At 36.5% G+C, this 72,089-nt stretch overlaps 1 protein-coding gene across 1 annotated transcript; it reads left to right on the top strand.

Moving 5' to 3' along the window:
• The first annotated feature begins 28,247 nt into the window (after nt 1-28,247).
• On the top strand, nt 28,248-57,531 carry LOC131071515 (glutamate-1-semialdehyde 2,1-aminomutase, chloroplastic). Its single transcript, XM_058007407.2, has 3 exons — nt 28,248-28,690; nt 43,210-43,383; nt 56,212-57,531. Exons 1-3 carry the CDS (start codon nt 28,460-28,462, stop codon nt 57,277-57,279), a joined length of 1,473 nt encoding a protein of 490 aa, XP_057863390.2. The 5' UTR covers nt 28,248-28,459; the 3' UTR covers nt 57,280-57,531.
• Nucleotides 57,532-72,089: the final 14,558 nt, after the last annotated feature.

The following is a 72,089-nucleotide window of genomic DNA, read 5'->3' as shown; positions in this document are numbered from 1 at the left end:
GTCATATTACCTATCAAAGTAGGACATGCGACATTACTATAGCATCGTAAATTGTACACCCTTAATTGGGTAGTACAATTCCACACTTAGGTTAGTACCCGCCTTAGTGTGTTTGCATTTTGCATTTTGCATTTTCAATTCCCTTTAAGCATTTAATTAATTAATTTAATTGAATCCAAAGTCTTCTATCATCCCTCTACACTCTATAAAATTGGGCCCTTTACCCTAAGTGTGCCCCTTTTAATTTTATTCTCCCAATTGATCATTTTCATCAAATACCCTAATTATGTCTTATTCTGACCTTCAAGGCCCAATTTTGCATATCTAAATGTCGCAAATTTTTTCACATACTCCTGGAATTTTCTTTAAAATCATAATATCTTGCTTAGCTGAAAATTTGGCGAAAAGTTGGTTGGACAGTGTGTTTGGACCATGTGGGTACCAACATGGTCCCAACTTTTTATCCCTGAATTTTGGGAGCATGTTTTGGCAGTATTTTAATATTAAAATCCAAGAGATTGGCGAAAAATATTATTTCTAACTTGGCCTATGACTCAAAACAAAGTTAGGGTCTCCTACATAAACCCTTCATTTCCTCATTTGAAGATCTAAGATATAGTGATTGAAGGAGACTCTTTTGAAGTGAAAGTGCATGTTTATGTAGTCTACAAAAAAAAATCAAGCATTCACCAAGTCTACATCAAGTATTTTCAACACCCTTTAGGAGCTTTGAAGATATTGAAGAATAATAGGAGATCTTCGACTGATGATTGGCTTGTACCTATCCCTTAGGGTTTGGTATGGTTTCATGTTATTTTCATGTCTTTGTATGAGCTTCATTTTCAGATTTACATTCATGCTTTAGATCTCTAGATCATTTGTGATTTCAAGCATTTTCATTTACATTTACAAGCATTTAGTGTTTTCTCTCCCAAGCGTAGGGTAGAACTCTAGATTTACTTTCTTGTTCATTTAGAATCTTGCATACGCACAAGATTCTTGTGACACACATTTTCAGTACATTATCAGCTATTTGTAGAGGTGTAAATCACCAAAACAAGTGGTTTGACTAAGGCAAAACCTTATATAGCCACCTAGATACCCTTTTTCAAGTTGTCGGTGCAGGTACAGGAATCCGGCAAACGCATGAATTTCGAGACCGACAAAAAACACGAAGACAATCTCAAGGCCAAAATCTAATTTCAAATCATAGAGACAGGGGCGTGGCACCTTTGTTAGAGTATTCGGGTATTTACTTGATTAATTAAACATTATTTGTTTAATTATTTAAGTTCCCTTTATCTCTTTTACACTTAAGCTAACTTTAGGTGCATATAATTAATTATTATGTGCAAATCTAGGTTTTCCCTTTTTAGGGTTTCTTGACCTATTAAAGGTTGAGTTCTTTCTTTTCATTGTAAGAATCACATTACATATTTTTGTGAATATTGAGCTCTCTCTTTTTGAGCATATTCTCTGTGTATTTGTTTTTCCGTATTTGCTTCCTTGCTTCTCCTTGTAACAGGTTTTTCAGCTTGTAGAGATTATTTGGGGTCCTGTGGTGTTGTATTTTCTCAACTCCTATATGGTATCAGAGCATCAGATCTGCAGCTACCTGTTCTTGTTTTGAGATTTTTGGCTTTGGAAGCAGATCTAGGGTTTCAGAAAGTTTTTTATGCACCTAGGGTTTGACCTTTTTTCTGTGCACTTTGGTTCTAAACGGACCTCACCATCGTGCTTAGAAGGCCCAAAAACCCCTATGGTCATATAAAATTTGACCTATTTTGGTTCTTGAGCCTCTGGGAGCATTTTTTTCTCAGATCCAGGCCGTACGACCCTGGCACACAGATCGAGAAATTTTTTTTGCCTTTTTACGACATGCAGGCCGGATTTTTGCTTTTTGATTAAAAAATTTTATTGCAAAAAAAAAGCAAAAAAATAGGGTTTTTTATAAAATTTTGGCAAAAAAAAAAAAAAATAATTTTTGGGGGTTCCCACGGTACCGTGGGACCCCTGTAGGTGTTAGTACGGCCCCTGCCGCCGCCTGCCCCTGTCAGCCCCGACCCCCGCCAGTCCGACCACCTGCTGGCCTCCCTACAACCTCCGGCACTACTCAGTCCCCGGTCACCGCTTCCCAGCAGCACCGCCTCCCCGGCCGCCGCTACTCCCTGTGCCTGCCACCTTCTGCTGCCGCCTATAGCCCCAGCTCGCCGCTCAGCCCGCGGCCTCCGCCCTGGCCCCCGCCACTTAGTCCCCGGCTGTTACTTGGCTCCCCAGCCCGCTACCTTGGCCCCCGCCGCTCCGGCTCCACGGCCCTTTTTTCCGGCCAGCCACCGCTCCGCCACCCAGCCGCCACCCTGCCACCCCGGTCACCACTGGAGCACCACTCCCTAGCCACCGAACCACTCACAGGCCACCAGACCCCCTTTTTTGGCTTTTTCAGGGGGGGTTTGGTTTTTTGGCCCTATCTTAGGCATACAGAGTCATTTTTTCGAAAATGAATAGGCATCGGAAAGCTGGTTCTAAGGCCGACCTCATGGTGTTGGTAATTTTTTCCAATTTTGTTGTTTGACTATTTTTTTTGTAGTCAAAGTGAGGTCTCTTTTTTGCACTCTGGGAGATGTAGAATGAGCATTCGACCTCCGTTTTTCAAAAACTTTATATTTTCGGAAAGCTTGTGCTGTGTACTTTCTAGAAATATGAGTTTTTTTAAAGATTCTGCTCCATGTATATTTTATTCAGTTTTTTGCTTTTCAGCACTCTGGTGGATATTGTGGTTGTTTCAGGTCCTGGGATCTCTTTTCTGAGTAGGGTGTCTCTGTTTTGATTCTCGTTTCTATTTCCAGTCTTCTTATCATTGTAGCATTGTATATATGCAAACGCACTGAAATAAAGTGCCATCATGCATTGTTTACTTGGAATCTTGCATATCTTGTGTCTTGTTGTACACGCACTGTTGATCAAGTGCCATGAGGGGGTTGATGTTTGCCTGTTGTTTGCCATCTTCCTTTGTCAAGTGAGTGTTCCTTCCACATGACATTCGCCTCATGATGATGTGTCTCAACACCTTTGATGTTCTTGGTTCTTCGTCATATAGTTGTTTTTGGCTCTCCTTTTCAGTGTTCCTATCCCTCTCCCACTTCCACATTATGGGGAGGTTTATCCAATTGGTTCTAATGCTTCTGTGGTTTGATTGATCAGCTCTTCAGGCTTTGGTTTCTCATGCCATCTATATCTTCGATTTCAGTTGTTTTGCCTTGTTTGCCTCCTGATTCGAGTAGTGTCATTTGAGGACACTCATGCAGATTACAGTCTTCTCTACCTGGTCATGTTCTAGTTCAGTGGATGTTCTTCAGATCAGTAGTTATTCTTTGACAGAGTTTGCAGGTTCTTCATGCTTCAGTGGTGTTCTTTTTATCTCTTTTTGGAGTAGATTTTTGTTCCCACGTGGTTTTCTCTATTTCTCCAGTTCATAGAGATTTCATTGTATTTGGGTACCTGATCAGGCCTTGTTGCTGGGACCCATCTTTATTGCTTTCATTAGTTGTTCTAGGTTTTAGCTTCTCCCTAAGTCTAGCTTAAGGGGGGGTGTTAGAGTATTCGGGTATTTACTTGATTAATTAAACATTATTTGTTTAATTATTTAAGTTCCCTTTATCTCTTTTACACTTAAGCTAACTTTAGGTGCATATAATTAATTATTATGTGCAAACCTAGGTTTTCCCTTTTTAGGGTTTCTTGACCTATTAAAGGTTGAGTTCTTTCTTTTCATTGTAAGAATCACATTACATATTTTTGTGAATATTGAGCTCTCTCTTTTTGAGCATATTCTCTGTGTATTTATTTTTATGTATTTGCTTCCTTGCTTCTCCTTGTAACAGGTTTTTCAGCTTGCAGAGATTATTTGGGCTCCTGTGGTGTTGTATTTTCTCAACTCCTATAACCTTGCCACACCCTGGTCCCCAAGTTTTTGCAAAATATTGTGCTATATTTGCATCTCAGATCTAGAAATCCATCTTTTTGTCTACCCAAGGACCAAGGCCCTTAACACGCTGGTCCTACTCATTCTGCATCAGTTTTCAGCAACAAGTGCACCTCTGAGTCCATTTTTCAACCTTGCTTTCTATATCTCAGTTTCAGTTTACACATAATTTGCATTTTTTTAGTTTAAGTGTACTTTTTTTTCTCATCTCTTAGTTTAGTCGATTGTTGCATCATATTTCACATATCTACTCCTCATTTACAACAAAGGAATAGAAACCCTAAGAGATATTCCTTGACTCTCTCCCTACAAGAAGTAGTCAAAGTGAGAAATCTCCCTAGGCTCTTTCATATTCCACTGTGTGTTCATGAGAGTGGGATTAGGTCTTAGCTACTTGGTCCCATTTTTGTGCATCACAATTACCTACTCCTATTCATGTCATGTCCAAACATCTTAATTATAACCTTTTTATAGGTAGACCGTGGATTCACGCTATAAAAGTAGTCCCTTCTACTCTTCATCACAAAATTAATTTTATATATAATAATGAACTTCACACAATCAAGGTTGATCCTAATCCTTATTATTTCATTCATGATGAAGTGGGATGCATTTCCCCCTTTAATACTATGATTCCTTCAACAACACAATCTCCTATCAATGATGCTTCCTTAGCAAGAAATTGGGATACATTAGACTTTACACCTTCCTTTAATGGGTATAAGATCCCTAAATCTAAGTATGAAGCCTTGAAGAAGCCATGTGTGTCATTTATCTGAGTTTCTTCTAAATCAATTCCCACCTCTCCTTCCAACACATGTATTGATGATGATGGGGGCTCTTTAGACTTTGACACTAAGAATAAATTTCCCTCTCCTCTCTAAGATATTTCAACACATATATCTGATTCTACACATGGATACAATGGAAATGGCAACAAATTTTTGACAGTGATGAGAAATCTACATCACACTTTTCCAAAGAAGGTTTTAGTTTCCAAATTCCTCCTTTGTCGACATCCCCTCCCCCATTGTCTAATAAATCTAATATGTCTTCTTACAACTTCTCATCACAACAAGAGATTATCTTGTATGAGCTTCTTAAAGACAACTTGATTACTCTCCCTTTAAAAAAATAAAAGAAATAATCATAAGAAAAATCAACATAATCCTTCTTTACGCAAATATCATCAAAGCCATGGGCATTCCACCAATGAATTATATTGTTTAGCAAATAAAATTCAATTTATGGTAACTGGTATCATTCAAATACTATATGACAATGAGTTGAACTCCCATCTTATTCTTCCACATAAAATTTAAGTTCCTATTATGTTTCTCCTTACGATATAACATTGCTAGCTTATTCATGGTGGTAAAATTTCGGGTGCAATCATACTTAGGTAGCAACATAATAGCATTGTTATTCTTGCCTCCATGCTTGGGGGGCAATAATATCCTTTCAATCATTCTTTCTTTCTAAGGATTAACTTTTCGTTTGTTGAGTTTCTTCTTTTCATAATTTGATATCATTTCTTGCATAGAATTATCCTTCATGCGAGTGTATGTGTATTCCTTGTTTAGGACTTATTCTTCCTTGAAATAGTTTGTCTTTTATGTATAATATTTCCTTAGTGAAAGTGTGTAATCCTTCACTAAGAATCCACGTTTTCTTAAGCATTGGTGAAGGTGTGCATTTTTAGTCCCCTTCTCGTTTTGAAGATGTCATTTTCATTAAGGATCTCCATGTGCTTGGAGGTAGATATCTTTATGCAAACATCTCTTCCTCCTTTTTCAGTCATGCATCCCTCAAAATGATCCATTTACACTTGTTTCAAGATATATCTTTTACAACTATCTCCTCCTTCCCTGAAAAGAGTGTTGAACAACTAGAATACTCAGAGGGTGGGGGGGGGGGGGGAATTAGTATTCCCTAAGTCTTAAAACAATCTTTACTATTACTTTGCAGATTCACATCAATTAGAATGAAACATAAAGAAATGAGGGATCGACAACAAAAACATCCACATCAACATACACAAGAGAACACCATTTTTTTGCAGGGAAACCCATTAGGGAAAAACCACTGAGAGGGTTAACTCTCAATATAATATAGCTAGCTATAGAATATTATAAGTGCTCACTGCTTGAGGCTCACTACCAAGATGAAGGCTAATAGCTAAGAGGGATTACTACCCAAAAGAGAACAAACAAAAATGAACTACTAAAGTTACATATTACATACACATGAAATACAATTCCAATTAAACTCAGTAGATAGACTTCTCACACTTCATTCACTCTCCAGCTATCCACTTCAATCAAATTTGATCACTATGTCACACTTCTATCTTTGTATCTTGATTTTATTTTATGTCTCTCTGACCTTACCTTACATACATCATCACATATATATATAAATTCATATATCAAGTCGACCATACATGCCTTACAAAGAAGTATACCTTACACACTATTACAATATACTTCATACATTTCATTTCCATAGGTCAACCAAGGATATAACAAAAATTAATGCCAACTAGGATACACATGTTATCCACAATGTTTAACCATGTCCCAAAACTGGAAGGTCATAATCAATTAGTTAAAGAAATGTGGATGTCAAAACCAAGTATTTCTATTTTGAAGGAACAAAGCAACTGACAGACTAAACTGTTGAGCCATGTATCTCATCTTCCAAAGATCTAAAACATGCACAATCTAGAATATAGGTATGCCTAATATACATGAGTGTGCTACCCAATCCACAAATCCATATCTGCAACTACTAAGTAACACAGAGCAAAATATGATAGACATAATCACCAAAATACCAGAGCAGCAACAGAACAAGTCAACAAAAGTATTTTGACATCAATGATAACCGATAGCCAACACAACATTATCCTTCATCAATGATAAAACTCCAATAAAGAGCTATGCCCTCTTTTTCTTAGATTGCATGTGCATTGTTGCTTAAAGGACATCTCCTTGATATTGAAGATGGTTATCCTTGTTTCTATCTACCTTAAGATATCAACATAGGCCTATGTTGACATCTTAAGGGGGGGCATATATGCGGCCTCCTAGATGCATTTCAACTATCTTATCTAATAATTTGGGATTGTTTCATACTTATGTTTCATTCCTATCTTATTTATCATTTATGGGATTGTGGCATCGCCGTACTTCATCCCCATTTAATGCACCATTTGTTAGAAGCAACCAAGTAGGAAGACTGAGGGGGGGGGTGAATAAGTCTTCAACAGAATATCAAACTTAATCACAAAACATAGAAACTGCAATAATAACACAGATAAGCAAATTGAAAGCACAACACACAACACCAAGATTTTGAAGTGAAAAATCCGATTAAGGGAAAAACCATGGTGGGAACCTACCCACAATAAGATGATACTCTACGGTAGTATGTGAAAATATTACAATGGGGAATGCACATGCATTCAGGCACACTGCCTAGAGCTAAGCACAAATGTCTGCCCTACAACACCAATCTCTCCTCAATCACAACACCGAAGGATGAATCACTTGTTCACACATAAAACTCTCTTTGATAATACAGGCATAACATCAATATCTACATTACATGACAATATCACCTATATATACAAATCATCAACCTTGACAACAAGGTCGGCTAAACCCTCAACCCTCAATTACAAAATTACATCACGATACAAAGATTGACCACCAGACCAATATAATGATTTACATAGCATATCATGGACCTAAAATAAATTTCCAAATGTTCAACTCCATCGAAAATCGCGCCAAGATCAACTGCAACACGCTACACCACTAGGAAAACCGCATAACACGAAAAATCATCACTGGTTGATAGAAACTACCAAAAACTCGCACAATGATCATCATCAAAACAAATAAGACACAACTAAGAAATACCAGCAAACAAGTTAGAATCATCAGGAATAGTTGCACCAACACCACTTATCAAATCTTCATCGGTCAATGTCTGAAACTCAAGAATACTCAAACAACAACAATTGTCACGAAGAAAGATAACTTGTGAGGCACCAAATCATGATCCATCTGAAATGAAGATACACAAGACCATCCCAAACAATATTCCAAAATCTCAGCACAAGATCTGATCACACCAGAATATACCGAAGGATATACCGAACTCTACAAAATAGTGATTAGCAAAACAACACCACAAAACGGATCATAAGATCTTCCCCACCTGCAATCACCAGAGCAATACATAGGAATATGTTGACATCAATGACAACAACATATCCTAGCAGAAACAATAACCAACAATATCCAACACCATTTGTCTTAAAAAGGTTGTTGCATCCTCATATTGCATTCCTAAAGCCAGACATTTTCTAGCATGTGTCTTATACATGTTGCAGACTAAAGTATTAGATAAGATGTTTAACTCCTTAAACCAAACAACATTATAGTAGGATAAGTTGACTAGCATGACACAACTTTCTAGACCTTTCAACTCTTCCTTTTTCAACTTCTTTTAAGGTAGGTTTATCAACATAACACAACTTGCTAGACCTTTCAACCCTCGTGCTACATTTTTAAGGTGAGCAAAACTAACATAACACATTTTGCTAGACTATTTTAACTCTTCATTCCTCCATGGATCACCTAGCATAACAAATTTTTCTAGCCTATGTAATCCATGTTCCTTATCCCTCTCTCATGAATCCATAGCATAACACACTTTGCTAGCATTCGATTATGATTTCTTGTACTTTCAATTGATGCATGTTTGTGTTCTTTTTATAAGTCCATAAATGTTCTCTTGTAATAACATGTTGAGAATGATATTAGCAGTTGAGACATTTTGATTTTCGAGGTCTCTTCAGCTAGTTGACTTGGAACTTTGTCTTTTAGTACTAATATTGTTTGTTCTTGTTTATATTTGAAGGTTACTTGCAAGGATTGATAGGATCCAATGCTTGAGGGCTTGAATATCCCTCAATGTTATCCTATCCCTAGTTTTCCTTGCTCTCAGATTCTCTATCTCTTCATTTCTACTTTACCAAGAGTGTGATTGTAAGATCATATACTACTAAAGCAAGGGCTAAATGTAGTGTTATAAATTGTACCTTTATTAGTGTGTCCAATTTCACACTCTCCTAGCTCCTATTTTAATATTTCCCTTTCCTCTATGCATTATGGGACCTTTATTGATTTAAATTAATATAATGGGTCTTATTCCACTTTATTTCATCATCATGCTTGTATTGGGGCATATAATTCTAGGTGTTCCCTTTGTCATTTATCCTGATTTATCCTTAATCCTACCCCAATTTTAGCTTCCAAAGAATATTGTGCATACCTATAAATTATGGTTTGAGCCTCCAAACTAGAATCAACATTAGAAACCTATTATCTTTCATTCGTTGAAAGTAAAAAAAATGTTGTCAGGACCAGGGCGACCTACCACCCTAGTTCGACAGTTTTTTTCCCAAATTTCATGGGGATAATTTGGTGGTCCTACCTAACTCAAATCTTGCTCCATGTGAAAATATATCAAATCTAAGTCAGCCTAAAGGTTATTTTAATTCTGAAATCTCTATATAAGGTATCTCTCTTAATTCATCTTGTACATTATATATTATGCTAACATTATCATCCAATTCAAGAGAAATTATTCTTCCTTAAGAGTGGATATAATTCAAGGGGCATAAAAACACATCGAAGCATATTCCATTTATGTTTCAACTATGATTTTATGATGGATTTCATGTGATTTATCATGTTATTGCATCAACACTTGGAGGACTTATCCTTAGAGCATCACAACACCTATTAAAGGTATAATCATCTACATACAAGCATTTCAATTCTAAATCTAGTCTTTCCCTCAAAAGGAAAAAATTTCAAATTCAATTCAAGTTCAATTTCTATTTCAATTTGGGTTAATTCCAAACTTGAGGTTTGACCTAAGGAAAACCCCTATCCACAACATAATTTCCCTTCTTTTGGTGTGCAGGTGCTGGATTTGAGAGTTGTGAAAGAATAAATAGATAGATGAGATAGACAAATAGAATTGGATTTTGTAGAAGCTCCAAAAACCTCTTAGAACCAGGGTGTTGCAAAGGGACCAGGGTGCTCAAGGAGGACTAGGGTGACCTACGACCCTAGTCCCAATATTTTTGCCTAATCTTCTGATAATGGATCCTACGTGTCTCCCTAATCTAGAAAAAATATTGCTTGCCTTCTTCTCAAAAGCTGCAAGACGAAGTTGTCCTACCACCCCAGTCCCAACAATTTGGCTCAAATTTTTAGCTACTAGTTTATATCCACTTTCTCTTCTCAAATATCTATTTGTGGCTCTGTGTGAAAATACCCTATCACTATTATTTTGGTTAAATTTTTCATTGTTTGCCCAAGCACTTGCATAATCTCAAATCCAATTTCAATTCAAATAAGGAGGAGCACCAGTGTGACCTGCATTCAATCTCGTAGATATTTGGATCAATTAGATTCATCTTTCCTTCTTAATGCGAGGTTTGGATCTTAGTGGTCTTATCAATCCTCTAAGTCGTAAAGCCCTAATTTCCATACCTTTAAACAACTTTATCCTCTTTTTATTTTGTTATTACGTGTAGGGTACCAAAATGTATGGTGGTGGAAAATTAGGGTTACATAATCTTAATTAGGAAAACACTTATTTCACATACCTCTACATTAAAAAATGAAGTAAACCCAATAGACTTGGACTCCATTATTTAGAGAAGAGAGTTGGATGTTGATTATATTTGGTTTTCCCTTTTCGGAGTTGAATGAAAATTGTATTTGAATTAGGGTTAAATTGTAATGTTAGATCTAGGACACACAATGAGAAATTGACATAAAATAACAGTAACCAAATGCTCTAGATATCATGCAAAGCTGTAAACTTAGATCTCAGAATGGAAAATACATTTGAACTTGTGATAGAAAGTTCAGGTAGAATTGTCGAGACCAAGAGGCAGACCATCACGGTCCTCCAAATATGAGGAGCAGACAAGCTTGATGTTTTTCTAATCAAGATGATGCACAAAATCTACTATTAGAAGGTCGTCAAAAAATTTCAAGACCGAGGGGGATTGACTATCCTAGTCGTCCACTTTTCATGCCTTCAAAAGCTAAGTTTGATTATCGTCATCTACTATGTTGGATTACTCAATTGCAACTCCTCAGATAATTTATGCACATAGAAAGAAGGAAATAGGTTTGTTGATGGGGGTTTGCCTTAGGTCAAATCTTGATCTAGGAATTAACCTTGAAATTGAAATGGAATTGAAGTGGAACACTTTACTTTTGAGGGAAAGACTAGATTTGATCTAAAAATTCTTGAAATCGAACTTGATACCTTGATGAAGCTTTCTTGAATCCTCATGCAATGGTTTAGGATGTCATGTATCATGTCTTTGTAAAATGTTGATCATTGATGTTTGAAATTTAATTATTGAACTTGTCTTGACTTCTCCTCCAATGTTTGACGAATGCTTGATTGCTTGATCACTTAGAGTTTAATTTCTTTTGTAATTGAGAGCTCACTTATGATTACCCTAGTTACCAAATTAGGGGAGTAGGCCTCTTTTTATACCTAACCATGCATTAGATGTTTGGATTTTTAGAGTAGGTCGACATAGAACCAAATTTATTTCCCACATGAAGTGACCATTGTGAGGTCCTATTTTGGATCCTGATTGGGAGGACCAAGGTATTCAAGGTGCCTTAGTCCTGTCAATCAAGACTCAAAGGTTGGATAATGAGATGGAACTAAGCATGGAAGGGCAGAACACCAAGGCAAGGACAAAATTGTATACGGATACAATTTATGATGCTACATTTAGCCCCCACTTTAGCGAGAGTGTGAGTCTATGTTCACTCATGGTAAAGTGCAAAGTTGCATAGAATTTTTTTACGAAGATACCAAAGAGACAAAACACACGAAGCACCCAAGGAGTTAGGATCTTATCAATCTAATATCGAGATAGAAGGAGAAATACATGAAGAGGATAGAAAGAGAATGATTGTACTTGTCCTAGTAAGGCTTGTGCTTACTATGAGTCATGTTAGATTAAAAACTTGAAAAAGATTACAAAGCAAAAGGCTTAGTTTGCAAATTAACCTAAACATTGAATTGAATTGACTACAAAATGGGTATTGTAGCATGTACCAAACATTTCATGGTGTGTGATCAAAGTGTATAAACCAAGTCTCATGGTGTGTGCATGAAGTGTAACATTGACCGGAGTGTATGCCCCCACATTAAAGCAATTGTGCATGCCTTACCAAGAGCAATAGTTTAAAGGTAGCATGCATGCATCCGAAAGACAAGTATGTTGCCACAATGAGATGCCCCTAAGAAAGGACAAATCAAAGGGAAATGGTCACAAAACATATAGGAAAAAGAACATAAGGGATCCACTAGTTGGGGTCAGTATGCACTTTTGATAAATAATGCATCTCAAGAATGATTACATTGGATTGACCTCATCCCCCAAAGGTAATGGAACTAAGAACACAATGGAAGAAGAGAACATAAGATGAACAAACAAATATCTTTTTGAGTCAACATGGAAGAAACCAAAAAGAGATCTCAACACTTTGTATTGTCCCCAAGTAGACAACACAAAGGCATGTCTACAAACAATAGCACATGTATGACATAACATCGATACAACATATAGAAGAATTGGCATACAAATAGAGGGATGTCATAACAAATTCGACCTCTTTATTAACTTGCACCAATGAAGTAAAAATGATCATCCAAAGAGATCCTAACATAACATAAAGACATATCAAGTAGCACATCATGGGGGAAACACATTACGCACAAGCAAACACACATAAGAATCTATGACACAAATGAAGCTAATCAATAAAATCATCCATCTCCCAATATTACTTAACATCATTTAGGGATGGTGGACACGATGAAAGAGGAGCAACAATGGGCATGGTAGATGGATAAATTGCAAGTTCTAACAAGGACCAAACTTTAATGATGTGTCACTTTGTTTGTTATTAGGAGCTAGGTTTAATGCTTTTTAAAAGTATGAAGATAGTTCATGATTAATCTCAACAAACTCATATCATCAGAATCATTAGGATCAACTTTGTTAGCATAGAAATGATTGTCATAATCATCAATATCATAATCTATATTAATCTTAATAGGATCTTTAACATGAAAACAAATTGAACCATAATTTTTGTTAAGCATCTTTAACTTTGGTGATTTGAGTTGAGTTTATTTCCTAGGGTTAGGCAACGGTTAGACAAATGGGATCAAGTCAAAATTTGGTTTCTTCGAGGAAGAAATAGTTTGAAAAGCAAGTTCACAAGCATTAGCATGATGTCTTATCAACATTATCTCACACAAAGGTTGAGGATCAGTTAACTTACGCTTCTTTTTTCCCTTGTATGGGTGGAATGAAAGAAACCACATTAGGTTGAAAGATACAAGATGTTTGGAATTTTCCTTTATAATATGTAGGAAATGGGATCATAACATATAGAGGAGGAATAGAAGGTGTAGGAAGAAGTATAGGCCCAAAGAATATATCCATGGGTGAAGGGTTTATAGGTTTATTTAAGGTTGATATCATCTCATTTTTTCATTTTGATAACATAGAAAAAGAATATCATTTTGAGGCCTTAAGGTTCAAATTGTTTAGGCCAAAAGTAATCAAGGGTGAAATTTCCATGCTTTGTGGTGGGTTGGTAAAGGTTGTGATTAATCATGATAATATGGCCATTATGAGGGAACTTCAAACATATATGAATTTTAGAAGGAATAACTTTCATGGAGAGAACCAAGTATGTCCCAACTTCACATGAAATTGATCTGATGTGGGAATAATAACAAAAGTAAAATCTAAGCACTTAGTATGAACTTAAATAGTAAGAATAATAGAATCAATAGTGACGAAAGAGAAACCATCTTACACCTCGATCATAACATTATATTTATCATATATGTAACTTGATGCAATTGTTGAGTAAAAAATATATTCTTCAGGAATAACATTCACCATACATATTGGATCAATGAGCATCCCTCATGAGAGTCTGTCTTTAATTTTCATAGTAATCTATAATGGTCCATCAAGTGCAACAATAGTCTCACTAGGATCAAAGGTGATACATAATTTTGCTTTAGATTTAGGGTTTTCAATGAGGTTCACAATATTATTAGACTCCACACCAAAGTTATTGGGAAAGCATGCAAGTGGCTTAGACTCAACAACATTGGTAGAGTGAGAAGGCAAAGGATTGGTGAAAATTTGGAGGTGCTACAGATTTGTTCCTTTTATTATTCACACCATATATAGATATTATATGATTATCAATAAGGTCTTGTATCTTATACCTCAACTTATAACACTTCCTAGTATCATGACATGCTTGACGATGGCATTGACAAAAGGCTTTGTTGTTAAAGGAAGGTGCTAGAGGCTTAGAGGTATCTATAGGTTTTATGGGATGAAATTGCAACACATTAGAATTAATCAACATCAACATTATACTATGCAAAGACTCAAAAAAGAGGAGTTAATTCTTTTATAAATTATTTGGATAAAGAGGTCACACCTTGTGTTGTGGTTGCCACTTATGTGTTGATGTTGTTGAAAGAGTTATCATTTATCTTGATGAAACCTTTGTTGTGTTTGTTGAATTTTTGAAATGATTGTTGAGTGCTCTCATTCTTATCAACTAGAGTAATTGAAGGAGATGATTCAAATTGACTCACTTGAAGCTGATAGTTATGAAGCACTGCACACAATCATGTGAAATAAGTAAATTTAGAAAATAAAAGCTTATCTCTAATACCCTTTTAAAAATTAGTAATGAAAATTCTTTGAACATTATGATCAAGCATTAAAAAAAAGCAATTTGTGAATGCAAATTGTTATATCTACCAATAAAATCAGTCATTTTTCTTTAACTCCTTGCTTATAATGAATAAAACCAGTCAAAGTAATTATAGGACCAATGTGATTTTGAAATTGTTGAATGAATGCATTAGCCAATTGTTGAAAAGAAGTGACGGAATAAGGAGGATAAGAACAATACCATTGCAAATATTTATCTCTAAAGGTTTGGGTAAATAATTTTTCCATGATTCTTTGACCATGAGAGAAATCACTACACAATATTTAAAATGTCTTCACATGAGTTAATGGGTCACCTTTACCATTATATAATTCTAATTGATGAATTCCCACATTCTTAGGAGTAACCACACAAAAAATCTCATCGGATAATGGGCTTGCTACATCATTTGTGGGAATATTGAATTTGGATTGGGTTGAAGAAGCTAATTGTTATTGCAAGAATGAAACACTTTGAGCTAGGTAATTAATATTGGTTTCAATGGATGGATTATAATTTGACATATTGGATTGTGATGGAGGAGCAATGTTGTAGATAGTTGGAGGTTGAGAGTAAGGAGGGGGGACATTATGGTATGTTGGTATAGGAGATGGCTGGGAAATAAATGGAAGACTCGTGGAAGGAGGTATGTAAGAGTATTGATTAATAGGATTGCCCCCATGACTAACATGTATAGGATTAACACTTTGTGTAGAGGTAGTCATGATTGGATATGTATATATATAGGAAAACTAGTCAAGGATATAGGAATAGGAATGGAATGCTCAACTTGACTAGTCCTAGATGAGAGTAACCAAGAGCTTTAGTGAAACTTTTGATAGGCATAATATTGGTATCAACAATATGGGCAACGCCACATAACACTTCGACACCTATCTTATCACTTTGAACCATTCTCTTCAACCCTTCAATCAAGGAGATTGCCTCACTAGTATAGTGTTCTTGACCCATCCATTGTTTAAGATTGTCCAACTCAATGTCAAGCTTCTCCAATTGAGCACTAGTAACCCTAGTTAGAGAATCATCATCTTCATCATGAGAAGTGTGAGGTGAATGGAGCTCCATGATGTCAGGCATGTCATGTGTTGGATTAGAGGAAGTACCAATACCCACATGGAATAGGTTATTCAACTTGAGATCCATATCATTGGTATTTAAATTTCAGGAATCCCTAAGTCTATAACTTCTTCTCACTGAAATATTAAATGTAGAACTAAGGGTAATAAAAATCATGCACAAGGAGAGAAATATTTGAATGCAAAGATTTGAAATCATATTTTTTTTGATAATGCAAGCTATATGTATGATCAAACAATGTAATTTTTGTGTAAAATGATTGATTAACCAAATAATTAAGCAATGTGAATTATGAAATTGAACACTAGATACTTCTAAAGCTAAAAATAACATGCCATAACAATCAAATCTGAGCATACAATTAAAAACTTATGCAACCAACAAGTAAATTTTAGGAGAATAAATTATGGTTTTTATGAATTGAATCTCTAAATTTATATGCTATATGATATATGAGTGCAACTATGAGTTTTTAAATTCATACAAATTAGATCTGAGACTACAAGTCAGAAATATTACAAATGTAAGAATGTCAGGTTCACCAAAATGTGTGGTAAAGGAAAATTAAGGTTACACAAGCTTAATTAGGAAAACACCCGTTTCACATACCACCACATTCAAACGAGAAGTAAACCCAATAAAATCAACCTCAATTCTTTAGAGAGGAGGGTTGGGTGTTGATTAGATTTGGTTTTTCCTTTTGGGAGTTGAATTAAAATTATATTTGAATTAGGGTTAAATTGAAATGCTATATCTAGGATAAACAATGATAATCTGACATAAAATAGTAGTAACAAAATGTTTCAGATACCATGCAGAGTTGTAAACTTAGATTTGAGAATGGAAAATAGATTAGAACCTATGACAAAAAGATTGGGCAGAATTATTGGGATTAAGGGGGATGGGGACCGCCCTAGTCCTCCAAATATTAGGGGTAGACAAGCATGATGTTTTTTGGATCAGGATGATGCACATAATCTACTATCAGAAGGTCATTAGAAATTCTCAGGACTGAGGGGGATTGATCATCCTGGTCCTTCACTTTTTGTGCCTTCAAAAGCCGAGTCCAGTTGTTGTCGTCTACTTAGTCAGATTTCTCCCTCGCAATTCCAAAGACAATTTCCTACACATAGAAAAAAGGAAATAAGTTTGTTGATGAGGGTTTGCCTTAGGTCAAACCCCAATTTGGGAAATAACCTTGAAATTGAAATGATAATTGAAATGGAATTGAAGTAGAATAATTTACTTTTGAGGTAAAGGCTAGATTTGATTTGAAAATGCTTGAAGTTGAACTTGATACCTTGATGAATCTTGCTTGAATCCTCATGCAAGGGTTTAAGATATCATGTAGACTGTCTTCAAAGAATGTTGATCATGGATGCTTGAACTTGACTTGACTTCTCCTTCAATGTTGATGAATGTTTAATTGCTTTCTCACTTAGGCTTGAATCAATTTTGTAATTGAGAGCTCACTTATGATTTCCCTAGTTACCAAATGAAAGGGGTATGTTTCCTTTGATACCTAATCGTGCATTAGATCTGTGAATTTTCATAGCAGGACCATTACAGAGCCAAATTTCTCACCCACATGAAGTGATTGTTGTGAGGTCCTATTTTGGGTCCTGATTAGGAGGACTATGGTAGTTAGGGCACCTTGGTCTTGAGCTAGGACTAGGGCACCCATGTCATCCTAGTCATGTCAATTAGGACTCAAAATTGGACATAGGATGGATAATAAGATGGAAATATAGATTTCAAGAGGGTATGAGCAGCATCAAAGCAGACACTGAGCACTAGAGGTTGAAACACTGAGGTGAGGGCTAGGTGAGGAGGAAATTATACATAGATACAATTTACTACGCTACAATATGCTCTTCTACATGGAAGTTGCTTTTGAAATAGAGATAATAATTAAGTGTTAGCAATGATAAAATTTGAATTTTTGAGTTGAATTCCATTTATTTTTATGTAATAGTGCTATTATACTTGTTAGTTAACAACAAAAAATTGACATCTAGATTTAACATAAGTTACATTGTGGGCCTAGAACCCACAAGTCTTTTGAGTCACATCTTGAACTTGAAAAATGAGGTTGTTTTTGGAATGAGTTGATAAGAATAACATAACAATTCTATGAGATATGAAACATGGGGACATTTTGAACTTTACAATGGGGAGACATTTTTTAAATTTTGTGTTATGCTTGAATATATTAGTATTATTGAATCAAAATTAAGATTTAAATACCTTAGTTACTTAAACAAAAGAAAGGTTATAAGTATGTTCTATGAGTTTTTTTGTGAGAAGCCAAAACATATTATTGTTTTCTTTAGAGATGCTAGAAATATATATATTTTTTATAGCTATTGTACTATGTTATTGGCCTTGATCAACCCAATAACCTTGTACACATACTCTATTCATAGTAAAAGGGGTAACTCGTGTAGTCTGGAATGGTTGATTATCATCTTGGAATGCGTGTTTATAAATTTTGAATGACCATATAATATAGGACATTGATGGTAAGTGTGGTGTGATTGCATGATAACACTTATATAAACACAAAGGAGTTACACGAGTAATTAAAGTGATAAAGCTAAAAGATATGATATTAAAACATATGAATTATATGAGCTCTTTAACTAAAAATTCACAAGACATTTATATAATTTTTAGAACAATCATACACATAGTTTTATTTGAAAGTTTATATTTATTCATGAACTATGGAAGATTTATATCATCACTCTTATCAAAAATTTCATTAGAAAAGAAAGTCTATTAAATATATGAGTGAATTTAAAATTAAATATGAGTTAATAGCTAAAAAGAGATCTAGAATTTTGAAAATAAAATTATAGATGAAGTGGGGTCACTATAATTTTGATAGTGCTACTTGGGAAAAAGTTAATTTTATTAAGAGCACAATATCCACATTTGTTTAACTAAGACTGTTTCATGTGTTTTGGATACATAGACTCTCTCTACTCTTAAGGATACTAGCTAAATTACAAGGGGAGAAATGTTATGGGACTTTATTCCCATAAAAGAATGTAAAGAAATAAATAAATATTTATGTAACAATGAGAGGTTTATATTGTAAAGTTGAAATAAATGGAAAAAATATATATATATTTTTTTAAGCTTCACAAGGTGAATTAATGTATTGTAATAATTATCAGAGAGGTGTGACAATTGGAACCACCCTTTATTTTTGTATAAAGATTGTGAAAACTATTATGTAGAGACATAATTGAGAAAAAACTATTTTGAGAGAGATTGAATGAGTTGGATCTTTGGTTAGGAGGCTATTAGCCTTAGAGAGGGGCACACAAAGTGTGTCCAACATGGGGTACAGTGTGCACTTGAGACCATCTTGGCCAGGGATTGGGTAGTGGAACTTGTGTTGAGCATTGTTCCTGTTGGAACCAACACTTGTGTAGAGTGACATAATACACTTATTCATCCTTGATTGCTCGTAGAAAGAAGAGGTTGAACTAGGGATCCGCTTCAGACAATCTATGAATGAAATCAATGTATCTACATTTTAGTTTAAAGAAATACAATATATTGTTGCATTTAATTTTGGAGAATAGTTCGATTACACAAAATGATAAAATGTAGGCTGAGTATGTTTAGGGATGGTTGGTTGTCACAATTTGAAAACATGATTTATTTCATTTCATTAAAAATTCCAAAAATAAGAGCTTTGCAGGGCCCATAAGCCCCCACAACCCCTTCAAAACCCAAAAATATTATCGAGCATATCAATTTTTCAACTTCAACTTGTTGAATATGTACAATTGCTATCTGAGATGCATAATGTCGTTGAATACTCAAAATGTTATTGTGGATGCACATTACTGTTCAAGATAAACATTTCTTTTACTATTAAAATTTCAAACTAACATATAAATCTCACCATCTAGTAGACGATTTAAAATAAAAATAAAAAAATCTTCATTTAATGAATGATTTGATAATAAAATCACAAATCTCTCAATATCTAGCAATAAATGCATATTTAACAATACTATGCAATATCAATATTATTGTGCATCTCAAGCAACAACTATGCATCATCTTTAATTGCAAACTAAAATTGATAGATGATAGTTCTATTAGCCACATATATTGATAAGGAGGAGCCAAAAGATGGATTGGTTGGGTTTTAATTTAACGAAGCAATCCCTCTTATTGAAATGACTTAAATTTAAACAAATTTTGATTTAGGTTAAGATAGGCAAAGGTATAGTGGGTATAGATCTAGTTGTGTAGATTATGCCATTTTTGAGTTGCAACCTTTTTTCATTTCATTTTTTCTTTTTGATATTATTGGTAAAAGTGTGTTTTTGAAAAGGGCCAAATCCTTATACAATAAGACACTAAAAACCAACAAAGCCCCAATAGCATAATGAAAAAGAGACTAAACTCCAAAAGGGACGAAGATCAAAAAGCAAAAATAATAACAAAACATTGCAACCATAATAGACATAACAAAAACATAATAGTAGAGCACTTAATTATTAAACAACTCCCGTAAAGTGTTGATAGCTTCCCATATTTCCCTTAGGAAACCCAAATGGTCATTCATAGTTTCATCATCCAAGTTGATGTCCATTAACTCCCTTTGCATTTATTGAAGCTATGTCTTTTTACTAGGTCCATCTATAGTAGTAGCTCAACCTTTTCTCTTAAGAAAACTATTATACAACAAGATAATGTTAGTTGTAGAATTCTTAAAGGTAATCTTGCTAAGAGTGACAACCTTGTCAAGGGAAGCCATAAGAGAAATTGTATTTCTCTTTGAGCCCTTACATTCTTAATTTAAGATTATTAAATATTTGCAAATAAATACTAAATTTATAGGTCTTAGTCCACTCACCGTTTAAGAATTTCACCTTGACCTCAGGTTTAGTATCGTCCCCTTTCACTTGTCTAAAAAGAGCATCCATCCTTAGTTTCATTCTTTTATTTTTAATTTTTAAATCACTTGAGGATGCAATACTACAAACTAAAGCCATTGTTAAGGGATTCCATTTTAGTGTCTAGGATATGGCAAGTATAACAAAAGTCAAAATTGACAATATTCACATCAATCTCCTCCTTAGTTATGTTGGCATTTTTGGGGGGCAACAATAGCAAGATCCTTACAACTAGGTCCATTAATAATCACCCTCAAAGTCTTTAATATTTAGGGCTTTGCCTTTCCTATCAAATAGATGGGCAAAATTATGAGTAGGGTAGACATAAATAGGATTGTCGACCAAAGAGGGGGGAGTGAGGGTAGAAATTCTAGCCATAACTAGGCCTCATAGTAGACCAATTAAGGTTTGGGGAGAGAACTAAGAATAATAGATGTAGTGAGGATCACTTAAACTATACATTACGAAGGACACTACAACAAAAGAGTCTAGGGCTTGTATTTTGGTGGTTGCCCTTTTAGTTCTATTGTATATGCACATTAGTAATAAAATTAAAATGACTACATATTGTATTTTCACTTCATCAATTTATACATTGCTCATGTCAATTCAATTTCAATATTTTATAGTATAATTATATAATAAATATGATAAATGTGTAAATGAACATTTAGAATTGTATATTTATTAATTATCCTCTCTTACAATCTTCTAGCATTTTTTTTAAAAAAAAATTGAATAAAAAGGGTAAAAACTTTATTAAAAATCAGAAAAAAGCATTACACAGAGAACCAGAGCCCTGAGGCCCCAGAGAAAACAACCAACCCAACCACAAATCAACTAGCTTCGAAACCATCCATGTCCTCAATGAACATCTTCTGCAATTCCTGACAGTAGTCCCTAGAGAGATGCTCCCAACCTTCCACTTTCCAATCACTATCATGATCTGAGGCCCACTTGGCCAAGCAATCCGCCACTCCATTCCATTCGCGAGGAATATGGATGAAGGACACCTGCTCCATTAAAGAGCTAATTTGGAGAATCTGTTGAGCAATCCCTGCCAACTGCCACTGAATCCCACTCACCTTCTGCTCAGACAACAAGTTAACAACAATTTGTGAATCCAATTCACAAATCACCTTCCTACAACCCAACACCAAAGCCCACTCCAGTGCATAAAGAATCGCAAAACCCTCCATAAAATTATTAGACTGCCATCCTTTATGCACCGAAAAGAAGAAAACAACCTCCCCCTGCTATTCCTGCCAACACCCCCTACGCCAGCAGGGCCTGGGTTACCCCTAGATGAGCCATCAGTGTTAATCTTGATAACCTCATCCTGAGGGGGTATCCAGCTTCCCACCCTTTGCACCTTCTTAATAGCCCGTCTACCTCTCCTGACACAAGCAGAGGTCGAAGATAGCTCCTGCAATCCAAGCCTACTCACAATATCTGCCTCATCTCTACCCAGCGGGAAATTCACCTCACACTTAGCTTCCACTATCTCCTAAATCATAATAGTGATCATATTCCAAACTTGTTGAACAAACAATTTGGCCTCACGAAAAATCCTCCTGTTCCTTTCAAGCCAGATTTGCCATAGAATGAAGATGGGCCCAATATACCAGACATTCTGGAGGAAGGAGGACGGAATAGGTAGTCTGCCCAAACTGCTCCAAAATTCCACCAGAGAATCTGCATGGACACAAGGATGCTTCCACACCCCCCACCAATAGTGCCAGATAAGCATAAAGAAGGGGCATCTGAAGAACAGATGAGAGGAATCTTCCTCTCTGTTACCACACAAAACACATATAGAAGGCCCCAAGAATCCCCGCTTGCGGATATCGTCCCAAGCAAGACGCCTATTCCAAGCTAAAGTCCAAGCAAAGCAATTACACTTCGGCCAAGAAGCATTATTCCACACCTGTTTCCACCAATTCACTTCTCTTCCCTCAAGTCTTCGGGTCATCAATTCCCAGTAACCACTAGCCACAGAAAAAACACCCTTAGGATTTGGATACCAAGCAAGACCATCCCTACCCTTAAGAGAGCTACAATGTCTATTCGCCAAAATGCCCTACAACTCAGCACATTCTTCCTCCATACCAACCACCGACCACTCATTAGGATTCTTCCACCGCTCCAAATCCAGCTAACCGCACCTATAGATAACCTTAAAATCACTCACCCTTGACCATCCCGCATCCAAAAACCTCTAGCCTAGGTTTCCAAGGTTAGGAAACTGATCAAGAATGGGAGGGTATCCATCCCAAGAGTCATTCCAGAAAAGGACCTCTTCCCCCCTTCTGCAAATCCAAAAAAGCCCTGCCTTAATGAGAGAAGCCCCCCTCTTGAGCGTGTACCAGATCGATGAGCCCTTTCCTTCAAGCGGATATCTAGGGATTTCCTCCAACGGGATCCTCTGCATATATTTGTTGGCCAGAATCCTGGCCCAACCTTGATCCTGCTAAACACACCACCTCCAATACAATTTAGCTGCAAGTGCCTCCCCAAAAAGAATAGACTGCCTTAACCCAAGCCCCCCCGACTACTTCGGGCTACAAACTAGATCCCAATTGACTAGACTCCACTTGGAAGAGGAGAGATTTCCTGCCCATAAGAATTGCCTAGCCAGAGAGTTCAAACCCTTCAAGAACCACTTAGGAGCCACCTGAAGCATACATCGATAGGTCGGCAGAGCCTGAACCACCGACCGAATCAGTTGAACCATCCCCACAAAGGATAACCATCTACAAGTCTAGTGATCAACCTTCGATCGGAATTTATCCATGATTCCCTGCCATGACTCCCTAGGAGGGTTGCCAGGAGAGATAGGAATTCCTAAATAGGTCAAGGGCAGGGAGCCAATTTGGAATCTCAGTATAAAAGCAATCCTCCTTTGAATAGCTTCAGGAGTGTTGAAAAAGAGGATAGAAGACTTATCCTCATTAATCAACTGGCTAGACGTCGCAAGATAAACATCCAAGACCTTACGCATATTAGAAGCTTTGTTGATCTGAGCTAGCCCCATCAGGGCTGTATCATCCACAAACTGCAAGTGAGACTGTGGCTACAAGTCATTACCCCAACTCCAACCTTGAATATTACCCAGGCCCACATTATGCTTAATCAGCCTCCCCAGACCCTCAGCAAGAAGAATGAATAAATAAGGGGAGAGGGGATCCCCCTGGTGGAGACCCTTAGAAGCACCGAATAGCTCAGTATGGTCCCCATTGATAAGCACCGAGAAAGAGGTGGACTTAACACAACTCATAACCCACTGGATCCACTCGTCAGCAAAACCAAAAGCCCTGAGGATCTTCTAAAGGAAGGACCACCAAACTCTATCGTACGCCTTAGCCATATCCAACTTGATAAACATAGCCTTTTCCTTGGAGGTTGCCATAGAGTGAATGGTCTCTGTAGCAATTACCACCCCATCTAGAATTTGGCGGCCTTCCACAAACCCACTCTGCTCCTCCGAAATAACATTCCCAAGGCACTTCTTCAATCTATCTGCTATCAGTTTAGAGATGATCTTATAAATCACATTGCAGAGAGAGATAGGGCGGAACTGGCCTAATCGGTCGGCCCCTTCACACTTGGGGATTAAAGCAATAAAGGTCGCATTCAAAGCCCCAAGCATCTGCTTATTTCTCTGGGACTCTTGGACAACATCCAATAGATCTAGCTTAATAATATCCCAAAACTCTTGAAAGAATTCAGTCGGGAACCTATCTGGTCCAGGAGTCTTCCCTTTCCTCATGTGGAAGATAATCCTCTCAAGTTCTTCCATCAAGATAGGACACAAAAGCTGCTCATTCAACTCCCTCGAGACAAGAGAAGGGATGCAAGCCAGAACCAGATTCTCCTCCACTGTTTCCCCCTGAGATTCTTCCCTAAAGAGGGACTGGAAAAACTGAAGAGACTCCCTAGACATCTCCTGCAAGGATAAGCACTGCTCACCTCTATCATTAACCAAAACAGGAATGGAATTTCTATGTCTCCTTGCTTTCATAGAGTTGAAGAAGAAAGCAGTATTCTTGTCCCCCTTCTTCAACCAATCAATTCGAGCTCTCTGCTTCCAATAAATTTCTTCCCTAATCTCCCATTCCTCGACCACCTTGACAGCCTTGTCTTCCTCTCTAAGCAATTCCCCCGACAACCCATGCTCCCTAATTTCCCTGGTGATCTCATTCAACACAATTTGGGCAGTTTTCTTCTCATGAAAGATGTTCCCAAACCCTTGGCAGTTCCACTATTTAAGCTGACGCTTAACAAATTGCAACTGCTTGGCAAAAGAGAACATGGCAGTGCCAAAGGTCGGCCTACCTTTCCTCCACCAATCCGCAAAAAGAACCTGCAAGGAAGGGTCCCAAAGCCACATAAGTTGAAATTTGAATGAAGGCGAGCGGGCAACCCAAGCCGAAGACGAAACCAACTTGATGGGCCAATGATCCAACCCGCTCCAATCAAGAATCTCAGAAGTTGTGGACCACCCCCCGCCAATCCAAAATCAAGAAACCAAAAAACGATCCAACCATTCAGCAATCCAATTCTCTCCCACCCTCCTGTTGTTCCAAGTGAACAAGCCATTGCTAGGCTTGATGTCAACCAGCTGCAGCAGGGAGATACTATCCTAGAAAAGGACAGAAGAAGGTTCCAACCGCATTACACCCCCCTTCTTCTCACTCAACTCCAGAATGGCATTGAAGTCTCCTGCCATAATCCAAGGATGAAAAGGAGCCAACCTTCGCATACCAGCAACATGAGACCATAAGTTTTGCTTACCCTAAAGATCAGTGGGAGCATAGATATTTGAAAACAAGATGAATTCCCCAGTCTCAAGACTAGATAGCACCTCGGATAACGAGGATCTAGAGGCGACCCACCAGACAGGGCGAAACCTTAAAGGGTTCCAAAGATAGGCCACCCCTCTCGAGGGACCAACTACCCCAACACACTAACACTCGCCTCACCCCCACAACTTTGGCACAAGACCCACCATACTCTCCACTGAAAGTTTAGTTTCTTGCAAGAAAAGGACATCAGGTGAATGATTCCTAATCAAATCCCAAACAACTTTTTGTCTAGGGCCGCTGTTCAAGCCCCTTACATTCCATGAGAGTACAATTATTTGGGAGGGTTGGAAAAGTGAGAATCCAAAGTCTTTACTGACCCTGACTCAACCAAATTCTCTCCCATCATTTTGATTTTATCCAAATCCTTCTTTTTGCCAACCTTTGAGATTTTTTCTGAAGCACTTTTCTTAATATCTTTCTGATGAAGACCCAGGTGAACAGAAGACTTACTAGTCTTAGCTCCAGCTGGTTCCAATTTCAGGGCTATCGGGGACACCTCCCCCCCACCCAAATTCACCTCCGAACCAGGAATGAGTCCCAACTCGGCCCCTACAACCTGCTCCATCTCCATTTGTTGGCTTCCAGTCACTAACAAGGCCTGGGAAAAGTCCTCCATAACTCTTACCGGAGCCCCCCCTGAAGCCCTTTGGTCCAAAGGGGTTAACCCCAGATTCACTTCCTGTTGGCTGAGGTCGTCCAATGCTTCAATTTGTTAAAGGTATCCTCCTCCTGTCTCTCCTGAAGGGACCTCTTCTGGCCTCAATTTCTATTCCTTGTCTTAACTGAAACAAAACCCTCAGCACCCACAACATCAGCCACCATAACACTTTTTCCTTTATCAGCCCTATCTTGACTCTGGGCCAGTTGTTGAGGTTGGTGCCCCACTGGTTTATATCTAGGGCATTTACATTGTAAATGACCATACTCATGACACAGACGACAACGAAAAGGTAAAGTCTCATAGTCTAGCTGTTGAACCCATGAGTAAGAACCCGCACATATATCTATAGCATATGGTAATGGTTTACTAAGATCAATTTCAACACAAATGCGCGTAAAGGTCATTACCTTTCTCCCTAGGGTTTGCGATGAAGATCCCACTGGTTTCCCCAACAGTGCAGCTAGCATTCGTAACACATCCTCTCGACAACATTCCACTGGAAGACGTGGTAAATGAACCCATACAGGAACCCTGTTTGGGAGCTCCTCCGAAGGGTTAAACCCCGCATGCCAAGGTTTGATGAACAACCACACCTAGTTGTAAAAATACGGGCCTCCTTCAAAAACCCTATTGCGGTCCTCCATATAGTTGAAAGTAACCATGAAATAGTTGTTCGCCAGCAGCATAATCTCCATTTCCCCATTTGGTGCCCAAGACCTCTGCGCCTAGTTTTCCAAGAACTGTAGGGAGACCCTCATTCCCAAAAATTTGCAGTAGAGCGAGTGTTTTGAAAAGTACTCAACATCTTCAGCTATCATCTCTGAAGGAATAACCAGCTTCGACCTTTCACTGCATCTCTCTAGACACCCATTAATCTTCGTAAGGCGAGAACTACCAGTACTTCCAGACCCCGGTTCTGAGGAGAATAGATTATTGGAAAATGTCTTCATATTCTGAGGTGGGGGTTTAGAACCCACCGCAGCACGAAAGTCCATGGCTGGAGCCACCTGAGAGGTCTCACCACCAAAACCCGACATCAGAGCTCAAAAAAGATTTAAAAGGTGACAAAGGGCAACCAAGGACCCCAACCCGAGGAGCCCCTTGAGAAAGCGCTGCCCCTAAGGCTCCCCCCCTTCCAAGCTCCTCCAAAAGATGACACCAAACGGACCCCCAAAACCCACGGGAGCCCCACCGGAAGCCCACTGCCCGCAGCAGTCCGGAGCCCTTCCTCCCGCGTAGCCAACCCTTACTCCTGCGCAGCCAATCCTTCCCCCGACGACCAGCGAAGCAGCCCTATCCCCCCAGCCGCTCCCAGCCCGTCGCTCTCCCCCAACACCCTTCACTTCCCTCCCCCTCTGCACCTGCAACAAGAATCTCCCGTGAGCTAGGGCTTCGAAACCCTAGCTCGACCGCGAAGTCCTTTGCATGCGTGCCATCATCCAGATTCTCATTCCATTAAATGTTAATTTAATTAACTCCAGCATTTTAAAAATATTAAAAAACTTCTATCTTCACTATTTTTTTTGACAAAACAATTTCTATTAAATAGAAAGAAGTGATATCAATGATGAATTTAAGACAATTTTTCAACATTACACATTTTACAATATTTATTAATCAATTAAAATTAAAAATTATGGTATATTTTGAATTCCAATTAATTAATATATACTCTTGAATTTAGGTCCTCATATTTAATAGACAATACACTACCTAATTTATTGTAAGATTCTTTTATGTGCCTTTCAATGCTTATCTATTTTGTTGACTATGGATAGATCCCATAAATTATTTGATCCAATAGACGTCATTAAAAACATTCATTTCATTCAGTGGTAGAGAGGTTTTGGCACTAAAAATCCATTTTCTCCAAACGTTTCTAATACCCGGATTAACGTCTTAATGTCTACTTTTAAGTATACTCCACAGTGGTGGTACTTCTACTATACTACCAGAGGATAAGATTTTATATGTCCTGTCCTTCAGTCTAGCTGGGTAAAGGGCTTATCTTTCTTTCTTCAAATCCAACCCAATCTAATTCTATGGCATCAACAATGGCAGTTACTAGTGCTACTCAGAGGCCTCCTTGTTTCGATGGAGAATGGTCTGGCTTGTCAAGTAGGAATCTTAAAAACCAGATTAGAATACCGACCTCAATTTTACAGTGTCCATCTACCAGTAAATCTAGATGTAGCAGGGTAATTGCGATGGCTGTTTCTGTTGAAAAGAAATATACCACTCAAAAGTCTGAGGAGATCTTCACTGCCGCCAAGGTGGGTATTTCTGTCTTATTTTTATTTATCAATTTTTTTCTTTGTTTGCCACGTTACTATTTCAAAGAATATCTCAATATTCAATGGACATACATACTTGACCTAACCCATGAAAATGCGATGTCCATGTTGTAAGAATTTACACCTAAGCAATGCGGTAGGAGACACAGATTTGATGACACTCGCTGCAATGTAGTGGCTCCACAGTGTGTGATAGAAAATATCATCAACATAGACGACAAGAATCACAATTTCTTGACATCAGATTTCATGTTCGAAAATCTTCTTCTGTATGATAAGTTGCCGTTCTCATAGCTGACTAATTGAACTGAAACCTTGAAGCAATGCGAAAAATACATAGTTTTCATGGCATGTTATGGGCATTCATTTAAAACTTCACTCTAGTTGTTTCAGATTGCAGATTTTGATCTCAAGGGTATTTGGCAGCGGTTAGTATTTACTGCTTTTATTGACTTTTAATTTCTTGTAGGTCTTAGAAGTAATTAAAACATGATGACCCAGATGGAAGTATACATCTTCACCCATCACATGAAGATATTCACAAGAATGAATGAATGCATTAAGAATGACGGAAGCAGAATTTCAAATTACTTTAGTAAACAATGATCTGATTTTTATAGAGAAGTTCCTCCAGCTCTAAATGAATGTATGATTGGTAGAGTACTCAATCACAAGGATAATGCAACTGGCGAATGCTTTTCTAGTAAGATGGCTTTTGAGCTGTAGAGCCAAAATGGCAAAAGGCAAGTTATTGAATATATTGAGGCCTTTTTAAACTCAATAGGTACTCCGAGTCAAGTCAAATGCTTGGCCTTCCTAGTTGATCAGCGATTAAAATTTAAAATACAATACAAAGAAAACATTATTATTTTTACAACAGACATTCATCTGTCTTATTAGTTCATGGGTTATTCAATATGAAGCTTAAATTAATGCCTCCTTTGGGTTAGGTTACATCGTCATGGCTGCACTAATGCAAGGACATTTCCAAAAGGGCTTGAATTTAGGTCATTATCATGGCAGTCACTTCTACATCTAGAGCATGGCCTCCAGGAGACAGTATCATTCTAAGGTGAATTTGCACAGGTTAGTATTTCAAATTTAAGAAAGGTACAATTAATAGGGGAGAATTCATTAAATGCTCATCTTGGGAGGTATTTGTAAGAATTATTCCAGTATGCAGGATTCAGTCAAACTTAGCCGACTTTAAACTTAAAGGGAAAACTTAACAGAGTGCCGTACAAAATGGACAAGAATTATGCCTCAGTTTTTATGATTGATCTTCTATAAGGTTCGGCCCTCTGTGTAAGGAAATACAACAATTTGAATTTGGTCTATTAGGATTTGTTCCAGCAGGCTTCATTGAGATAAGTGGTATTGTGCAAAGGATAATTTTAATTGAAGTAAGCCTTTCAAGAAGAGTTACTTTGCACTGTCACAAATAATCCGTTTGAAGAATTTTCAAAATACCTGGTGATTATGTCCTAATGCTAAATAAGATTGCAAAAGTCATACAATAATGAAAACTTCAAATGTGGAAGCATGAACAGATAATCATACCTCGAAACCTGTTTTTCATTCCTTCGGAAAATTTACAAGGAAACCTCCACAACTGATACAACTCACAGTCACAGGGAAATTAACAACGTGAACTATGTTGTTACAGTTTTTCAGTTCTTTCGAAAAACTTAGTCATTTGTTCCTTGAAAGACAATTTGTATGTTACTGATACAACTCACAGTCACAGGGAAATTAACAACGTGAACTATGTTGTTACATTTTTTCAGTCCTTCGAAAAACTTAGTCTTTTGCTCCTTTGAAAGACAATCTGTATGTTAAAATTCTATCTTGCTCCTATCATTATACAAATTCAGCTAAAAATCTAATCTCCAAAAAATCAGCTTTATTTACAAAAAGCGTCCTTATCACTTCTAAGGACGAGATGAAAGATAAGTCTAAGTCATTAGTTATTACCTACACTTTATTAGATTTATTTAGCTATATAAAAGACTATCACTTTGGTCCTTCAAAGCTGAATCCAGAATAGACTATCTTGAATTAAACTTTTCCCCGCACTTTCACATTGAACATGTGAAGAAGTTCCTATCTGAGCTAAAAACTCAGCACAGTTGTAGACATGCATAACAGTATCACTATGTGTTTTTTGATTTGTGGAAAGCCTTGCATTGTTTTAACAACTCATGGAAGGCCTAATATTTTTTTTTGCCTAGGATTTTGCATAAGACAATGGGTTGCCTGCAACACTTGCATTTTCATTTGTTGAACCTTTGCTTGATAACCCATCTAGTTCTGAATCTTCAAGCATTAGATGATTATCAAAGCATATGTGTTGATGAAAAGCATCCTCTTCAAGTGACAAACTTTGCCAGCCATCATCCCGTAACAGTGAGCCTTGAACAACCTAGGTCTCTTTAGTTTTGTTAGTGCAACCAACTTCAAAGAATATGTCCTAAGGGAGAGGAAGCAATCACACTCTTCATCATTAATTCACAATTGCCATTTTCATTGATTGACTATTTTCCTTGTTCATGTATATGTAAACTTGGGATCACCTCATTGACTACTATCAAATGCTTAATTCTTGGTTCTTCAATTTTCTCGTGTAACTTCTTGAAATGGTTGAGTCATTGCTTTACTGCATGAAAGCTTGGGAGACTATCTTTTTCATCAAACTAATTATATGTAGTTTCTTCTAATAAAGAAGCTTGTTTTTTGTGGAAAATAAGCAAGGCATGTGTGGTGGATGGAAAATCAAACACATCCTAATTAGCTGTTGTAGGAATGAATATAGGCTCTTGTAAACAAGATACTGTTGTGACGTATTCACACATCGCCCCATTGCAAATGGGGACCCCTACTTTTTTGCTTTCTGGAGTTTGTTTCTAGGTCTTTTAGGGTTTTGTCTATTAGCCTTTGCATGTTGAGTGTTGCCAGAGGAATCACTAAGAGAGCAGGCTCTGTTTTAGCTAAAGGTGAGTCAGTGGATGCTCCGAGTTAGGGTCATCTTTGAAAGTCTTCCTTAGGACAAGGTTTTGCTCTTGTTGCTAATTGTGTCTTGTTTGAGTTTGAGGAGGTCAATGAAGCTTGGTGAGTGAATATCATCTTTGAAGATCTGAGTTAGGTCAAATTGGTGAGTGATGAAGTCTGGAATGTCATCCTGATCTTGAAATTTGACTAAGTTTGGAAAATTGAAGAATCCTCCAAAAACTAGATTTTGCATTATAACTCCTGGAGGTCCGAAACCACTCTCAAACATCCTGACAGTATATATGGAATATAACTTAAAGTATTTCCACCTTATATCTTTCTTCCTTCTTATACTTAAATGTTATATTCCATATATGAATCTTGACGGAGAGACCAAAATGTCAAATTTCGCTCCTGACCCTTCCAAAGGGTCCAAAGCGAATTTCAATTTCGCTCTTGACCCTTCCAAAGGGTCTAGAGCGAAATTCTCCATAAGACATTCTACTTTGACCCAAACTTAGAACTAACTCATTCCTAGGCATTATTGAGGGCAAAACACTTGTTTGGATGTGAGAAATGAAGTCAAGATTTGAGCCTAAATGTGAATTTCGCTCCTGACCCTTCCAAAGGGTCCAAAGTGAAATCCTCCCTAGACACTATTTTCTCCCTTGTTTGGGCTAACATCCTTGTTCCTTGGACATGGTGGGGGTAGATTGATATGTTCTTGCCTCAGGAAGTGATCGAAAGCATTGAGGAATGAAGATTTTGACCTAAGACATGGATTTCGCTCCTGACCCTTCCAAAGGGTCCAGAGCGAAATTCATATTTCCTCTATTTTGCTCTTCAACTTGACCAAGTTTGGAACTTCTAAGGCATGGTTTGGAAGACTTGGATGCATATTTGCCTTGAAGAGGAGGTTTGAGGCGATGAAATGATGGAAATCAACCTGGAAGGAGAATTTCGCTCTTGACCCTTCCAAAGGGTCCAAAGCGAAATCCTCCATTTGACCTTCTTTTTTGCCTTAGGCCCTAGGTTAGCCTTGTTTGGAGCTAGTTTGATGGTGGATTGCCTTGATTATGATGAAAGGACCTTGAAATTGATCAAGTTTGAGAGAGAATTGGATAAATGAAGTGGAAAATCAACCAAGAATGAGGATTTCGTTCCTGACCCTTCCAAAGGGTCCAGAGCAAAAATTCCCATAACTCTCATTTCCTTCCTAGTTTTGGCCAAGTGTTGGTTTCTAAGGCATGTTGGAAGGTGGATTGATGTGTTCTTGCCTTGAGAGGTGGTTGAAAGCATTGGAAGATGAAGATTTTGCCTAAAGGATGAAATTCGCTCCTGACCCTTCCAAAGGGTCCAGAGCGAAATTCATTATAAACCTCATTTGCTCCCTTGCTTAGGCTACAAACCTTGTTCCTTGGGTGGAGAGTGATGTATTTTTGCCTTCCAGAGAAGATTGGAGTTGAAGAGATGAAGAGTCAAGCCTAGAAGTAGGAATTTCGCTCCTGACCCTTCCAAAGGGTCCAGAGCGAAATTCCACAAAACCACTCTTTTCTCCCAGTTTTGTGCCAAGTCAAGTGTGGGTCAAGGTGAGATAGGATTGGATATGTCCTTAGGAATGACTTTGAGTTGCTAGTGATCAAGAAATTTGAAGGAATTGAGCAAAAACTAGGATTTTGCTCTTGACCCTTCCAAAGGGTCTAGAGCGAAATTCCTAAGATAACCTATTTCCCTTGCAAATCAAATCAAATTTTTGGTTTTTATGGCCTAGATAGGAATGGAATAACGTTTTCTTGGCCTTTGAGGTGAATTGAAATGGAAGAATGAAGGAATAAGCTCAAGGGCAAGGATTTTGCTCCTGACCCTTCCAAAGGGTCCAGAGCAAAAATCCTAAAACCTATTCTATCTTTTAAAATTTTTGCCAAGCCAAGCCTAGACCAAGGTGAGAGAAGTTGGGAGATGCCCCTAGGATTGCCCTTGGATGGATTTTGGCCACCAAAAATGAAGATTTTGAGCTAGGACAAGGATTTCGCTCCTGACCCTTCCAAAGGGTCTAGGGCGAAATCCTAAATAGGTCATGTCCCTGGCCTTGATTCTTAGCAAAATTCTCCTTTCTAGCCATTTTGAGGGTCAAATAACTGTTGCATGCATGGGAGAGGGATCCAAAGATGAGAGTCCAAGTATAGAGAGTGAAAGGGATAGACCTTGGTGAAGGAAAACAAGCAAGTCAAGAATTTTGCTCCTGACCCTTCCAAAGGGTCCAGAGCGAAATTCTCAATTTCACCTAATTTGCTCTTGATTGAGATAAAGACATGGATTCCTAGGCTTTGGTGAGGAGAAGGATAGCGTATACTTGCCTTGGAAGGCATTTTGGAGTAGAGACATGATAGAATTTGTCCTAAAATGCAAATTTCGCTCTTGACCCTTCCAAAGGGTCCAGAGCAAAATTCCTAAGTGGTCTAATATTTTGCCTAGGTCCTTGAGCAAAACCTATTCCTTGGCAATTTTGGAGGTGAATGACTTGATCTTGGTGAAGTAATGTTGAAAATGAGGTCTGATTGAGCAACTTTGTCAAAATTCGCTCCTGACCCTTCCAAAGGGTCCTAAGCGAAATTCTAATAGGGCCAGTCCCTGGAGAGGATTTTGAGCAAGCTTCATTTTGATGTCTTCTTGTTGATGATTTAAGGTAGAAAATGCTATGTTAGAATGGATTCATTATGTGTCCTTAATCACCTTTTGGTTGGTTTTGCAGATGGAAGAAGACCAGGCCAGGGCAAGGACGACCTCTTCCAGTCCATCATCATCAAGGACGTTCCACATGCAAAAAGGGAGGACTCAAGGTGCTTTGAAGCGTTGGAAGACTAGGGGTGTTCAAGGAGTTCAAGTTAGCCTCAAGACCTCATTCTACCACAAGATGACAAAGAAAGGCTTTGCCAGCACTTTAGGGCGAGATATGCTACTGGAGAAGGAAGACTTGACAATAGGGAAGCCTGGTCAAGCAAAGGAAGTACCTCATTCATCATATCAAAGACAGAGGAGGATCAACCAAGTCACAAGCATTAGGCAAGGTGGCATCCCAGTCATCATTCCTCCGGTCGGATTGGTCCACCTTAGCAGGACCAAATTCAATGTATCTAATCTATCGGAGGCGGCACAAACTTCGGTGTACCTACCCATGCTTCCTATTGGTCCTCACTCTTGGAATGTAATTTTCTCATTGGCTAGAGGAAGTTTGTTGTAACAAACCCTAATTAGGGTTTCTATCTTGTAATCCTAGCCATTGATTCTAAGACAATCAGAGCCGTCTGTTTGTAAAGGTTCTCTATATAAAGCCCTGCCTCCTTATTTGTAAAGGTTAATAGTTAATAGTTAGAGAATAGTGAATAGTTAGAGAGTAGGAAATAGTTAGAGTAGAGTAGAAAGAGAAGGCAAAGATTGTTGCCAAGATATTGTTGCAAAGACTTGTAAACTTCATTGAAGAAATGGTGAATTCTATGGGTTGATTCAACAATTTGCATGGTCTCTATACTTCTCAAATTTGATTTCATGTTATTAGGTGAATGGAAGAAATTTGAATGATCAATGGTGAAATTCGTATATCCATACTACTAGCGGTTTGTTGATTGCAAACTTGCCTTGCGTAGTCAACTGGAATCATTCAACTTAAGCTTAACTTCAATTATTGCTTCTTCATTGAGATGCATCAACTTGACGGTGTCCATGCTTGTAGTGGTAATCTAAATATCATAAAGCTTTCCTCAGAAGATCACACTAATCTTGTGGAGATGATCCTAGGATGTCAAAGCAAGACTTAGTTAGAATTTCATCAAAGGTCATTCATTGCTCTTACGTTCTTAGTGTTAGAAATAGATCCCATTCCAACCCTGTTCCTTTTTCCTTTTTTCAAAATCAAGGATCAATAAAGACCCACATTCCAGTAATATCCAAAGCAAATCAAACGTTCAGGTCATCGAAAGTAAGTCCCCTTGTGATTCCAGCAAAATCACATCGTACTGCAAAGAGCTTATCCACACGTAGAGAACCTACATATCAGAACCTTGGAGTTACTCCGATTGATCCTTCGGCGGATCTTCAGCAGTCGGGAAACTTTGTTCAAGAGAGGATAGTGTACCTTTAGGTATTTTATTTTGTGTTTGGTCGTGTACAGAAGACACATCAACAAATACCAAAGATGATTTCTTCTGTGAATGCTCTTTCATGTATTTTTCTTTCTTCAAATCCTTGCTCTTTTACAACTAGTTGATTTCATGAACATACAAAATTATTTAAGTATATGCCTTTCTAGACTAGTTTATGTCAAAAAATTCCTATTATAGAGTCACCATCAGGTTCATCATAATGATGTTGAAGGTTACCCAAAGACCTTTGATAACTTGATATGGAAGTTGCCAAAAGCTGCATCACGTGATGCACGTCTAGACAATGTTGAGTATCATGGTTGCTAGTCTCATGAAAAAGCAATTGTTATTGTGTTGTCATCATAAGGTGCCACCAAGGAAAACCTTTCAGGTGGAATAGCTAATTTTAAACAATCATTTTTGTTGTACCTTATAAGATTCCCTTAATAGTGTTAAGTTAGACTAATGCTTTTGAAATTGCCTCCTCATGTTAGTCACATTGGTTACCACTTGTAAGAGAGGGGTGGTAAGACTTGGGATCATGAGCCTAATGGTGTTCTTTCTTATTTTTCTGGTAATGATCATATCCTCCTCCAACTTGACCACTCATGCTTGGGCTTTTTCAAGTTCATTAATTTCACAAGTTTTAATAAAGAACAATTTTAAACGAAGGGGATTGATGAAGCAGCTCAAAAGGATTTGTGGAGAATGCTTTAAAGAATTACCAATTCTTCCAACAAGTTAGTTGAACTATTCAACAAACTCCCTCATGGGCTCATTGTTATCCTTCTTTGCATTTTTAATGTAGGCAAAAATAAAGTGACCGTCTTCAGCTAGTTTGAAGCGTGATAAAAATTGACCCTCATAATTTCCTAATTTGTGGTGCATCCTGCAGTGAGATGATGGAGAGAACCCATTGCTACTCTAATTAGGGTTTCAACAAAAAAATTGACTCGTGGGAAACCTGGGTGAACCATAGGTTGTGGTGAATGTTGAGATATGCTCGTTGAGATGTTATATGCCATCACCATGAAATTTCATAAAGTTTATCTTTGACCCTTGTGGAAGATTATAATTAGGTGCGAGTTCCAAGGAATTGATATTGACTCTCCATGACAATGGAAAAAGAGGTGGATCATTAGGATCATCGTCAAGAGTGTATCACCCATTGTTTGAAATGGTTCTTTATTTGGATATGGATTTCCAATAAAAACCTTAATAAGTTCTCGAATCGTTGGTGAAGACAAACCTTTCCTTGTATGTGCTTGAGGAGATGTTTGGAAAATAGGATTAGGAATTCTTTCCTTACTTTGTGATTTAGTGTATAGTTTATCAGCCAGGATGAAATGATTTCAATGGATCGTAGTAAGATTTTCTCCTTACAAACTCAAGTTCTTGTATCTCATTCCCCAATTGAGTTTCCAAAAATTATTCAAATGTCTTCTTGTTCTTGCTCAGACTAATTTAGATAAGGATTTAAAACAAGAGTTTGAAGAGATTGGATGGTTATTTATCATGAAATGATAACTTTGAGCAACTTAGGCCTCATGCTGGGTGCCAAAAACTATCAGTATTTTAATTTTTTACTTTTGTGACAATTCAAAATGGAATAGTGTGTGGGAAAATCCTCTCTTCAAATTAATAGGGGAAACTCCCTGATTTAATATATTCCTAAAATCTAAAACAAGAAAACCAGATTGTGAATTATGCGCAAATAACTTTTGGGGCTTTTGCATATAAACAAAATGCTTGAAAGAAACAAACTAGATGTTTTGATCTTAGGCACATGAATAAAAGTACTTAACTCACCACAAGTTTTTCTGTTTTTGTAGCTAAACTATAACTTGAATTTATACACTAATTGTTTCCATTGATTAGGGGAGAGATCAATGGGTACACATCAACGCATTGAACAAGAAACACAACAGTTGTAATAGCAATTAATGAAGAACAAGATTCAAAGCAAGCAACAACTTTGAAGCATCCAAAGCTACTCTATTTGGTGGAAGATCAATGCTACACAAAGTTAAACAAGGACCTTATTTATTATTTTTCTTGCCAAACTTGCACAATTATAACACAAAATTTTAACTTTGCTACTTGAATGAAAATTTTTAATAGCATAAGCTTGACATATGTTCTCGTCTTATTTTATGACCTCAAGAAACTTATTATAAATCATCAAAGGGAAGCTTCTAGGCAAACATAATAATAAAATAATGTTTTAAAACTGCTTTTAGAGTACCTCTAATCTCTATCCTTGCAAAGAGGAAACAAAAGACTAAAAACTGTTCAAAATAGGCTCCTTCTCACATTACACATTTGCTTTAATCTTAACATAGGCCAAATAGAACAAGGTGGTACCATGATTGGTTACTTTTTGTTTTAAATCTTCTAACTTGGCATTTAAGCTGACTTTAGGCAACTTAATCAACTGGTCACACTTTTTAGCAATCACAAGCAGCATCGTCATGTTTTTAAGTGGCATCGCCACATGAAAAATGGCAGTTTTCACTTATGTGATTTATGTTTCTATCCTGTTGTGCTTTTTATCCCTTGTCGCATTATAGTCACACTTTAGGGAGCCTTTGCCACCTTAAAAATGTGGTTTGACGTATATTTTTCACTTAAAGTTGCTCGTCATGCTTCCTGCCATCATAACTATCCTTATCACGTTTTTGAAGTGGCAATACCACATAAAATGTGCTATTTAGAACTTATCACTTGAATCTCTTTGTTGGTTGTGGTTTTGGATGGATTGGTAGTCAAGTAGCTACTTTTAAGTGGTAATGCCATTGAGAAAATGCGAGTCTCACTTAGACGTAATCCTTTCTTCAGCTGGTTGCACATTACTATTGGTACTATGTTTGTGCTTTTAGAATGGTATCGTGACTTAAAATGTTCACAATTCACTTGGTTTTATTTCTCCTTTGCTCATGTCATGGATTTGCAACCACGTAGTCATCCCGGTTGATCCACTTAAAATGTGTGAAATATTTGTTACACGTTATAGGAATAACCACTTAGTCATCAAAGCATAAATATTAGAGGAATATTTGTCAAATGTTATAGTTGTAAATGCTCTGTTAGGCACACATGCAAAATATGGAAGCATAGGAAGGTGTGAATTGTTTGATAGAAAACCTCAAAGAGGCATGGTTTCTTGTAGTGCCATGAGCACATGAACAAGGTCTGGACATCTATCAAAGCATAATGGAAAATGGTTTTTTGCCAAATGTTATTGTTACAAAGGCTCACATAGACCTGCAGGTAAAATATTGAAGCAGTGACAAGGCATGCAAAGGGTTTAATATAACGCCATAAAGATTGCAGGTCTAAGAAATAGGTGGTGGCTTCTTTGAAATAAGCTAAGCATAAAATGATTCATTGAAAAATCATTAGCAACTATTAAAATGTATGCATGGTTGGCGTGAAAGTTGTAATAGCTGCCATGGCAAACATGCATGCAAAGTGTATAAGCTCAGACAAGGCACCTTCACCATTTGAGTAAAATGCCCAAAAAAATGATGTCATCTCATGGAATGCCAAGACTGCAGGGTTTGCGCATAATGAATTTGTTGAGGAGGCTTTCGAAACTTTCAACCAAATGCACTTTACAGGTGTAATACCAAAGCATAACAGAATGAGACACATTTGGGTAAGTCATTGCAGGCTTTAGAGACTGTATCTGATCAACAGAACAAGAACAGCAGCTTGGAAGAGAAACATATTAATGTGCCAAGTGGAAATGAAAATTCTTTACCAGCTACCAATAGCAGTTCATTGTCAAAGAAGAAATACCAGTAATGCTTGCAAAAAATTATTTAATTACTTCCCAACAATCAATTTGTAGAAGACACAATGGTTTGGAGGGTGCGAGCATTAGAGCCATTGTTTGGGATACATACAAAGCACTTGACCTGTTTGACGAAATGCCACAAAGGCTGCAGCTTAGGTGGAATCATTGCAACACATAGGAACAGTTCGACATAATGTTTCAATGATAAACAAAAGGGTTATAGACTTGAAGATTGTTCCTACAAGGAAAAATATGGTATGTAAAAGAAGAAGACTTGTTTGTATATCCTCAAGTTTTGGAGGATGGTCAATTTGCAGAAAAGATAAGCCAGTCCAAAAAAGACATCGTAGAGATGAAATTAGAGTTGAAAATAGTGGAAATACTCAAGAATAAATATGAATCTAACAAACTGCTTCTAAAGTCATTTTCCATTCTTGATTTGATGATAGCTACAGCAAAGCAAGTGCAGGTCACTCTAAGTCTAGATACATATGCGAGGCTCATGAAACTAAAACACAGTTTCCAAGATGCATATTTGATATGAATTATAAAAAAAATCAAGCCTAGAACAAACAAAAGATAATGTTTCAAAAGATCCATTTGGGTTGATATGTATTGATGTGAGAAATGCTAAAATTAGTTTGGAAGATATGAATTTGGAAAGTTATGGAGAAAACAGAGTCAAATGACTTATTGCATAGAGCTTTCAGTGTCTTTTTGTTTAATACAAAAAATAAATTGCTCCTTCAGCAACGTTCTGCCACAAAGGTGACATTCCCTTTAGTACGGACAAATACTTGTTGTAGTCATCCTTTAACCATGAGCCTAAAGCTCATTGAGGACAGTTTAGGGGTCAAAAATACTGCCCAGAGGAAGCTCTATGATGAACTAGGAATTTCAGCAACAGAATGTGCCTGTTGACCAATTTGTGCCCCTTGGTCATATGATTTATGGAAGAAATTTGGATGAACAATGGTGCTGACCTTTTAGACATTAATAGTGCGAAGAAAATATTAAATGAATTGAAAAGTCAATGGCAGATTCAAATATAATTGGTTCATATATAGTAGTCTGTCAACCATTTATATCAAACAGAGGTTTGTTAAGGAAGTATATGATGCATTGAAAGATACAGAGAACATGATTTTCATGAAGAAAAGATCATAATGCTTGTAAGTCCCTTATTATCATGCATGCCAAGCTTGGCAATAAACATTAAGTGTTTTTACTATGGAAAAATCTTGCAAAATCCTAACTTAATATGACCAAAGCAGACTAAAGGTGCATCTTACTTCATTGGTGAAGCGGGGGTGATCAATGGAGCTGAGAAGGGCTGGCTTTTGAGCTATGTGAAATAAAGTAGAAGTCCAGACTTCTATTGAGCAGTTTGATGAAGAGGACATTCAAGTTATAGCATGGTTATGTTTTAGTTCTATTGATAATATATATGTATCCTCTGTGGTCTATCCAAATAATGGAGAAAAGTGAGAAGACAAGGCAAAACATTTGTTGCCCTCAAATTGCTTTTCAAATGGACACTTCGGTGTTTTTATTAAGAGGTAGCAATTTTGCATTATGCATTTATGGGGACTTGTTGAATGGAAAAGGTGGACTTTGTGACATTTTTGGCAGTTTAGGCTTGGCACATAATCCAGAGTTTTCTCTCAAGAATGTTGAGCTATGGGGATGTGCACGTTCATCAAGCAAAGATGTCCAACTTTTCTCATTTCATACCATTTCAAAGGGATTTTTAGCAAGTGTGAGCAACATACAAGATATTTTAGAATGACAAGTATTCTTCCAAAGATGGTTGATGAGATATACAAGGTCGCAATGAAGATGAGTACACAAAAATTGATCATGCCTTATACAAGCCTCATTATTCAGGAAAATGTTACGTTCATTGAAGGAAAGGATGCCTAGGAGGTGCAGTTGGACTGCGTTTCTTTGATGGCTAAGTTGTTGAGGAATGGGCAACTCATGGATCGAGAGAAGACATAGTGCCTACTATAGAAAAACTGATAACTTGTCTTTCTTCCAAAGTTGCAAATTTCTAGTTACCTTTATGAAAGTGATTTATGTGACTTATTGTAACCAAATGTTAGAAAATGGGCCTTATTTCTGGAAATGTGATGGAAATCTTAACCAAATAAGGTTTGTTATTTTCAAGAATCACCGTCTTTCAAAAATATTGTTAGGAAGTAATTAATAGGTAGTTATCTTGTGAAGCCTGTAAATACATTGCTTTTTTGAATGTAAAAGAGATCTTTTAGAGGGGGAAATTTTTGAGAAGAAACTTTTGGAAACTTTTGGTTTGGTACTCCATACAAAAGGGTTTTTGAGATTGTATAATTTCACAAAGATAATAAAGAAAACATTTGGTTAGTATGTTTTGAATGTATTTTTGAGTTACCATTATTGATTTCTTGGACATTAAATTGGAAATCCCATTTATTTCCTCATATTTTGAGATTCGTTATCTTTCTTTTGTCATCGTTGTATATCTAAACATATTTTCTGGTAAAACCCCCTTGTATTTTGTTATCAGTTCTGAAATCTTGGTTGGTATTTGTGTGTCTACCATTGGGGTTTCTGTGATTTATTTTCCTTTAGATTTGTCTTTTCTCCTTTTTGTACTTTCAGGTTAAAAGTACTCAAAAACTTAAAAAAACCCTCACCATACGAGAGAGCTGCCCCTCTTAAATGCAAAGGAACTGTTGGAACATTTGTCACTGCCGGTTGGAAGAGTCATAGTAAAATCTGCAGTGACAAAGCTGTTTAACAACAAGATGTAAGAAAGGTAGGAAATTGCAAGCTTGGAAACTATTGGATGCAAAGTCTTGAGCTTGTCCCTGTGATCTAGATGGCCTATTGTTTTTCAAACTCTGGGAAACTTCTACTCTGAAAATGTGAAGTCCACGTTTTTATTGGGCTCTGGAATCATTTTGTCCTTACTTGTATCGCCACATTGAAAAATTGAAAGTTGGAAGGTTTCTTTCCATTAACTAATGCACATAGACTGGAAAACTGCAAATTTTTCAACAATTCCCAAGAAGATTAAACTTTTTTGGTGGAAACTTCTCCATAATTAAAGATTTTAACGTTCAAAGCCACACATAATATCATTTATCTGGATGCCACTGTGTAATGTTTTTTGTTGCATTCACAACTTTATTATCTGTGCATTACTTTTATTGGAAACAATGTTAAGACTTTAGACATAACTTTGTACAGAATTTTGATCATCAAGTTTAACAGAATGACACTTCAAAAAAATCAGTAATGTATTTTCAAAACCTACTAGCATGATAGTTGCTTTGTTTTGATTGTTCAATGTTAGTCATTCCAATCAAGAGGATGCCAAATATCTTGGGAAGTTATTAATTTCTATAATTTAAGAAGTTTTATTCCTACTCCTTTCTTTTCAATATAACTTGGTGTTTCATGTCATCGTTTTTTACATTTTGTCCTCACCATTCCAATTATTTCATATGCATATATTAAATAACGATCTTTGTTGATACTATTTACTATTTTTAATTTTAGTTTAACTTGGTATTGTGTTTTTTCAGGATTTGATGCCAGGTGGTGTAAACTCCCCAGTGAGGGCTTTTAAATCAGTTGGTGGGCAACCAATTGTTTTTGATTCTGTGAAAGGTTCACATGCATGGGATATTGATGGAAATGAATATATTGATTATGTTGGCACTTGGGGTCCAGCGATCATTGGTCATGCAGATGAAAAGGTACTCTTTGTGAGAACTGCAGTTTTTTCTTTTAATTTGTATCCTTGCACAGTGAAACTCCAAGAAAAAAGTAGAACTATGAAATTGGTGATATCCAAATTGTGTCACTATGAACAAAACTCTGATTTACAATTATGCACTGATATTTATTATAGTAAAGTTTTTCTCGTTACACTCAGAAATACTTCCACATGCTTCCAAAGTCACATTTCTGGGGTTAATTACTTGTGTTATAAATTGTTAATGCATTTATTAGACCATGGAGCTAGACCTCTTGCTAGGTGAAGTCAATAATAAAAAAAAGCACAGAAGTTGGAACTAAAGGGAACATTACAAATAGAGGCACTGTGGCTGCTAAACTTTGAAGCTAATGATAAGTGTTCTAATTAATTTTTTCAACTAGGTTCCAGTTTTTTATCAATCATTAGAAAAAATTTAATGCCTTGTTTTCTAATCTCTTATACAGAGTCTCATAGTGCATATTGTGTTGCTGAACATATATCAGTTAGAAAATGAATGTTTTTTAAAGTAAAGCTGTTATAAGACGCATTAAGAAAATTGTGATACTTATCAGTGGTTTTGAGTAGTTACTTAAAAACTATGGTAAATTATAAGGAAAATAAAACTTGCCAGTAGCTGGCTGAGAGGCCTAGGGTCAATTAGGGGCATCCAGATACAACAGTCATGGTTGAATCATGTACCATATTACAAAGGATGATTGACTGAAACTAACTATAACTGGTGGATGGTGGAAGCTATAAGTACACAATGGAAATTCCCAATGTTTATAATATTTTTCTCATACTTTGTAGTAATCTAGTGGTTGGTGAAGAAAGAGTAGTGCTATGCATGCTCTAATATGGTACATAATGTTAGACTTGGGTTGCTCACACCATAGCAGATAGGATAATGCATCTTGGATTGTTGCTTGTTCTAGGTTTGAATACAGGGATGTAGATCATTGCTCAAGTTGAGGAGGAGAATTGTCACATGTGAGTTTGTAGGATATTTTTTCTCATTTCTTTATATCTTGCCCACAAAACCTATTAAAATAAAACTTCTCTTTTCTGGAAAAACATTTTGAGTACTGTTTACCTTACTGACCATCTGTCATATGGGCATTACACGTGATCTCTCTAATAGTGTCCCAAAAAGTGACATGAAGACAAAGCTCTAGGGAGTGCATTGTGGTGGATAAATTGATCAATAATATATTTATTATTAGTATACAAATATTGAATCGTATTTGGTGGGATGGATTTATGATTTTCCCATAAGGAGGAAGATGTGTAATTTCATTACAATTATTGATATGAAAAACAAGTATCCCAATGGACAGCATGATGATTATTGCCTTGCAGAGGCATTTGAACATAGAAGGGTCTGATGTGGAAAAAGTACTAAAGACATTTATTTTAGGTTAAGAGAGAAGTTAGGCCTGTTGTAGGGATCAATGATGGTTTGGGTGTACTGAGTGATCAAAGGGGGCAACATAACAAATAAAGAGTTAAGATATGGTTGCGAAGATGCACAAGGCATTGGTATTTGGGATGCCGTACAAATGTCAAATTGAAATGATGCAAGGAAATCCCCTTGTTATAGATGATGCTGTAAAAGCGGAATAAATCCAATCTTTGTATCCAGTTATGTATAATGTATATGGTGTTGTTGGGTTGACCACCTTTTCTGGGATATTGGAAGAAAGTTTGGTACAAAGGTTTTGAAATGTGGTGAAACTACATGAAAGTCACAAGGATGAGACTGGCAAAAATTAGACTATTTATGGGGTTCACAAATGACAAAATACAAATAGGTTGTGGGTTGTCGAAATGAGAAATGAAGTTTTAGGTAGAATCACCATGAAATTTGTAAGAAGTAGCAAGATTTAAAACTTCAAGTCCATATAGAGAGATTTAAGAAGGTAGGTTAACCAATAGTTTGGTAAGTTGCACAAAGGGTTAATACTTAATAGGCAACAGAGAAGGAATGCAATGGTCATAAGAACACATAACTAAGTTACTGTTGATTTATGATTTTCCACTGAAAAGGAAAATGCAGAATTTTACTATTATCATTGATATGGAAAAAAGTATGCCAATAGATGGCTAGATGATTGTTGTGTTGTAGAGGCATTTGTACGCAGAAGAGTTTGAGAACCAAGTGCAATAGAAAATGTTTTGAAGATGGATTCATTTTAGGTGAAGAGAGGAATTGGACATGTTGTAGGGATGAATGGTTGTTTGTGTTTATTGAATGGCCAAGGAGGACATCATAATAAGGAAGAGTTAAGATGTGGATGCAAAGGTGCACAAGGCATATATATATTTGGGATGCTGCAAAGATGTAACTGCAAATTGAATTGATGCAAGGAATTCCTCTTGTTGCAGAAGTATGATGCTGGAAAAGTGGAACAGATGTCATCTTTGTATTCTGCAATATGCACGGTGTTGCTGGGTAGACCACCTTTGCTGGGATATTGGAAGAAACCTTGTCATGGAGGTTCTGAATGTTGTGAAACCATATTACAGTCACAAGGATGAGAAAAAAAAATTAGACTATGGGGTTTTCTAGCCATGAAACATAAGTAGGTTTAGGTTTTGGCAGAAGTGAGATGCCATGAAATTCATAAGAGGAAAGCAGCAAAGGTTAATCCATAAATAAAAAATATGGATATGTTAAAAAAGATAGGTTAACTGATAGTTTTTAAAGTCGCACAAAGGGCGAAAGTGCCAGGAACTTGATATGCAACAGAGAAGGAATGCAATGGTCATAATAATACATAATTAAGTTGGTGTTGATTTATGATTTTACATGAACTGAGGAGGAAGGTATGGATTTTCCCTAGCATCATTGATATGGAAAACAAACATACCGACGAATAGCTAGATGATTATGGCATTGTGGATACTTTTTAGGTTGAGAAAGAATTTGTGACATGTAGGGAAGAATGGTGGTTTAGTTGTATTGAGTGGTCAAGGAGGACAACATAACAAGGAAGAGTTAATCTATGGGTGCAAAGGTGCACAAGGCACATGTATTTGGGATGCTGCAAAGATGCAAATGCCAATTTTTGATGATGCAAGGAGTTCCCCTTGTTACAGAATTATGATATGTAAAAGCAGAACAAATAGAATCTTTTTATTCTGCAATGTAGATGGTGTCATTTGGTTGGTTATCTTTGCTAGGATATTGGAAGAAGGCTTGGCACAGAAGTTTTGAAATGCCATGAAATCGCACCAAAATGTCAAGGATAAGATTGCAAAAATTAGACCATTGAATAATTTATGGGGTTTTCTACCTGCAAAATAGAAAAGTAGTCTGTGAGTTGTGGAAATGAGGAATGAAGGTTTAGGTAGAATTGAAATGCCATTAAATTTGGAAGAATGAAGCAGCAAAGATTGAGCCATAAAATCAAAATATGGAGATGTTGAAGAACGTAGTTTAACCAGTAGTTTGTTATGTTGTGCAAAGGTCTAATTTGCATGAAACTCAATAGGCAACAGAGAAGGAACGCAATGGTCATAAGAATACATAACTTGGTGTTGACAACAGGAGCTTAGGAAAAAGAATACTTAAGCCCATAAATCAGGCGCTGAGATTGGAGGGTGTCATCTAGTGGCAGGTGATCGAACAAATATGGAATAACTTGACACCACCCATAAATCGTAGAAATAAAATAGGAACAACTAAGAGTTACCAGTACCATAACGTAACTTTTCTCAGCAGGTAGACCATAAGATAGCAGGAGCCCAGAAATCTTATAATGGATCTAGATGATTGATATCAATCATAACAAGGTAGCAAAAAACGTATGGAATACTAATGATTTTCATAATCACAGGAAGTTGATGAAGGTTGAAAACTTGAAAGTAAACATATGCAGTCAATTAGGTGTATGTATAAGTGATAAAGGTGACAGTCTTGCAAGAAAGCACCAGCACTAGTCAGGGAAGAAGGCTTCTCATGATTCGATGCTCACATGGAGACTTGATGTATGAGAGGTACTGGAGGAATACAGTTAGTTTCCCTAATATGTATGGACACAATATTAGGAAATTGTGTCCTAGTAGTTAAGATCATTTTGTGATCCCAGTGGGTGTTTCTCAAAGGAGAAAAAATAACTTAATTATCTGATGTAGTTTAGTTTGTGGAGGAGAAGCTGATTGTTTATTCCATTCAACTCTTCTTTAGCGATTTTTGGATGCTCATTCTAATTTCAGAATTCAGTTGCTTTTTTAATATTGTCTATTGTTAATGTTTTGGCAGTTGACCTTGCCGGAGATTTTTATTGCTTTTTTGAGATGCTTTGTGAGAGAGGATAGACTGGATCTAAGTTTGTCGGATTGGTGATACCATTTGTTCAGTACTTATGATGGTGGATTTTTGCTAAGTAGGTTTTCAGATGAGAGAAGAGTGTCCTGGCTTGGTCGAAGAGACAAAGGTCTCTTATATTCAGCTGTCCCTTTTGGTTTCTCTTGTGTGATCTATTGCCGTGAGACCAGTGAATGTTGGAATTGTCTTAGTCTGTTGCAAAAGGCATAGCCATTGTATGGAATGGATATCTTCTTCAATGTTATTTGGTAGTGTTAGGAGATTCATGATATAGATTGGGACTATTGTAGGACTTCGAATGGGTTCTGCCCACTGTTTTAAGCCTCTTATTTGTCCATTTGCTATTTTATTTGGTAGTGTTAGGAGATTCATGATATAGATTGGGATTACTATAGGAATTTTTTAATAAACTGGGTTCTACCTGCTGTTTTATGCCACTTTGTTTCTCCATTTGTTTTTTTTCAGTTTGTCATTTAGTTTTTTCCCATGTACTTGCTCTATGCTTTTGATATATTGTTGAAATTTATATGAAGAATATCTCTTCTTTGCAGTTCAGAAATTTAAAGATTTTTTTCTTCCTTAACTGATTGACTTTACAAAAAAATCATAGTGAGTTTTTAGCTTGATCATTGTGGCAGTTTGATAACTTTGAGATTTGTTATTCTTGTACTAAAAAGGTTGAAAAAAGAATAGTATCATTTGCAACTGGCATCAAGTATACCTTTTTCCTCCATTCACATCCGGGAGCTCACAATTTCTCCTTTCTTATTATTTCTGAAGTAGCCTTAAGAGATTAGCAATCATGATGATGAAAAGATATGTACTGAGTGGGTTTCCTTCCCTGATTTATCTTGTTGATTTAAACCATTGGCTTTGCTGACCATTGATTGAGACTTCTACTTTTGAGAGTTACACCATTAGAAATTTTCACCTCTCACAAATTCTATAGAATTTCATGCCGTATAACATGGTTGAATTTTATAATCAGTTTCACCTTAAACACGTTAAATTCATTTCCCCAAGTTCTACAAATCTAAGCTCAAATCCTCCTAATGAAGTTGCATTAAAATTTTGTTACATGGAAATGACGAACTTATTCTCCAACGAAAAGATGAATTTAAACAGATCTCTTGCAAGGGCTTGGTATTGCTAGATATTGCAGTTTCTATCCTTGTCATTACTGCCTTATATGAATCATTGCCTCTAGTGATTCCTTACTGTGAATCTGATTATTATTATACTGTAAAGCCTGAGTGGCCCTAATGGCGAAGCCTTGTGTACAGCATAGAGGAGGCATAGGGTCAAATCTAGAGGGTACTATGGTATTTAGGTTTAGTTTTAGCAGTCTACAAGGTAAATGACAAAATATTTGTCTTGTAGGCTTCTATGAGTGGAGTCTCATACACCAATTTGGTGTGTACCCTAGAAGTGACGTAAAAAACTAACTTTACCTTACAAAGTAAGTTAACTTTTTCCTTTTTAGTTGTCCTTACTGTGTGATTGTGATCCCCATGATTAGATCTCATCTATTAACTCTATCTTACTTGTAAGTTGAGAAATCTCATGACATGTCATTCCTACCTTGTCACTTTTCAAGTCACTGCTACACCTGTGCTGCACTTACAATGTTTAATCCATGAATCAATTCTGCTTGTTACCAAAATCCATCGTGGTATATGTTGTTGTGCAACTTTTGATATGAATACCTCCCCTTTGACATATGTTTGCTCTGATTTTGCTATTTATCAGTGAGACCCCAAAGGTAACAGATTGACAACTACACTTGGAGTCTTGGCTAACATGAACAAGAACACGTAATTGAGTTTAAAGCCAAATATATCAAATACTCTTAGTAATAGATGTATACCAATCACAAATAACAATGTGGAAACTAATTGTTAAGCGGGGCTGCCAGGCAGCTTGCATAAGGGTGTGTCAAATGTCTCTGCTGCCTCTGAAGCCTCTTCCTCCGCTGATGGGACTGAATCAATAGGGTGGGTGAACCTTTGCCTCAATGGGGTCAGATACATGACCTCAATACATTAGAGTAGAATTATGATAAAATCACATGATATAACAAATGTCTATGTGGAGGTAAATCAAAGTGAGTATGTCTAGGCTGCCAACAAGTAGGGTAACAATCATTCTACTTCCTGTTGTGACGTTTTCACACATCGCCCCATTGCAAATGGCGACCCATGTTTTTGCTCGTTTTGCTCGTTTTCGCTTTGCTTTTTAGGGTTTTGGTTTAGTTTGTCAGTTGTCTGGATTAGGGTCAAGCTTTAGAGTTTTTTCATTTTGGCGTTTTCAGGCCAGAATCCAGTCAGTCTTGAGAGCTTTTTGAGCTTCCTTTCGTAGGATGCAATTTTGAATAAAGTGAATTCGCCAGAATGGTCTATTTTCAATTGGAATTTTGAATGCATAGTCCTAAATTTGTCTAAGTGTGAATGATGAAATTGTGAATTTTGTCCAATTGAGTATGTTTGACCAAATTTTGAGTTTTTTGATATTTGATCCCGGGCATCGGAAATGATTTTTTTTTGCCTTGTGAAGTGGTTAAACTTGTGAAATCATGATATTTTGGCCTGTAAGAGCAAAATCGCTCCTGTCCCTCAGTGAAGGACCGGAGCTCGTTTTCAAAAATCTTACTGTCTCTGCAGGATCAAGATGATTTTTCAAGTAGAAATGGTAAAGAAAGGCGTGATCTTTCCGTTGAATATAAATTGAAGAATTTCACGAACACGGAAATGCCCCAGGAGTCAAAATCGCTCCTGTCCTTCAGTGAAGGACCGGAGCTCAAAATCAAATATTGCTTTGTCCTTGCAGGATTTTAACAACTTGACGATTTGAAGAGGTCCAAGGAAGTGCATTTTACCAGTTGAATATAATTTGAAGACACAAACATGAAGAAAAGTGGACCAAAATGCAAAATCGCTCCTGTCCCTCAGTCAGGGACCAGAGCGAAATTCCTTATAAGGCATGTTTTAGGCAAAGATCAAGCAAGTTTAGGGTTGAGGCAAGCAAAGACGGTGTTACGGATTCGTTGAAGACAAAATTGAAGATTGCAAGACACCAAATGGGACCTATATTAGCCTGGGCGCTCCTGTCCCTTAGTCAGGGACCAGAGCGATTTTTACCTTAGACAAATTTCTTGCCAAGTTACAATGAATTCCAAGCCATGGATGAATGAAAAGATACATTACGAATCCGTTGAAGATAAATTTTGAAGTTGGCAAAATGTGATGGAGCCTACAAGTACAAATTCGCTCCTGTCCCTCAGCCAGGGACCAGGGCGATATCTTAGTTATGTGCCTTTCCTCCAAGTTTAAAACCACTCCAAGTCAAGGTGAAAGGTGGCAAGGACGTTTTGAAGCGTCTCAATGAAGAACGAAGTATCAAAGGTCGCCAATATTGAAAGAATTACATCAAGTGTCCAAGTTCGCTCCTGTCCCTCAGTCAGGGACCAGAGCGAAATTTTCATAAGGGCCTAGATTTTGAAGGTTTAACAAGTATCAAGTGTCCAAGGGGATCAAAGGGACCTCATTCTACATTATGAAAGTAATTACAAGTTGATGGAAGCAAGCATGAGCCCAGGACATTGAAGTTCGCTCATGTCCCTCAGGCAGGGACCAGAGCGATATTCACCATAATTGCCAATTCATGCAAAAATCATGCCAAGTCAGGATTATACGAAGTTGCAAAGTATCAAAGGTGTCTTAAGAAAACGATATGTAAAGGTTTCAAACGTCAAAGGGTCATCAATTGAACCAAGGGACCTATATCGCTCGTGTCCCTCAGTCAGGGACCAGGGCGATTTGCACAAGATCATTCCTTTTTCTTCAAAATCATGACAAGGCAAGGATACACAAGATCAAGGACATCATTTAGGAAGCAATGAACAAAGAACAAAGGTTGGAAGATAGCAAATTTTGGCTAGAACTTCAGGATCGCTCCTGTCCCTCACCAAGGGACCAGGGCGATAATCCTCCAAACATCAAATATGCCTCGTAGAAGCCAAGTGAAGTAAAGTGGAATGAAGGGACAACGTCATTTCTTGCCATATAATGCAGATTGGTGATTGAACAAGCAAGATTAAGGAGAAACACCAAGATCGCTCCTGTCCCTCACCAAGGGACCAGGGCGATATTAGCTAAATCATTCATTTTCCTTCGAAAATCATGTCAAAGCAAAGTTGCAAAAGGTTTAAAACGTCATTTGGAAGGTGACACAAAAGAAGTGAACGACAAAATGTTACCAATTTGAGCTAGATATGGAAGTTCGCTCCTGTCCCTCACCAAGGGACCAGGGCGATATCCACCTTAGAGGGCATTCATTCACCAAATCAAGTTAGTCAAGTTCGAAATTCCCAGCAAAAATGCCAAATTCAATGTGGAGATGGAGGTTTTAACGTCAAAAGCACAAGAATCAAGACCAAATTGAGATTTCGCTCCTGTCCCTCAGTCAGGGACCAGAGCGTTAGGTTTGCATCTTTCCACCTTTTTTAAAATTCTTGGCGTTAAATCATTTTTTGAATTTATTTTAAATGCTAAAATCGACAAAATCAAAAAAAAATTCAATTAAAATAGCATTTAAAATTAGCGCATGGGCCTTTATTAATTAATTTTTGCCTTTTAAAAATCGAGTTTATTTAAAATTATAGGCATTAAATTAATTAATTATAAATAAAAATGGGGCGCTTGATTTAAAATTTGTTTCATTTTACAAAGGTCGGCCTTTAAGTTTATTTTAAATTTGCCTTATTCACCAAAGTCGGCCTAGGGTCAATATGAAGGTGAGCGCCTATAAAGGAGGAGTAGTTTATTTCATTTTCACATCATCATTTATCATCTTTTCATATGCGATTCGGAGTATACAAAGGAAGTGCGAAATTATCATTCAAGAGGAGGTGCGAATTGTGTTCAAGGTGCGAGTCTTATCAATAGGAAGGCACAAGCATTATCAAAGGAGTTCGAGTTTCAAGTTAGGCGAACTTGCCAAGGACATTGAAGAACACATCAAAGACTCCAAGGGTGGCGAATTGATAAAGAGGACGTTCCTTATCCTTGAAGATCACGTTGAAGGCTTCTAACGTTAATTTTGCCTAGGCAAATTCCTCATTTTGCATTCTAGTGTTAGCTCTCAAGAGAGGTATGGCGATATGGATTTATTGTTTTGATTTTGAACGTTGATCGTCATAGCTTAAATTTTGAATTTTGAAATTTTGAATTCCAGTAGCCCAATCGTTTTTTAGGAAATGATAATTCAAGGACTTATCATGAGGTTTCCTAAAATTAATTTAATCTATGCTATTCATTGCAAAATCATGTTACTAATTTTGAAATGTTGTGTAGGCATCAAATGGAGATCTCATCAAGGAAAATCAAGTCGGATCAAGGACGGTCTTCGCCGGGACGATCAAGCAAGGACAGGGGTGACCTCTTTCAATCAAGCGTTCCAAGGCGAGGTACATCATCATCCTGCGCATCAAGGACACAAGGAGTTAGAACAAGGGCTCGTTGAAGAAGTAAATAGTTCCAGATGAATTAATTAAAGCAAGCTTCTCAACAACATCAAGTTGAATATCTACCAAGTTACAAGTGTCAAATGAGGTGGCGTCCTAGTCATCATTTCTCCAATCAGTGAGGTCCGCCTTAGCATGTCCAGATTCAATGTACTTAACTCATGGAAGGTGGCACAAACTCCGATGTACCTACCCCGGCTATCCATTGGTCGATTTTTCTAGAGGGGACATGTGTCCAAGCAATACAATTTTATCATTGATCAAGCATTAAATGTTATGTAATGGTTGTAACAAGCCCTAATTAGGGTTTTCATTGTTGAATCTTGGCCATTGATCTTGAATTGATCTAAGCCATCAAATTGTATTGTGGGCACTATATAAGCCCTGACATTTCATTTTGTAAAAGAATTAGAGAGAGTTGTAAATAATAGAAAGCAGTTAGTAGATAGAGAGTAGTTAAAAATTGATAGAATAGTAATTAGAGTAGAATAGGAGGACAAGGCAAGAAATTGTTGCCATTGATTGTAAACAAACTCCATTTTCATTGAAGTAATGGTGAAGTGTGTCGTTTCTTGCAATTTGCATGGTTTCTTGTTGAGTCTTCAATCCTAGATGGTAGATGATTAGATGAATGGAGGAAATGCGATTGATTAATGGTGGAATTCGTATATCCATACTACTAGCAGTTTGTTGATTGCAGACTTGCCTTGTGTAGTCAACTGGAATCATTCAGCTTAAGCTCAATTTCAATTTGTCGCTTCTTCATTGATATGCATCAACTTGATGGTGTCTATGCCTGCGGTGATGATTTGAACATCATAAAGCTTCCCTTAGAAGATCGCACTAGCCTTGTGGAGATGGTCCATTGATGTCAAAACAAGACCTAGTTAGAGTTTCATCAAAAATCAAATCATTGCTCCTACATTCTTAGTATTAGGATTAGATCTTCTCTTCGCCCTCATCCTTTTTCCATTTTTTTTCAAATCTAAGCTAGCAAGAGCCTGTGTTCCAGCAATATTCGAAGCAAATCAGAAGTTCAGGCATCAAATGTAAGTCCCCTTGTGATTCCAGCAAATCACATCATACCACTGGAGCTTATCCACACGTAGAGACCCTACATACAAGAACCTTGAAGTTTCTCCGATTGATCCTTTTCGCGATATCTTCAGCATTCGGAAACTTTATTCAAGAGAGGATAAGGTACCCTTGGGTATTTTATTCTGTGTTAGGCTGTGTACAAAATACACGTCAACACTTCCCCATGCTCAAATTTATTTATCTATTTATTTTTTCAGAATCATTCATCTTTTGTTAATTTCTAAGTGGAAGAATGGAATAAAAATGTGGGCTTTGACAGAACTCCCTTCAAATGGTGAGGAAAGCAAACATCTCTGGTTTTGCAAGTATTGGCAAAGAATCAACATCTTTTCTATTGGCAGTAGCATGCTCTGCTAAATCCTTGCTAAAAATGCCAAGTTATCTGAACTAATAAGAATTTGATAAGCTGGTTTGCAATGCATTTTCCAGAGAAAAGAGATTGCAAGAAGGTGAATAATTGCTCTTAATCTAGCTGGTTCTTTTTTAAGTGAGAAGAAATGAACCAAAATCTTCAACTTTGCTATATAGCAATGGATTGTATTGATATAAATATGCTTGAAAAGAGAATGTAGACCATCCAACTTGGCATATGGCAAGCTTTTAGAAACAAGAGCTGTTGCTTGCTTGTTTGAGTTGATTTCTTTAGGATTCATCCAGGGTGCACCTCAGATTCTACCTATTTGAATTGTTTCTGTTGTAAGATGTTGACAGTCTTCAATCATGCTCCTATGTATTTCCATTTCGTTTCTTATCAGTGGACAAGTGAAGGCACACTTCTGTTCTTGCTTTGGTTCCTTTTACTCTAATTGGATGCATCTTCTGCTCGACCAAGGGATTTGAGTTTTCTAGGCTTTTATTTATCATCTATCTAGCTTTGCTGCCCAATTCTCAAAATCCTTTGTACCTAAATATATGTTTCCATCTCATCTCATCTCATCTCATCTCATCTCTGTCATGTTGCTGAGGCTTACTACATAAACAGTTACTTCTAAAGTTGAGAAGTTTCTAGCATCCTGATGAATTCTGCCCTGTTGTTTTTTCTTTTTTGAGAGTTTAAGTCTGGTGGTTGTATTATAATTGCCTTTTACATTGCAAATATGACAAATAGATATAAATTTGTTTTTCAGCCATACCAGCCGTCATTTCTATATTCTTCATATGCTTTCTTCTTGTGTGCATTGTTCAACAATTTTTCCCTTATCTTTTGGAGTCTATTTGAGAGTTTAGATCTCTTTGTTCATTATCTATGATTATATATTCCTCTACTTCACATTCATGATAGATGTGTAGAATGTTTTTAACTAGCATGCTAGTCATTGCTCTTATAACTTGCTCTCTCTCTCTCTCTCTCTCTCTCTCTCTCTCTCTCTCTCTCTCTCTCTCTATATATATATATATATATATATATATACTATCTACTTTTATACTAACCAATTCAGTACTGTTATGACCTTGGAGTTGCAATATTATTATCGATTGATATTGTGCTACCATCTGACATGTTCTCCTTTGCCTCTAAACGTTACTTGGTTTTTGGGCTCTTCAAGATAAGTGCTATACTAGATTTTTTGTTTTGTTTCCAGCCGTATTTTGTGAATTCTGAAGTACCTCCCTCAAAAGTTGTTTGTGAGTAGACTTACTTTTGGAGGTTTTCTAGATGTCTTTTAAACTCATTTATCTCTGTTCATAGGTATTTTGGTCTGTCAGGTATGGATTAGATCATGGGATGTTTCTTTTCACGTCTGTGGTGGTATTCTATGGAGTGAGGACTAATTGATAAAATTGAAATGGAATAAAATATCTTCTGCATCAGTTTTCCCTTTTGCACAAAGCATTATAAATGGGCATTGTTCTCATATTAGTGATGCCCTTTGCAGGTAAATGCTGCTCTGATTGAAACCCTAAAGAAGGGAACCAGCTTTGGTGCCCCATGCATTTTAGAAAATATTCTAGCAGAGATGGTTATAAAGGCAGTTCCTAGCATAGAGATGGTCAGATTTGTCAATTCAGGAACAGAAGCATGCATGGGCATGTTACGCTTGGCACGGGCATTTACTCGAAAAGAGCTGATAGTTAAGTTTGATGGTTGTTACCATGGTCATGCAGACCCTTTCTTGGTAAAAGCAGGCAGCGGTGTTGCAACTCTTGGGCTACCTGATTCCCCTGGTGTCCCAAAAGCTGCTACATATGAGACTCTTACTGCACCCTTCAATGACATACAGGCTGTGGAGAAACTGTTCAACGATCACAAAGGACAAATTGCTGCTGTGATTCTTGAGCCTGTGGTAGGCAATTCAGGGTTCATTGCTCCTAAAAAGGGGTTTTTGGAGGGGCTGAGGGAGCTTACAAACGCAGAAGGAGCACTTCTGGTCTTTGATGAGGTTATGACAGGCTTCAGGATATCATATGGAGGTGCCCAAGAGTATTTTGGTGTCACTCCAGATCTTACAACACTTGGGAAGATCATTGGAGGAGGCCTTCCGGTTGGGGCATATGGAGGCAGAAGGGAAATAATGGAGATGGTAGCCCCTGCAGGCCCAATGTACCAGGCTGGAACATTAAGTGGAAACCCACTTGCAATGACTGCAGGGATACACACTCTTCAAAGGTTGCAACAACCTGGTTGTTATGAGTACTTGGATAAAATAACTGGTCGTTTAGTACGAGGTCTGGTTGAAGCTGGGAGGAATGCAGGTCACAAAGTCTGTGGTGGACACATTAGTGGAATGTTTGGCATTTTCTTTACAGAGGGGCCTGTGTACAATTTTGAAGATGCTAAAAAGAGCGACACTGCCAAATTTGCAAGGTATTTTAGAGGCATGTTGGAACAAGGCGTATACCTTGCTCCCTCACAGTTTGAAGCTGGTTTTACCAGTTTAACCCACAGTGAACAGGATATAGATTTCACCATAGCTGCTGCAAGAAAGGTTTTTGAAAGTATATGAAATCCTTTTTAAGTATCGGTTGAAATTGTTTTTGTTTAGTCTCCTTTGTCCCTATTTTACTGTGTTGAAGGAGCTACTATCGGTCAGAATGCTCAAGACACAATCATTGTATTTTTTTTAATCATTGGAAACAATCATTGTATGTGATAGGCAGGAGATTTTTTAAACGTTCTCATCATGGAAGGTTGAGATTCCTAATAATGTAAACGGTTGATAATAACTCGGAAATCTATTTTATTGTGGCTTGAATAATTGGGCAGCACTTATTAGGTTTGGAAGAAAACAAAATAATAGTTTACCTTGAATTAGGGGAAAGGATTCAGTAGTTGAGTAGCCTAACTTTGCGCTTCTCAAAATCTTGTGTGGAAATTTCAAATTACTCAATTTTTTACAGCAACTTACTTGGCAAGTCCCTTACTTATAACTAAGGTTTCAGGACCACATAATTAAATATGATGCCACATCAGTATGCTTTTTGTAAAGGTGTCCAAAACAGCCCAAAAAAAGGTGAAACCAATAGTTGTACATAAGGAGTTCCCATACTTGTACAGTTGATGTGGCATCACATGATCACTTGCTTTTTTACAAAGGTACATTTCATTCAATTATGGGTATTAAAGTCACAACTATTAGTGCAATGTTGTCAAAAAAAAATATTGGACATTAAATCAACTAGTATAGGTATTAAATCAACAACTACTATCAAAACAATTAAAATTTGCCCCCTCCCCTATCTAATGCATTATGGATGTGGCATCTCCAATAGAGAAATAGCTAAAGAAAGAGCATTCTTGAAATTCAAACTAATCAATTTGTGTGAGTGATTATTATCTTATGATTATGAAATTTTTTAAAATAATGTAACAATTTAAAATGATTTATTATATTTTATAAATTTTTTAGGTGAGAATTTTTTCTTGCAATCAATTTTATTAAAAAATATAAATATTATTATAAAAAATCTCCAAAACTATCTATATTTATCAAATGTCACAAAATATTAATACTACATCCTATAATTCTGATTAAATATAAATATAAATATAAAATTCCTTTATAAATATGAATTTTAAATAAAAACAAACCATACTTTAAAGACTCATTCCATTATAAAGCTACTCCAAAGATTCGAACTCTATAAAAGTTTGCTTAAATACTATTTTCACATCTACCATAATTTCAAAGAACAGACTTAGCCACCATTTGGTTCCCCTTTCGAGGAATGAACTAATCACTTTATTTATAGTAACTATTATTGAAAAGAATTAAATCTGCCTTTCTATTCGGATAAATTAATTACTATTAATATCAAATATTTATGAATAAAATTTGAAAATGATAAAATGTGTTGAGATTAATTATTTAAAATTTTTAAATAATAAATTTATATACTTAGTTTTTGATGTAGACACAATTTTGCTAGATTTTATATAGTATTTTTTTTGTTATAAAGTTTTTGAGATTGTTAAACAAATGTGTTGAGATTCATAAAGTTTTTTGTTTTTGTGAGGGTCAGTTTCATGATCGCGGAAAGTTGACATAAATTAACATAAACAAACAACTGCAAATTTGATACGAAGTTGTAAGTACAGGTCTAAAATGAAGAAGATAAATGGAAACTGTAAATAGAAATTGAACCTATAATGTTGGGACAATGGAGCTCAGAGCACATCTATCCTAGGACAATAGAGCTTCAAGTGACCCTGTCCCCAAAATGTTGGATGCTAATGAAATCAATTATTTGGAAACTAGAATGCTGCTTAGAATCAACCGCAAAATTTGTGTAGGAAATTTGTCAGACACTAGAGTACGGAACACATATGTCCTCCACTTTTTGTGCCTACCAAATTTGGATTTGATTGTCTCTATCTACTCTACCTAATTCCATATTTATAGCTCCCGAACCTATCACCTACACACACAAAAAGAAGAGAAAATGTGTTGTGGATAGGGGTTTGCCTAAGTCAAACCCCAAGTTTTGAAATAACTCTTTTAATTGAAATTGAAATGTAATAGAAATATAGCATGTGCCTTTTGAGGGCATAAGCTAGATCTGAATTGAAATGGTTGATTGAATTGATTATACCTTCAATTAATGATGCAATATCCTTAGGATAAGTTATCCATGTGTTGATGTAATAACATGGTAAATCACATAAAATTCATCATGAAATCATAATTGAAACATAATAGAATATGTCTTATTTTAGCTTGTTGCTTGTTAGACTTGAATCTGCTCTTGAATTGGAGTGATAACATAGAGATAAGATGATAATGAGCGACGATGAAATGAATCAGGAGAGATGCCTTATATAGAGATCTTAAAGTAAAATCATCTTTAGGCCAACTTAGAATTATCACATTTTTGCATTGAGGATATTTTTGGATAGGGTAGGACTAATATATTATCATATTTTAAGAAACAATTGCAAATCATATGAAATTAACTATTTTAAGAAGATATATCCAATAGAACTAAGCAAGAATTATTGTCAATTATGTTACAATGTCATAGGTGATAATTAATTAACAAATCAATAACTTAATTAAACAAAATCATCATTGGAATATCTTATACCGTGGAATTGATCTTTTAACTATGCATTTGAACAAGAATTGAAAACTTGATCTTTGATAATTTTTAGAATCACTTTTTTAGCTCATCTTGAAGTATCCAAATTATTCTTTCATACAAATGGGTTCTCGTGCTTCTTGGTTTTCATATGGTAGGGATAATTACTCCTTTGTGATGAACCATATAACTTTGATGAGTCAACACTTGTTGAACAAGATTGAGGACAAGAAGTAATCACACATGTATGCTCTAAAATGTGAATATAGTTTTGACATCACTAGATTGTTTCTAGACTTTTGATTTGTACTAGAAGATGTGTAGGTTGTGTTGACTAGACATTCTAAATGAAATAAGGTTTTCTTTAAATACAACATCCAAGCATGTAATTGAACTATATTTGACCCATAATCTAATAAGGATATTAGCTAGGTTTGTCACCACCTTATGAAACTTAAAATAACACTATGGGAGCAATTAGTTGGTTGAATCATATGAACAAGAATTAAACTATGGCAAGAAACACTTGTGAGACAAATGAAAAAGAAGACAAGAAATAATGTGAAGCCCCTTATGTTGGAATACAATGAATCCAAGAACACTGAGACGGGGGGGGGGGGGAGGGGTGAATCAATGTTATGTCGGTAATATAAGATTTTACCTTATTACAACATACACATATAAATCGGTAAATGAAGAAACATATAACATGAAGTAAATAAACCAGCCACATGAATGAACACCATAACACGCATAATTTATACGTGGAAAACGTTAAAGAGGAAAAACCACGGTGGGATTTGTGACCCACAATATCAATTCACTGGCCATATGAAAGATATTACATAGTATGGGGGCCTGCACATGCAGGAAGGCACACTAGTCAACACAAAAGAGTCTCACTGACTACAAGCTTCTGTTGAGATAAAACAACAATGGTGAACTCACAAAATGCATCTACTATGCCAAAAAGAGTTCCAGTTATAGCTATGTTTTGTACCAGTTCTTAAACCCTTTTACCAGTATCTCCTTTTCTCCAAGAATGCTTTACAAACCATCTACTGATCATTGCATGATATTACTTTCTCATACAAATGATCTATATAAATGTCCTTCGCATCACACTGTTCTACTTCCTTGTCCTACACACCTATATCATAATGACCTAATAGACTAACTTATATACCCTTTACAAACAATATGCCTTATGTCGTCTTACAATACATTACAAAAGATATTCAATGTTGGCCCTATACAATAATTACAAAATGATTAAATAAAACTTTTCGGATCCCAGACTGATGTCGGCTTCACAAAAGTGTTGGATGCCAGTGTTAGTGCCGGTTATGACCTTGATTACTCCAATGTCGGTGTCTGTCGGTATATGCCTCCAATGTTGGTATTTGTTGGTATATGTCTTCTACATAATCTTGTGGCATCAATGACAACATATGAATCCAATGAGTGTCAATTGCCAACAATCTCCCCCTTTGGCATTGATGGCAACACTCATGTGAAAAATGGATTCCCTGCTGGTTCAACTGAAATATGCTCCCCCTGAGCTGATTAACTATGTTTGCAATATGCTCTCTGTCTGATATCCTCCCCTAGGATTATATACATATTTTTCACATACATATCCTCCCCCTTTGGCATCAATGCCAAAGACTGGTGAAAGAATTGAAAGAATTGTTAAGAATCTGTGCAAAAGAATGAATAATTACATATTACTTTACTGGAGCTTGATCAATTTCAAGATTTACGGATAAGCTTTCTCAAGTAACTGTATATAGGTATCCCAACCATTTTTGAATGTTTAAGACATGGATACAAGTCCACTTAGTAAATGTGCAAGTGTTTATTTCTCAGTGACTTCTGTCGGTGTGGGCTTCACAAGCATATCCATGCATTCCCTCTTATGTACACCAAGTGAATCCAATCTTGGACTCACCAAACCTCTGAGACTTCTTGCTCTCCGAATAATCTTGTCTCTTTCTTTTTCAAAAGCAAAAATTTGATTCTCCAAAGTCCAAATTTGTCCATCAATAGATGTTGTCAGTGAAGTTAGTCCATCAAAAGAATTAGCAATAGTAGCAATCTTGTCTTGTAACTCTTTTATCCTCTTATCTACATTTGTTGTAAGAATTTCTATATTACAACAGATCCTGTAGATGTTAGTACACTGTTTCAAAGAATTTTCAATAAGTATAAGTTTCTCCTCAATCTTCCTCTTTTCTGTCTCAATAATCTGGTCCAAAGCGGCTCTCTTAGCCAAAGTAAATCTTTCAAGTGCTTGACGGTCGGAAATCTGCTGTAATGCTTGAAAGTTTTTAGATATGTGCTCTGTCAATACCTTAAGCTTTCCGGAAGGGCTTGCTTCATTTTCAATCATACAATCAGGAATCAATCTGTGCAAAACCGTTATTGACTGATCTGTTATTCCTTTGTCTGCAGATCCCTCCTTTATTAGCTTTTGAGTATCCATCATCATTAGCTCTCTGGGACTCATCTCTGTGATTGATTTCTTCTCAACTTGAGAAGTGTCAATTGCCAAAAGTTTTGTTGGGGAATCAACTGTCGGTATGGCACTGGGTGTCTTATCAGTCTTCTTTTCCTTATCCTCTCCTAGTGTATCTCTTTTCTCATCTCCTTTTGCACCAGTGGCTTCGTCACTTGGTGCAGTATTTGTAACTGTTGGTGGAGTATTATCCACATTATTATCAGTATCCTGTACATTATCTATATTAACTTGCTCGGACTGTACAAATGTTGTCTATGTCGGTTTAGTCTATACACTCTCATCAATTTTAGATTTAACTGTCGGTTCACTCAAAATTTGATCTGAACCTCCCAAAATTACTTTTTCCTTGGACCTGTCCGAAATGGTGAGAGTTGTTGCCTTAGCAAATTCTTCTTAAGAAGTAAGGAAATTAGGATTCTTTTGGAAGAATTTAGCCCAACCATCTCTATTCTCATTTATTATCTCATTTACTCTACCCATCATTAAGCTTATTTGTCGGGGTTTGCTGCTAAAAATTGTTCTGTTGGCAACATCTATACATCTTTTCATTTCCTCATTGTTTATAGAACCACACATGCCTAACAATTCAACTTCTTTAATTTCCCTATCCCTCATGACTGCATCTAATCTTCTTGCAACTAACTTATTGTCCAAAGATAAAGGAATTTCCTTCAAAATTTCTACCAAAGCCTTCTTATATATGTCTATATGTAACAAAATTGCTTCTTCTATTTCATTTTGCTCATTTTCATCTAAATGTTCATATAAATTAGACACATTCTTCAAAATTCCATCTTTTGTTACCTCATCAATTAACTCTGCACAAGTCATATTACCAGATTCAGTTGCTTCATCTCTCCTTTTCTTCTTCATGCTGGGGGTTGCAGGAGCGGATGGAGTTGGCTTCCTCTTCTGAGTAGGTTTCCTTGCCGAAGGTGTGGATGTTGTTGTTACCTTTCTTACTAGCTTCCTCCTTGGCTCCACCTTCTTCTCTTCTACCAGAGGCTTGTCAACTTTCTTGCTTTGTACCCTTCTGAATGCAAGAGGTTGATTATCCTCTGCCTCAGAGTCAGAAGTGATAGGAGATATGAAACTTGCTAGCCTCTTTACCGCAGGAGAACTTGTTACTACAGTTGTTGCAACTGCCATTGCCGGTTGATCTACTAGTTTAGATCCAAAACCTAGTTTTGTATCTATCCTGCGAATTACATTTTGAACGAAGGCAGACATTTTGTCTATTTTCTTTTCTCTTCTTTTCTTAGTGAAGCCAATTTTAACTTCAAGAGACTTCTCCTCTACAGTACCAAAGTGCAGCCTTAACATCCAAAGGAGCATCAATCAACATTTTTGCATATACTTCCAAGATGTTGTCATCAACTTCATATCCCAATTCAGTGACCCATATTGTTCTTGGTTCTACTGCTTCCATGAGGGTCTCATCTGTTTTTACCATGAAGCAAATATCAATGGACTATTTCTCCACAATGTGCTTGGAGATTCTCTCCCTCAGTCTCATGTTCTCTTGGAAAGATTTAAAGAAGCCTCGTAGCTTCTCATCCCTGTTGCTGCCAAGACCGGTGATTGCATCTTTAATCTGCATGCCTACTGGTATGTCATGAGCCCAACGTTTCTTTCCCAAACCCAGTAGCTCATTCATGAAATATAACATTAAGAAGACAATAAGATTGCCAAACCGAAATGTTCCTTTCTTGAAACCTTTGATCTTGCCAAGATTTAACATAAATTCACTTCTTAACCATTCACACGAATCATACTTTCCATTATTCTTTAACATTTGGTATGCAACATGGATACAGGAATTAGCAACAAAGTTCAATCTACTTGATTGTGTTACCTTGTAGTTGATGATCATGCTGGAAAATTTCACATCTGTATCTTTAATTGTGTTGATCCTCATCGACCTTCCATCATGGGTTGCATCGGTGAGCTTTTCAACCTCAGTGTTGGAGATCTTCTTCCCTGGTTGCTGTCCAACTTTGGGTAAGTTGGTGACCACCTGAATTGCTTCTTTGGTGATCATGTAAGGCTGGTCCAACCAAATGAATTCATTGTTGACCCTTCTTAGAACATATCTAATCATTTCATCCTTGAATTCCGGTACATACAGGATTTCGGTTAACCCTAGGTCTTAAATGATTTGATATTCTGACTTGATTGTTCCAGAGTTGCCTAGTATCACAGATTGACACGTTCCCTTGATTTCCTCAGTGCTTAAATCCTCTAAGGTGCAGTGAATATAGGCCCTGACATCTTCTACATAAACTACGCCATCAAAAACCCTCGAGAATGCGCCAATAGATTCTTCCTTCTTTTCTATTTGAGGAACTTCCTTAAAAATAGGTCTAAGCCTATCCTTAACCTCAACAATAGTGGGATTCACAATGAAAGTAGGATCAGATGACAATCCGGATGCCATTTCAAAAAAAATACCTGGATAACTATCGTCTGTTTGAAAGATCTTGAGTACTTCTCAGATAACTGCTAGAAATCTTTTTAGAATGCCTTTGCTTCGTTGTGGTTTTCTCGAGTGTTGGGTGAGTGAAAATGAGTCCATTTTCCCTTTTTATCAGCAAGTAAACCCTAATCCTTCACTATCATAAATGTTTAGCGGTGTACCCTACCGAATGTCGGTTTCATAGTTTTATGTCGGGTAAACCTTCATCAATGATCAATACAACTCTCCAAATCTCTTTCTAGACCTCTTCTGGGGAATATGCAAGATTTGCAATGAATTTGCCAACCCCTAAGGCATATGCCTCAGTTACCGGTTGAATTTCTTGTCGATGCAGGAATGCTCTGTTATACCAGTGGAGTTACTGGTGCAATTTCCGGTGTAGTTGCATCTCCACTTGGTTCTTCAGACTTTCTAACCCATCTCTTGGTGTGATCATGTTGTATTTCATCTACCTTCTGCTTTTCTTTCTCATTTTCTCTGTCATTGCTAACCGGTTTAGTCTTGCTTCTGCAGTACTTAGCAATATGACCTATTTTGTTGCATGCATAACATGTAACATTGTTCTTTTGAATTGCTTTGCCATATCCAGTGTCATTCCTTGATCTGCATTGATTAGCCAAATGTCCAAACTTTCCACATGCATGACACTTAACATTCATTTTGCAATCTTCTAACTTATGACCATATTTCTTGCAATTTTTGCATTCACCGGGAACTGAATTGTAGTTTTGATTTGCTCTATTTCTACATTGTTTAGCCATATGCCCAAATTTATTACAAACAAAACATCTACCATTGAGTTTGTAAGCATTAGATTGTCTTACCGGTTTCCTCTAATCTGATGAGTTCTGCATACCGGTTGTCTGATCTTCATTTACAGTACCAGAACTTTCACCTTGTACAAATCCAAGTCCTCTAGAATCATCATTCTGCCTTTGTCTTTTCAATAAATCATCCAACTATGCAACACTAATCCTGAATTTTTCTTTATACTCACTTGCAGTAGTCAGATCATTTCTCAGACTCGTTATTTGTCTCTCCAGTTCTTGTTCATTATTCTGGCATTGTTCCGAATTACTTTTCAACATATCATTCTCATGAGCCAGTCTGCCACATTCTTCAAATTTGTTCTTCAGAGATACAACAAGAGTTTCTTCCTTCTTCTTTATGTCCTCAATATCTTTTGACATCCTCATAGTCAAGTCTTGCATTTCATTCTTCATGAGCATGTTTGCTTGACTCAACTTCTAACATTGTTCCTTAAGTGCATTTTTCTCTTCATCATCCTGGTTTTGCAAAAGTTCCTTCCTCCTAGCTTGAGCTGATGATAACCTTTCTTGCAAAAACAAGAATGAATTCCTTAGTAGAATTCATTTCATCTTCCAGCTTCAAGTTCTTCAACCTTTCATCATCATAATCCTCAAGTTTCATCTCAAGTTGCTTCTCCATAGCCATGTTTAATGATTCCAGTTTCAGGATCTTCCTCAAGTTGTTAAACTTCCTCTGAGGAACCAGGCTCTGATACCAATTGTTGGAATACAATGAATCCAAGAACACTGAGAGAGCGGGGGGGGGGGGGTGAATCAGTGTTCTGTCGGTAATATAAGATTTTACCTTATTACAACATACACATATAAACCGGTAAATGAAGAAACATATAACATGAAGTAAATAAACCAGCCACATGAATGAACACCATAACACACAAAATTTATACGTGGAAAACCTCAAAGAGGAAAAACCACAGTGGGATTTTTGACCCGCAATATCAATTTACGGGCCATATGAAAGATATTACATAGTATGGGGACTTGCACATGCAGGAAGGCACACTGCTCAACACAAAAGAGTCTCACTAACTACAAGCTTCTGCTGAGATAAAACAACAATGGTGAACTCACAAAATGCATCTACTATGCCAAAAAAGTTCCAGTTATAGCTCTGTTCTGTACCGGTATCTCCTTTTCTCCAAGAATGCTTTGCAAACCATCTACTGATCATTGCATGATATTTCTTTCGCATACAAATGATCTATATACATGTCCTTCGCATCACACTGTTCTACTTCCTTGTACTACACACCTATATCATAATGACCTAATAGACTAACTTATATACCCTTTACAAACAATATGCCTTATGTCGGCTTACAGTACATTACAAAAGATATTCAATGTCGGCCCTATACAATAATTACAAAATGATTAAATAAAACTTTTCGGATCCCAGACTGATGTCGGCTTCACAAAAGTGTTGGATGTCGGTGTCGGTGTCGGTGCCAGTTATGACCTTGATTACTCCAATGTCGGTGTTTGTTGATATATGCCTCCAATACCGGTATCTGCCGGTATATGTCTTCTATAGAATCTTGTTGCCATCAATGACAACATATGAATCCAATGAGTGTCAATTGCCAACACCTTACAGGAAAAATGGTTAAATGTTTCATAGTCACTTAAGTACTCAAGTGATTGTTCTAATTCAGATTCAATCTATAAACTTGCTTCAAAACTTACAAACACTCTCCCAAGATTAATTGCAACTTTTTCCTAGGCCTTTACAACACAACAACCATTAATACAAGAGCAAAAATCATATTACAAATGGCTAATTTGAGTTAAAAACTCAATTGACTCAAATCCATTCCTAATTTAACTCAAACATGTTATATATAGATGCCAAGCCTATTGGAAGCTAAAGTGACCATCCAAAGAGAAGAGAACTAAAAAGTTTGAATTATGAAAAGTCAAATGGCTACAACATGAATTCATCCATTTCGCTTGTATGATTTCACAACTTCCAGTGATGATATCACATGGGCTTTTTAGAATTCATTGCTTCAACAACCTTCTTTGATCTAATTCTTCTAGAAGTGACAACGTTTCACAATTCTTTGAGAGGAATTCAACTATGTAAACATATTTATATTTTTGTTTCAAACAATAATTGCTTTTCCCTCGAAACGTAATTGCTTTTGTAAGGGACATAACAACCAAAACCAATCCCAAAATGATGTCTCCTTTACCAAAGACTATTCCAAGATGTTCTATACTATCCCAACATTCTCATGTATAAACAAGTAGGCCATTAATCAAAAGCATGGCATATGGGACAAAACTGGATCCATTTTTGGATAAAACCTTCCTAATTAGGGTGCTTTTTGCCCCTAAAAATGAAGAACTCAATAGATAAGGGTGGAAGAACTCCTCAACAAGTGAAATGTATGGCACTTTCATATTACTCCAAAATACAAATAACTAAAATTTAGTGCCTCTAACTATCCAAATAATAGAAATGAAAATTACTTGAACAAGCAAAGTAGCATTACATCATTAATTTTCTTTAAAAGATACTATTGAATGCTACCATTTATCACCCCATGAAGATCCAAGATCTCATAAGACTATTTGTTTCCACAAAAGATACAACATGAAGTTTTTATATTCTTAATGACAATATTTGTTCCCTTCAATAGAAAATTGTCTTTTGGTAATAAAAATATCGGTTATCCAATAAATCATCACAAATAACCACAAGAGTGACATCTACCAATGTAACCTTTCCATTGAACTTAGAAACAACTAAAATATTCATTATAGTTAAGTAATTGGCATGTTTTCATCATTTTTAATTTTTAATGAAATAACTTGCACGAGAGAAGAATATAATAGGAAATAAGGTGCAAATACTCAATAATAAACTCATTTGAGGAGACAGCCAATAAAAGTCCAATAATAAAAAAATTCACAATATGATTATTAGCAACTAATCACCACCTCCAATATATAGGCAGATTTGGAATATTCTATTGTCCTAATCTCATTGATGTCGAGTTAACATAATTATGGACTCAAAGTAGACTCAATTAAGAATTATGTGGCCCATAGTAGGTTATCACATTTCTTAGTACATGTTATGGGATAAGGGTATAGCACACCCTTCCCCATAAAATGAACATTTCCCTCAATCCTGATGAGCTATGGATGCTTTTGCAAGTGTGTTTCACATATATAGTTGGTTGGAGTGCTTTTGCATGAGTGCTTCACATATCACATATCTCAGTATATGTTATATGACAAGAAATAGTTGGTCGGAGATCTTTTGTGTCTTTCATGACCACTCATGCCTATTCTTCATCATTGATTCCATCAATATAATAACTTCTTTTCAATACATTTATGTCCTCTATTGCATTTTATATCACAATTAAAACAGGATCCTCTAGCCATTTTTCCTTTAGCTTGTTGGGATTTCAATCTTATAGGTTTAAGGAATGATGATGTAGTAGTCCTCCAATATTTGTTACTAAGGAGTTCCTTCCTTCTATTAGCTAAAAAAATCCGTCTTCTCACCTTGCCAAAAATATTGGCTAGGAGAAAAAACTTGGATTGAACATGCCTACCTCATTTGAATTTCTCATTTAGGTTCCCTAGACATAGTTCTTTTGAAATTTCCTTTATAATACACGCCACTTTTGAAGACAAGTTTTCAAATTGTTGAGTATAGTCCTTAGCTATACTTGTTTGCCTTTATTTTGTGATCTAAGCTAAAATATATCTCCATAAGACTATTGTCCTAATGCATTATTAGTTCCTCTAGAAAAATAAACCATGTGACAACACATCTCTTCTATTTCTTCTCATCACAAAACCAACTATAAAAATGAATTGATTGGTTCCAAATATATTGATTCAATTGTAACCTTTTTTTTGACATGGAACATGATGAAGATCTAAGAATTCTTCCATTTGGGATAGCCAATTCACTTATAATTTCCATCAAACTTGCACATATCCATCTAGAATGAAGTGCTTATATTTAGCAATTGAATTATTTGTGTGATTCTTGATTTTGATATGAGTTGAACCAAGAAGCTTCATGTTCCTTAAATGAAATTTTTTCATCCCAAGTCTTGTGTGAAGCTTCATGTCCAAAAAACACTCAAGGTAATTTATTTCTTTAATAGTCCCTTCCATTTGATTTGTCATTTTTAATTGATTTCCTTCTTAACCTTGGCATTTTAATCAGTTATAACAGTTATGGTATCCATCTCCTCTACTATTGTATCTTCTTTGTGAGGGACTTTTCCAAGAGCAATTAGATTCATTCTTTTGCCTCTTGTCGAAGCCCTACCATGATGCAAAAAAAACTTTTGGAATTAAATTACATAAAAAAATTTAAATAATATAAAAATTTCACTACAACTTTGCTATGCCTAGGTCTCACTTTTTATTAAAAATTACTAAGAAATCACCTAATTTTTAGACACTAGAGTGAATTTGGTGAAACCCTAATTTCACAATAACTTCCTCAAAATGTATTCAAATGATATTAAATATAAATTCTAGTAACTTCAACATGTCCTTAAGCAACCCTCCAAATCATAAGAATATTTTTCCAAATCGAAAGAGATGTGCACCTTACAATTTGACCTCCATATTTCTCACATTTTAGATGCAAAGATCATGCTCTCATTTCCACTTATAATGAAATAAATTACATGAGTAGAATATAATAACAAATACATTGCAAATATTGTCTATATAGGCCACTTTGAGGGAAAACCTCCAAAGGTCTTCAATAAGAACATAATTCACAACACAATCGTTAACTACTCACTACCTCGTATATATATATATATATATATATATATATATATATATATATATATATATATATATATATATATATATATATATATATATATATATATATATATATATATATATATATATATATATATATATATATATATATATATATATATATATATAAGAATATTCTAGTGCCCTAATCCTAATGAGGATGACTTATCATATTATAATTATACTTATAAACTCCTAGTACTTAATTAAGGCTTATGTGGCACATAACAGGTATCACACATCCAAATACATGTTATAGGATAAGAGCATATCATAATCCAACCCAAATAATAGGGTTTCGATGAACTTATAAGGCACTGAGAGGGGGGGTGAATCAGTGATAGTAAAAACAATACAAATCTGATTATCAATTTCACCAACCTAAAACTCAATAGGCATGTACGAAATAACACCAAGTATGCAATCACCGCATAAAGCATAAACCATATGACAAAAGAGTTTATACGTGGAAAACCCAAATGGGAAAAACTATGGTGGGAGTTAGTACCCTCAAGATCCACTATCTGCAGTATAGAGATTTGACCAATTAAGGTCTACAACACCCGGTTAGGGGCACACCATGTTAGAAGTGTCTAATCTTAGTTAAGAGCTTTACAAAAAGGCTTGTGAGGACCAGCCATGTTAGGAGCTACCCAAGTTACTGGGATTTGCAAACACAAGTTAATGTGTCACCTAGTTAGAGGATTTAAAGATCGGAACTGTTAGGATCTGACTCCACCCTATTAGGAGTGACCTCGTGAGAGGATTTTCTTGATGCAACTGTTAGGGATTCAACAAGTACAAATTATCTTAGTTAACACCTTTTGTGTTTCATAACATCCGCTTCATAACATTACATCATCACATAGACTTCATCTCTCAACTCCTCTGATCATCGCACTATTAGAAAATACGAAATTCGCTCATAATCTTTCACACTATCAAGCTCATATACATATATCCTTTCATACCTCATCACACATTTAAAATCATCATAAGGTCGGCTAGAACCTTGTTACAATTCCCTAGGTTCAATGCATATAGACAATCTTGCATTGTACACTTTAGTCATGTCGGCCACCGACATAACAAATCCAATTTTGTTTTGTTTTACTAATCTAAGTGATTTTCATCACTATCGGTTAAGTCTCCATCAACTAATATATTATGTCAAACAAATCTCGTTCACCTGATTGATTCAACATGTGCGGTCACAAACATATCTTCATCTGATAGTCTTCAATGCTGCTGTAAAACCACATCGTCTCATTCTTCATGATTTTCACGTACCAGTTGTCGGATTGTAACTTTGTCTGTCATTTACCAGTTGAAGTCCTAATTACCGGTTCTAATGAAACTGTCTCTGCTAACCGGTTAAGCCTTGTCGGTTGAACTGTAGGACTTATATGACTTAAAGAAACATATTTTCCATCGATGACAACATACAAAATAGTCATCATACATAAATCTAATCTCTATGCACAACAGACATAAACTGGTTGCATCAAGAAAACGCACATTACCGGTTTAGTTCAAATGATCAAATGCCAACAGGTTTATGGTGTTGGAATTTTTATAAGTCTAATTTATCCACTA

Source organism: Cryptomeria japonica, chromosome 9, assembly GCF_030272615.1.
Source record: "Cryptomeria japonica chromosome 9, Sugi_1.0, whole genome shotgun sequence".
Classification (NCBI taxonomy): Eukaryota; Viridiplantae; Streptophyta; class Pinopsida; order Cupressales; family Cupressaceae; genus Cryptomeria; species Cryptomeria japonica.
The sequence above is the reverse complement of the archived record's forward strand: the minus strand, read 5'-3'. Positions and strand labels throughout refer to the sequence as shown.

Coding starts and splice junctions, on each gene's coding strand:
- LOC131071515 (XM_058007407.2), top strand. CDS start 28,460: ATGGCATCAACAATGGCAGTTACTAGTGCTACTCAGAGGCCTCCTTGT. Junction 28,691..43,209: donor AGATCTTCACTGCCGCCAAG/GTGGGTATTTCT, acceptor GTGTTTTTTCAG/GATTTGATGCCAGGTGGTGT. Junction 43,384..56,211: donor TTGGTCATGCAGATGAAAAG/GTACTCTTTGTG, acceptor TGCCCTTTGCAG/GTAAATGCTGCTCTGATTGA.